This window comes from Puma concolor, chromosome E1 (genome assembly GCF_028749965.1).
Source record: "Puma concolor isolate L17-30 chromosome E1, mPumCon1.1.hap2, whole genome shotgun sequence".
NCBI lineage: Eukaryota > Metazoa > Chordata > Mammalia > Carnivora > Felidae > Puma > Puma concolor.
The window spans coordinates 29,186,087-29,247,034 of NC_141680.1; the positions used below are offsets into that span (position 1 = coordinate 29,186,087).

A 60,948-nucleotide genomic window follows, 5' to 3' on the forward strand; every position below is an offset into this window, starting at 1 on the left:
TGTATAAATGGCTGATTTTTACTAGTTTCATTTAGTGCCATTCAGTGCTCTTCATTCCTTTACAATCTGCTATCAGTTCCATCACTTCTAGAGAGAAGTGAACCATAGTTAAGGAGGCCTCCTTTTAACCAAATGCTCTCATCCTCTCCCAGCCCCTGCCTCCCTCAATCTCCGTGTCCTATTTTGGACACTGCTGATAACCACCTTCTGTGTTAAATTCTCTACTTTCATGAGATCGAGGACATTGTACTTTCTTACGTCTATTTCTCAGACCACACCTTCTCTGTCTCCTTTGGGCATATTCTAAGGCTTAACTCTGCTCACTCTTTTTTCCTAATCACTTCCTTCAAGAGTTTTTTCATTCTCTTAATTTAAATTATCAACTCTTTTAATGACTCGAGAATTCACAGCCAACTTGATTGGTTTCATTTCAAATACAGAATCTCAAGCCTCAAGTCAGCACAGAACAGCCCAGGGGCCCCAGTACATTTCTCTGACAGGATACACATTCTCACTCCTTAAGATGACTTGACAGAAAGCCTTCACTTTCCTCAAAACTTTTATAACCCTTTCTCCATTTTCAGTTTTAGTAAAGACCTCAGCTCAGCTGTCATGGAGAAATTATAAACCATTGAATGAAAACTCACCATTCAAGCTACAAAGCCCTGCTTTTATTTGTACTTTTTTTTTTTTTTTATAATTTACAATGGAGGAAAGGTCCTTCCCATCAAAAGCTAATCTCTTCACTTATGTTCTCCCACTCCTCCTCTTCTTCTTCTAAAAAGTCTATTTGTTTGTTTATTTATTTTGAGAGAGAGGAAAACATGAGCAGGGGAGGGGCAGAGAGAAAAGAGCTAGAATCACAAGCAGACTTCACACTGCTCACTTGGAGCCTGATGTGGGCCTCAAACTCACATACTGTGAGATCATGACCTAAGCTGATGGCAGATGCTTAATGGACTGAGCCACCTGGGTGTCCTCTCTTCTCTTCTTTTTATTCTTGTTACCCTCCAAGCTCTTTACTGCCTCAGGGCCTTTGCATAAACTCTTCTAGCTGTTAGAGCACTCTTCCTCATTCTCTTTGCATGGTTCATTCCTCTTGCTTTAGATCTCAGTGTAAATGCCACCTCCTCAAAGAGGCCTACTTGACCGTTTTACCTGAAATAAGCTTGACTTTATTATTTATCGCAATCCCTTGTTTATGTCCTTCAGAATATTTGCTTCAATTTGAAGCTATCATGTTTGTTCACTCTATGTTTGTGTTCCCAAGTGAAATGTAAGATCCATAAGCCTATATACTATTTTTCTCTTGCTTACCATTATAGCATACCTCCAGATCTAATAAGTGACTAACTATAGGAGGTACTCAATAAATATTTACTGCATAAATGAATAACATCAATTTCCTATTTCTTCCAGAGAGGGAATTCAGTTATTGGAGGATAGGAAGGAGAAATGTCACTGTGTACCCTTTTGTACTCTATGAACCAGTGACTATATTACCTATTCAAAAATAAATTATATGAAAATCATAAAAAAGAAAGCAGTTGTATGGTTTCAGTCTAGAGATGATGGTGACTTGTACTAGGATGGTGGCACTGGGGTTGGAAAAAAGCAAATAGATTAGATATCTAGGATTTTATGATTGTTTGGGTCTGATGGAATGAGGTATACCTAATAATGTCCATCACAACATTATTCATACTTATAAACAATTAGAAACAACTTAAATTTCCATTGTCAGAGTACTAGTTAAGTAAATCATGGCACATCTACTTGATTAAACAGCATACCGTATTTTTATTTTTTATTTTTTTTAATGTTTATTTATTTTTGAGAGAGACAGAGTGAGAGCAGGAGAGGGGCAAAGAGAGAGGAGGAATCCAAAGCAGGATCCAGGCTCTGAGCTGTCAGCACAGAGCCCAACATGGGTCTTGAACTCACAGACTGCAAGACCATGACCTGAGCTGAAGTCAGATGCCTAACTGACTCAGCCACCCAGATGCCCCAAAAAGGCTTTTATTTTTAAGTGATTTTTTATTAATTTTGATTAATTAAAATTGATGTCTATTCATTGTAGAAAAGCTAGAAAATCTAGACAACTAAAAATAAGTCACTTGTAATTCCATCAGCATAAAAAACCACAACTGAAACTTTTATATCATTTCAGCTTTATTTATTTATTTTTAAAGTTGATTTATTTATTTTGAGACAGAGAGCGTGCACAAGCAGCAGAGGGGCAGAGAGAGAGAGAATTCCAAGTAGGCTGTGTGCTGAACCCAACGTGGGGCTCAATCTCATGACTGTGAAATCATGACCTGAGCTAAAATCAAGAGTCAGACTTTTAACTGACTGAGCCACCCAAGCACCCAAGTATTTCAGTTTTAAAATGCATATGAAGGGCTGCCTGGGTGGCTCAGTCAGTTAAGTGTCTGACCGGCTCGGGTCATGATCTCCCAGTTCGTGGGTTCTAGCCCCACATTTGGCTCTGTGCCCAGCCTGGAGCCTGCTTCAGATTCTGTGTGTTCCTCTCTCTCTGCCCCTCCCATTTGCACTCTGTCTCTCCCTCTCTCAAAAATAAACATTTAAAAATATTGGGGCGCCTGGGTGGCGCAGTCGGTTAAGCGTCCGACTTCAGCCAGGTCACGATCTCGCGGTCCGTGAGTTCGAGCCCCGCGTCGGGCTCTGGGCTGATGGCTCAGAGCCTGGAGCCTGTTTCCGATTCTGTGTCTCCCTCTTTCTCTGCCCCTCCCCCGTTCATGCTCTGTCTCTCTCTGTCCCAAAAATAAATAAACGTTGAAAAAATATATATATATAAAATGAATATGTGTATTTTTGTTTACACAGTATACAGCTTTATGACCTAATCTTTCCGCTTAATAATATCTCATATCAGTAGATATAGAACAGTAATATGATATCATTCTATGTATCTATAATTTATTTAACTAGTTCCTTAATGTTGCATGTTTAGATTGTTTCTAATTTTTCACTCTGCAGATGTACTGTTAGGGCACTTACCCTGTTATTTTCTTAGGATGTTATTCTTAAGAAATGTATTTAAAGATAGTGTCAAGTCGATTCTCAAAGTGTTCTGCCAATTTATATTTCCACCAACAGCTCATGAGGGCCTGTTTCTCCATGCCTTTTCATCAAAGCTTTCACTCTTGCCCATCTGAAGAGTTGGAAATTGGTATTTCACTCAATGTTGTTTTATTTTTTATTATCTTAACATATTTTGGGGGTGCCTGGGTGGCTCAGTCGGTTGAACATCTGACTTGGCTCAACTCATGATCTCATCGTTTACAGGTTCGAGCCCCACGTCGGGCTCTGTGCTGACAGCTCCGAGCCTGGAGACTGCTTCAGATTCTGTGTCTCCCTCTCTCTCTGCCCCTCCCTGACTCATGTTCTGTCTTTCTCTTTCTCTCTCTCTCAAAAGTAAACATTAAAAAATAAAAAATAAAATTTTTGCAGGGGCCTGAGTGGCTCAGGTCATGATCTCCCGGTTCATGAGTTGGAGCCCCACATAGGGCTCTGTGCTGACACCTCAGAGCCTAGAACCTGATTCAGATTCTGTGTCTTGCTCTTTCTCTGCCCCTCCTCTGCCCATGCTCTTTGTCTCTCAAAAATAAAAACATTTAAAAACTATTTTTTAAAGTTTTATTTATTTAAGTAATCTCTACAGCCCATGTGGGGTTTGAAATCACAACCTTGAGATCAAGAGTCATGTGCTCTTCTCACTGAACCATCCAGATGCCTCTTGCTCAATGTTTTATTTATTTATAATGTTTATTTTTTAATTTTTTCCCAAATTTTTATTTAAATTCTAGTTAATTAACATATAGTGTAATATTGGTTCCTGAGTAGAATTTAGTGATTCATCACTTACCTATAACACCCAGTGTTCATCATAACAACTGCTCTCCTTAATACCCATCACTCATTTAGCCCATCCACTACCCACCTCCCTCCATCAATCCCCAGTTTGTTCTCTACCATTAAGTGTCTTAGGATTTGCTTTCCTTTCTTTTGCCCTTCCCGTATGTTCATCAGTTTTGTTTCCTAAATTCCACATATGAGTGAAATTGTATGGTATTTGTCTTTCCCTGACTGACTTATTTTGCTTAGCATAATACACTCTAGCTGTATCCATGTCGTTGCAAATGGCAAGATTTCTTTCTTTTTGATGGCTGAGTAATATTCCATTGTGTGTATGTACGTATGTATGTATGTATTATGTATGTATATGTATACTTCTTCTTTATGCATTCATCAATTAATGGATATCTGGGCTCTTTCCATAGTTTGGGTATTGTTGATAATGCTGCTATATACATCACAGTGCACTGTACCCCCTTTGAATCTATTTTTGTATTCTTTGGGTAAATACCTAGTAGTGCGATTGCTAGATCATAGGATGGTTCTATTTTTAACTTTTTGAGGAACCTCCATACTGTTTTCCAGAGTGGCTGTACCAGTTTGCATTCCCACCAGGAGTATAAGAAGGTTTCCTTTCTCCACATACTTGCCAACATCTGTTGTTTTCTGTTGTTAATTTTAGGCATTCTGACAGGCGTGAGGTGGTATCTCATTGTGGTTTTGATTTGTATTTCCCTGATGATGAGTGATATTGGGCATCTCTTCATGTGTCTGTTAGCCATCTGGATGTCTTCTTTGGAAAAATGTCCATTCATGTCTTCTGCCCATTTCTTAACCAGATTATTTGTTTTTGGGGTATTGAGTTTGATAAGTTCTTTACATATTTTGGATACTCTATCAGATATGTCATTTGCGAACATCTCCCATTCTGTAGGCTGCCTTTTAGTTTTGTTGATTGTTTCCTTCACTGTGCAAAAGCTTTTATCTTGATGAAGTCCCAATAGTTCATTTTTGCTTTTGTCCCTTGCTTCTGGTGACGTGACTGGTAAGAAGTTGCCAAGGTCAAAGAGGTTGCTGCCTGTGTACACTAGGATTTTTATGGTTTCAGGTCTCACGTTTAGGTCTTTAATCCATTTTAAATTTATTTTTGTGTATGGTGTAAGAAAGTGGTCATTCTTCATTCTTCTACATGTTGCTGTCCAGTTTTCCCAACACCATTTGTTGAAGAGACTGTCTTTTTTCCATTGGATATTCTTACCTGCTTTGTCGAATCAATGCTTTAATTGATAGGTCTTTGACTACTAGGGAGGTTAGACATTTTTGTTGCCTGTTTATATTTGTGGATTACATGTTTATGTCTTATGTTCTTCCCCCACCCACTGATTTTTCTTGAAAAGTTTTTGACCATTAACGCTTAAGGACTTGATTAAATGAAAAAGGCTTAAAGTGGGTTAGGAAGTAAGGGAGGGAAGGAGAAAGGAAAGGAGGAAGGAAAGAGAGGTTCTATTCAAGCCTGACAGGGAAAAAGACCTTAGATCAAAGATTATAAAAGCCAATTTTTCTCCCAGAAAACTCCTATTTTAAATCAAACCTTATATGGAACTCATATGTGAAACAGAAAGAAAAGTAGAGCAGTTCTAGTCAAATTGGGAATGTGTAACACAAAGCTATACCTGCCTCAGCCTCCTCTTAGCATAACCATCCCCATTCACCCAGCAGAAGCTGTCTAGGTCCCATCTTGTTATCTTACGATGAAGCCCTATTTCTAAATTTTAAAACGACTAGACAAATAAGATCAATATAGAGCTACTCACAACATAAGCATTCATTGGAATAGCAACCTATTCAAACTGCTAGTAGAATACCGAACAGGAGGGGTCCCTGGGTGGCTCAGTGATGCTTTGGACTCTTGATTTCAGCTCAGGTCACGATCTTGTGGTTCATGGGATCAAGCCCCTCATTGGGCTCTTGTGCTCACAGCACGGACCTGCTTGGGATTCTCACTTTCCTCTCTCTCTGCCCTTCCTCTGCTCACACATGCATGCTCTGTCTCAAAATAAATATTTTAAAAAATATATTGAGGGACACCTGGGTGGCTCAGTCAGCTAAGTATCCGACTCTTGATTTCAGGTCCTGATTTCATGGTTCATGGGATCGAGCCCCATGTCAGGCTCTGTGCTTGGGATTCTCTCTCTCTCTCCCCTTCACGTGCCCTCTCTCTCTAAATAAGTAAATAAGCATTAAAGAATAAAATAAAATAAAATAAAATAAAATAAAATACTGAGAAGGAACTAACATCTCTAAAATACTAGTTTTGCAATTTCATACCTACGAAGTATACAAAACTCCTAATCTATTCCTCCAGGACTAGACTTTCCTCCAAGGACTAATGTACTTAAAGCACAGTCACTCAAATGTCTTTCTGTCATTTCAAACTTTCTGTCATTTAAAGAGCACAACATAGTCATCAATTTTACCACCCAACTGATTCCCCTCTTCAACTTCCCCATTTTTTTGCAGCTTTGGAATTAGTACTGACTTTCCCTTCTCCTTTTAAGCTCTAGTCACTAATGCTCAATAATTCTTCCCTTCAGAGACACATAGATTCATTGTTTCCCTACTTACATTGTCACTACTTTCTTTTGGACGCTTATTGCCTCAGGCCTGGATTGCTGCAAGAAGTCTCCCATTCTGTAGACTATTACCAAATTAATTACTAATTTTTGTGCAATCTAGTATCAACTGGATCTGGTTAGCCTTCTGACCTGGTTTCAGGATTTTCTCTAGCTTAGGCTTATACCTTTCCTTCATATACTAGGATGTTCCAACTTTCCAAATAGTGTGTCTGCTGCATAGGAGTTAGAAAAGCTAAGTATCACCAGTGGCTTAATGAATTGTATGCTCTCACCATTCTGATCTCTTTGATTCCTGGATCTGACTGCTTTAGTTCTGATGTTGCTTTGGTGCCTGGTCTGACTGCTATGTCCATTTTCTTTTTGGTACAGAAATTATTATGTCATCATATTACTGCCTAGCAGTTTTGGTTCTTACTTTAAAGGTCTTGGGGCGCCTGGGTGGCGCAGTCGGTTAAGCGTCCGACTTCAGCTCAGGTCACGATCTCGCGGTCCGTGAGTTCGAGCCCCGCGTCGGTCTCTGGGCTGATGGCTCAGAGCCTGGAGCCTGTTTCCGATTCTGTGTCTCCCTCTCTCTCTGCCCCTCCCCCGTTCATGCTCTGTCTCTCTCTGTCCCAGAAATGAATAAACGTTGAAAAAAAAAAATTTAAGGTCTTGAGTTCAGCCATCTACTTAAGAGATAAGACTTTTATTCAGAACAAACTCTTCAAGCTGGCATTCGTGATTTTCCTTTATTTGGAACTCTTATCTATGGCAGTTCCTTGTGTATTTTTTATTTTTATTTTTGAGAGACAGGGGGAAGGGGCAGAGAAAAAGGGGGACAGAGGATCTGAGGCAGGCTCTGCACTGACAGCAGAGAGCCCAATGCAGGGCTTAAACTCACAAACTGTGAGATCATGACCTGAGCTGAAGTCAACTGCCTAACCAACTGAGCCACTCAAGAGCCCCCTTGTAAGTTTTTTAAATGTACCTGTCCATCGCTACTATGTTGCACACCTCTAAGCAGAATCATTCAAGTTATGAATCATTCCGTGTTAATGGTTTCCCATATGTACAACTGTTCTTCAGTTCTATTACATGAGCTTCTTTCCAAGACTTGGGTCCTAGTTCTGGTACCTTGTGTTCTGTTTTGCCTTGGTAACATGCCCCATACTTAAGTCCTACAGGGAAGCTCTCACTACTTCAATTTTTAAGAAAAATTTTTTAAAGTTTATTCATCTATTTTGAAAGAGAGCAGTGGGGGAGAGACAGAGAGAGAATGGGAGAGAGGGAGAGAATCCCAAGCCGGCTCTGCACCGCCAATGCAGAGCACAATTCAGGGTTCAAACTCATGAACCATGAGATTGTGACCTGAGCCAAAGCCCAATGTTTAACCGACTGAGCCATCCAGGCACCCCTCACACTACTTCATATTAAAACTCCCTCATGCCAATTACTTACTAAAATGCCTGCCAACTTTTTTTTAATGTTTTGTTTATTTTTGAAAGAGAGAGAGAGAGAGCAGGGGAGGGGAAGAGAGAGAGAGAGAGACACACACAGAATCCGAAGCAGGCTCCACGCTCCGAGCTGTCAGCACAGAGCCCAATGTGGGGCTTGAACTCATGGACCGTGAGATCATGACCTAAGTCGAAGTCAGATGTCCAACCAACTGAGCCACCCAGAAGCCCCTCATACTACTTCATATTAAAATTCCCTCATGCCAACTACTTACTAAAATGCCTGCCAGCTCTTGCCCATTGCCACATACTTAGGCTACTAATGGCATACTGGACTCGACCTATAGGTGAGCCTGTCACATCTAGTGCCAGCCTTATCCCAGTAGAAGGGTCTAATCACATCTTGTGACCACTTCTCTACCTTCCCCACTATGCTGTTCACTATGCCTAGCAATATCTACCTCAAAATGAAAGGGTATTTAAGCTTGTTTAAAATGTGTTGCTCCAGGGGTGCCTGGCTGGCTCCAGTTGGTAGAGCATGTGACTCTTGATCTTGGAGTCTTGGAGTTAGAGTCCCACAATGGGCACAGAGATTATTTTAAATAAATAAACAGGTAGGGGTGCCTGGGTGGCTTAGTTGGTTAAGTGCCTGGCTCTTGATTTTGGCATAGGTTTGTGGGTTCAAGCCCGCATCGGGCCCCATGCTGACACAGCTAGAGCCTGCTTGGGATTCTTTCTCCCTCTCTCTCTGCTCCTCTCCCACTCATGCTCTCTCTCTCTCTCAAAAATAAATAAACATGAAAAAAAAAAAAATAGGGGCGCCTGGGAGGCTCAGTTGGTTAAGTGTCCAACTTCAGTTCAGGTCATGATCTCACGGTTTGTGAGTTGGAGCCCCATGTTGGGCTCTGTGCTGTCAGCTTAGAGCCTGGAGCCTACTTCAGATTCTGCATCTCCCTCTCTCTCTGCCCCTGCCCCACTCACACTCTGTCTCTCTCAAAAATAAAATAAACATGGGGTGCCTGGGTGGCTTAGTCAGTTGAACGTCCGACTTCAGCTCAGGTCATGATCTAGCGGTCTGTGAGTTCGAGCCCCGCGTCAGGCTCTGTGCTGACAGCTCAGAGCCTGGAGACTGCTTCGGATTCTGTGTCTCCCTCTCTCTCTGCCCCTCCCCAGCTCATGCTCTGTCTCTCTGTCTCTCTCTCTGTCAGAAATAAACAATAAAATAAATAAATAAATAAATAAATAAATAAATAAATAAATACTTAAAAATAAATAAATAATGAATAAAATAAACATTAAAAAAGAATTAAATAAATATAAATAAATAGGTAGGTAGATAAATAAATAAATAAAATGTGATGCTCCAATCAGAAAAGCAGTATTGAGATGTTATAATGAATACAAACTCTCTTATTATAGAGACTATATATATTAAGTGAATTAAGGTCACCTTGACTATAAAATTAGCAAACTTTTTTTTTTTTAAAGTAAACTCTACCCCCAACATGGGGCTTGAACTCACAACCCTGAGATCAAGAGTCACATGCTTTACCAACTAAGCCAACCAGGTACCCCCAAATTAGCAAACTTTTAAAACATAACTTTCTTTTTTTTTTTTTTTCAACGTTTATTTATTTTTGGGACAGAGAGAGACAGAGCTTGAACGGGCGAGGGGCAGAGAGAGAGGGAGACACAGAATCGGAAACAGGCTCCAGGCTCTGAGCCATCAGCCCAGAGCCCGACGCGGGGCTCGAACTCACGGACCGTGAGATCGTGACCTGGTTGAAGTCGGACGCTTAACCGACTGCGCCACCCAGGCGCCCCTAAAACATAACTTTCTAAACATCTTTACCATATTGGGTACTTTATCTTCTACTGGTTGACACAAAATATATGCTCGCCCTGTAATATGAGCTGCTCGGAATCATAACAAAGCAAAATTCAGAACGAAAAAATAACAAAAAGAATCATATCTAAACAATCAAAATGATCCCTAGCAACCATAACCATAAATTATAGTAAGCACAAGTAAAAATGACTGATTTATTGGATTACTTGCCCAAGTTATTGTTCAAATGCCAAGAAGCAACTTTTTACCATAGAGTGTTTCCGTATTTTCTTTTGTTTTCCTTATTCTAGAGAGAAATATCAGGTGTGTTTACTCATATTATCAATTTATCACTTCATTAAATTCTGCCCCCCCAGAACCTATAAAATCTATAAAGCATATTTAGAATTACAACTGCAAAAAAGCAATGAAGAACCCTTATTTTGTTCTTGTAAAATTTTATTCCAGTTTAAACAAAAAAGCAAAATGTTATTTATGTCATCCAGAGACTGATGGGAGTATAATCATCCTTCATAGCTGCTGACAACTCCAAATGAGAGATGTAATCTAGGTAAAAGGCCCTTATTATTCCAGATTATATTTACCTCCCAAAGAGGTCATGAAAATTAGTCAAAAAGATTAGAAACAGATTTACATGAAGTCATATCAGAAAAGCTGAGAAAGTGATGCCTAATGCTTTGAGAAATTGTTTCCACTTAATATTCAGAAGACTAAATCCTTCAAGGTCAGGAACAGGTGGTTTACACCATAAGTATTAAATCAATGATGTGTACTTTCATCAGTTTTATAGGTTTATTAAGACTCAAGATGTTATTTAAAATCTAGATGTAGGATCAAACAGTTAGTCATTGCCAAAAATGGAAAATTTACACTTCTTTAGAGGAAACATAAATATATGACTATTTGGATCTTGTCTTAATTTACATTTAATAATTCCCATTTTAATGGTTACCAAAAAGAAAGGACATGGTAGCGCTGCTACACTGAAGAAGATTCCGAGATTCCATTAACAACAGCAGCCAAGAAATTTAATTGTCTACAGTTTTTACTTCTGATCAAGTAATAAAATTTCAGTTCTTTGAGTTTGCCTTCTGTTAACAATGGACAGCTTGTCAAATAGCTGTATCACTGATTTCTAAGCTCTCCTCCCACTGTATTTTCTTTCCTCTTTATTCAAGATGTACCTGGAAATAATGAGACAACTCAGAATAGCTGTAGTGGCCTTCAGTAATTTTGCTTTACTAATTAGTTGATCTTATTCCAGTGAAGGCTAATGTCAAATTTATCCAAAAGTCGTTGATTTTGGAATTACTTATAATAGTAGAACAATGCATCATATACAGAACTCTTGATCAATAATCTTCTACTTCCAACTCATAACCAGTTATCTTTCTAAACAAACTATTTACAAATGTAAAATATGTAATATTGTTTAAAATAAATATACAATATATAGTTTCTACATTCTCAGACAAGCTTAAAAATGAGGTAATAAAAACTTAACTGATTAAACCTTTACCATTCTGGAAATGGCTTAGGGAAATGATGGCAAACTTGTTTTTTTGTTTTTTTTCCTTAGGTCTCTTCAGGTTTTCTTTGAATGCTTCTGAGTACCTCCTTTTCTATGCTGAAAAATTATGTAAAAAATCCTTAAGTTTTGTTGGATAGTCTGTCATCACCCCAGTTGCTCCCAAATCAAAAGCTCGTTTGTATTCTTGTTCTTCATTTAATACCCAAATATACACCTGAAAATTAGAAGCGTGAGAAGTATGAGAAGAAATGTTAAAATAGAAAATTATTTTTATAATAGCATTTATACACTACAATCTCAGCAGACCTAGAAACAACCTATTAAACCTGTAATTTTAAAAAGTTATTGAACCCTTTAAAAAATTTTACTTTACTTATTAAATATATACTGTCCCACCCTTTAGCTTCAGCTAATCTCACCTATATACATAAGTGGACTCCAGTTATTAAAATGCCAATGCTTTCTTGTTAAACATAAGGCAGAGCTTAAGGTTTTCATATGTGAACCAGTAAAGCAGCAGCAGCAGCAGCAGCAGCAGCAGCAGCAGCAGAGCTGGGCCCAAATTAAGTCAGTTAAAAGTTCCTGTCCTTTACACTTGTGTTACACTGATGAGACATATTGTTTCCAAAATGCATCATTCCAGAAACTTACCTGAATGCCTCTGGCAGTGAGGTGGTCAAACAAGGCTTTTCTCATTAGTAAGCTAGAAAAGAAAAGCAGAACAAATTTAGTTATTTCTTAGTTCTAATGAAAGACCATAATTAGTCTTTAGAACTAAATTAGCCTAACATTTAGAATTTATAATTCTGATTTAAAGCAATGGCCTCAAGTAATAACTACTGTGGATATATTCATGTCCTAACTGCTGGATCTCCTTTCACTGTTGGCTGCTTGCTGGTGGACAACCAGAACCTCCTTTCTATTCCTTCTGTAACTAGATCCTCAGGAGACCCATTCTTATTGAAGCCGCTTAGGAGAGAAGAGGCTTCTTCACTTTCCCTGTTGACACCATAATGAGAGTCAGAAAGAGCTTGGAAGTCTGTTTCTAACTTTCCAAGTTAAAACAAGGTAGAGAATTTGGGCCAAGTTCTATAATATCATAATTTATTTACATAATGGATTGGTCTTTCATGTGCAATCTTAGAAACCTAATGTTCCTTATTTACACTATATATACTGTATATATATCATTTTTTAGAGTTTGAAATAATTGACTTAAAAGTAAACTTTTAGAATACAAATCACTTGAGCATGATGGGAATGAACTATATGGGAAAGTTATACATATTATTTCTACTCTGTTTATGTCTATTAGAATGATTAAATAACAGAAACTAAACATAACAGCAACATTGTGGTATTTATCTAAAATTAAACTCAACATGTCTTAGAAATTAAAGTATCTTTTTTGAAGTAGATGCTCACCCTACAGGTGGGGCTTCCTTTCTGCTATTAAACGTTGGCGCAGATTTTTCTGGAGAAATGTGCCAGTAGTCAATGTATACTTTTACCTATACTGTATTGCTATACACTTCTTTCACCACATCTTTCTTTGACTGCAGGTTACTGAAAACAGCAAACAGGTGGAAGAGAGTGGTTATATATACCAGCTCTATATACTAACTAGCTAGATCACCCTAAGCTAATCATTTACCTTTGGGTAGGAGGGCACTCAGTTTTCTCTTGAAGCTGGCTGAAACTGTCTTTCAAGATTCCTCTTACAGTTTTGCGGCTGGTAGTTAAAGTAGTTCTAAATGATTCATATACATCCACCTATGGAGTAGGTGCTCAATATGTCCTTGTTACAAATCATATGCAGAAAGCTTGCTCTAAGTTATAAACATAGGACGGAATACATATAGCTAAAGCAATAACTTGTATATCAAGAAACTAAAATTCTTACATATCAGAAAGCCAGATGAGAAACTTTTGACTTCTGGACATAGTGTGTGGTTCTTTTAGCCTGAAGCAAAATAAAATTTGAAACATACATTAGAAACATAGGAAGGTATCAGTGTGATAAAATAAAATGAGTCCAAAAACAAACACAGTGCCTTGAACTTAGTATGTGCTCAAAAAAATTTTATAAAAAAAACACAACAAACCAAAAGTAAATTAAAATAAAGCCCATTTGGGTCTCTGTTTCTATTGATTTCAAGCTTTTTTTTTTTTGCTACCACTACTGAAAGGTAAAATAATAATAATAATAATAATAATAATAATAATAATAAAATTTATCTTTCCAGACCCTGCGTGCCTAAGCTCATGTGTCTTCTCTATTTTGGTGAAGCGTCTTTCTCTCACTTTGCTATAACTGAGTACATGGTAGATTTAGTATATGTACTGTCAAAGCAAGCACACATAGTATATAGTAGATGTAAACATACAACCAAACTTTACTACAAATTAAAAGACATATGGGGTAAAAATGAGACTAAAAAGACCCTGAAAGCATGTTTTTTCTTCCCCTTTCAATATTTGAAGACCTGGGCCCTGTTCTTCTTCTTCTCTTTTTTTTTTTTAGTTTTTATTTAGTTTCCAGTTAGTTAACATACAGTGTAATATTAGTTTTCAGGTGTACAATAGTGATTCAACAACTCCACATATCACCCAGTGCTCATCACAACAAGTGCTCTTTAATCCCCATCACCTATTTAACCCATCCCTCCCTACCATCCTCCCTTCTGGTAACCATCAATTTGTTCTCTATAGTTAAGAATCTGTTTCTTGGTTTGTCTCTCTTTTTTTTCCCTTTGTTTTGTTTCTTTTTTCCCCCTCAAATGTTTAAATATTTATTTATTTTTGAAAGAGAGAGAGAGAGGGCATGAGTGGGGTAGGGGCAGAGAGTGAGGGAGAGAGAGAAACCCAAGCAGATTCCCCACTGTCAGCACAGAGCTGGATGTAGGGCTCAAACTTACGAACCATGAGATCATAACCTGAGCCGAAATCAAGAGTCAATCGCTTAACCAACTGGGCCACCCAGGTGCCGTTTGTTTTATTTCTTAAATTCCACATATGAGTGAAATCATATGGTATTTGTCTTTCTCTGATGGACTTTTTTCACTTAGCATAATAGTAATATGTCACCTTCTTTATCCATTCATCAGTGTATGGACATTTGGGCTGTTTTCCATAATTTGGCTATTGTAGATAACGCTGCTATCAATGTCAGGGTGCGTGTATGTCTTTGAATTAGTATTTTTGTATTCGCTGGGTAAATACCTAGTAGTATGATTGCTGGATCACAGGGTAGTTCTATTTTTAATTTTTTGAGGAATCTCCATAATGTTTACCACAGTGGCTTCACCAGTTTGCATTCCCACCAATAGTGCATGAAGGTTAGCTCCTTTCTCCACATCCTCACCAACACCTGTTGTTCCCTGAGATTTTATTTTAGCCATTCTGAAGGGTGTGAGGTGATATCTCATTGTAGTTTTGATTTTCATTTCCTTGATGATAATTGATGATGATCATCTTTTTTTTAAATTTTTTAATTTTTTTAAATTTACCTCCAAATTAGTTAGGCATATAGTGCAAAAATGATTTCAGGAATAGATTCCTTAGTGCCCCTTACCCATTTAGCCCATCTGCCCTCCCACAACCCCTCCAGTAACCCTTAGTTTGTTCTCCATATTTATGAGCCTCTTCTGTTTTGTCCCCCTCCTTGTTTTTATATTATTTTTGTTTCCCTTCACTTATGTTTATCTATTTTGTCTCTTAAAGTCCTCATATGAGTGAAGTCATATGATTTTTGTCTTTCTCTGACTGACTAATTTCACTTAGCATAATACCCTCCAGTTCCATCCCCGTAGTTGCAAATGGCAAGATTTCATTCTTTTTGATTGCCAAGTAATACTCCATTGTGTGTGTGTGTGTGTGTGTGTGTGTGTGTGTGTGTGTGTGTGTGTGTATCACATCTTCTTTATTCGTTCATCCATCGATGGACACTTGGGCTCTTTCCATACTTTGGCTACTGTTGATAGAGCTGCTGTAAACATGGATGGGGGTGCATGTGTCCCTTCAAAACAGCATACCTGTATCCCTTGGATAAATGTCTAGTCATGCAATTGCTGGGTTGTAGGACAGTTCTATTTTTAGTTTTTCGAGGAACCTCCATGCTGTTTTCCAGAGTGGCTGCACCAGCTTGCATTCCCATCGAGCATCTTTTTCATGTGTCTGTTGGCTGTCTGTATGTCTCCTATGAAAAATTTCTATTTATGTCTTCTGCCTATTTTTTAATTGGATTATTCATTTTGGGGGTGCTGCATTTTATAAGTTCTTTATAGATTTTGGATACTAACCCTTTATCAGATCGGTCATTTGCAAATATTTCCTCCCATTCTGTAGACTGCCTTTTAGTTTTGCTAATTGCTTCCTTCACAGTGCAAAAACTTTTATTTTGATGAAGTCTCAATAGTTTATTTTTGTTTTTGTTTCCCTTGCCTCAGGAGACATATCTAGAAAGAAATTGTTATGGCCAATGTCAAAGAAGTTACTGCCTGTGTTCTCTTCTAGAATTTTTATGGTTTCAGGTTTCACATTTAGGTGTAAAAACCCTTTTGAATTTATTTTTTGTGTATGGTGTAAGAAAGTGGTCCAGTTTCATTCTTTTGCATGTTGCTATCCAGTTTTCCCAGCACCATTTGTTGAAGAGACATCTTTTTTTCCCTTTGGATATTCTTTCCTGCTTTGTCAACCATTAATTGACCATATACATGTAGGTTCATTTCTGGATTTTTTATTCTGTTCCATTGATTCATGTGTCTATTTCTGTGCCAGTACCATACTGTTTTGATTACTATAGCTTTGTAATATAACTTGAAGTCCAGAATTGTGATGCCTCCAGCTTTGTTTTTCTTTTTCAAGGTTGCTTTGACTATTGCGGGTCTTTTGTGGTTCCATAGAAATTCAGGTTTGTTTGTTTTAGCTCTATGAAAAATGCTGTTGGTATTTTGATAGGGATTACATTAAATGTATTGATCGCTTTGGATAGTATAAGCATTTTAACAATATTTGTTCTTCCAATCCTTGAGCCTAGGATGTCTTTCCATTTGTTTGTGTCCTCTTCAATTTGTTTCACCAGTGTTTATAGTTTTCAGAATACAGGTCTTTCACCTCTTTGGTTAGATTTATTTCTAGGTACCTAACTGGTTTTGGGGCAATTATAAATGGGATTGATTCCTTAACTTCTCTTTCTGTTGCTTCATTATTGGTGTATAGAAATGCAACAGATTTCTGTACATTGATTTTGTATCCTGTGACTTTGCTGAATTCATTTATCAATTCTAGCAATTTTTTGGTGGAGTCTTTCAGGTTTTCTATATAGAGTATCATGTGATCTGCAAATAGTGAAAGTTTTACTTCTTCCTTACCAGTTTTATTTCCTTTTGTTGTCCGATTCCTTCCAGTACTATGTTGAATAAAAGTGGCAAAAGTTCACATGCCTGTGTTATTCCTGACCATAAAGGAAAAGCTCTCAGTTTTTCCTCATTTAGGATGATATTAGCTGTGGGTTTTTCATATATGGCCTTTATTATGTTGAGGTATGTTCCCTCTAAACCTACTTTGTTGAGGGTTTTTATTAAGAATGGATGTTGTACTTTGTTAAATGCTTTTTCCATCTATTGAAATGATCATATGATTCTTATCCTTTCTTTTATTAATGTGATGTATCACGTTGTTTGATTTGCGAATATTGAATGTAGGCCCTGTTTTTTTCAATTATCTTTTCTACTGAAAAAGTGTACTTGACCTTTAGACCTACACTGAGTTCCTTCTTCAATTTCCTCAATGCCTAGAGCAGCACAACTACCTGTATCATTAATTTGGCATTGTGCCCATAGCAAATCTCTGGTTAGCCTCTCTCTACTATGAAGACTTCCCAGCTTCTAAGTTTAACAGCACACAGTGATTTTCATTCTCCCCAGATCTTCACTTCTTGTTTCCTTTTTAACTCCTCCTGACTATACTGTTAGAATGTTTGAGTCTCCACACTTAAATTCACTTTTTTCTTTCTCTCTGAATTCAGTTTTTATTAGAAGCTCTCCAAATAAAATCCTCTTTTCTTTAACTCTAGCCTAGGTGGGAAGAACTTGTTGCAGTTTTAGGAATCTCTGTTTTTTAGTATCTCAAACATTAATCAGCTCATTAAACAAATTATTATGTTGTCTTAGAAAGCACCCACTGTCATCCATCAAAGAAAAATTAAAACACACACACACACACACACACACACACACACACACACACAATATTCTACTTTGTCTTAACCCACAATTAGTTTTTAGAGAAAAGATTAATTCTATGAGTTTGTTCATATGTCTGTATTTCAGTAATATCTACTTCTAAAAGGAGCATGTGCACATAATTTAGAGAGCACAATAGTTCATGCCAGGCCAGAGGAAAACCTAAGTACTTTAGGAATAAATGGTTAGGAATCATTTTAATCCAGCAAATTAAAATGGTTTCTTTGTAGGCAAGAAGTGGTTTCTGTTTTGTCTGATAAATAGCTACAAAGACTGCCCAAAAATATAACTGGGAACAGATAAAATAAACATGCTCATCACAAAGAAACTCAAATTGGAAAACAAGCATGAAACATAGATGCTAAATACAAAGGTACCAACCAAACTGTTTTTCTTACCAGTATTTCCCAATCACTGTTGCACTAATGTTCAGTTTGACTTTTTAAAGTTCTGTTTGGGGATGAAAAAAGTTTCCATGCAGGTGAGATCACATTTAATTTTTTTTTTTTAAGTAATCTCTAGGCCAAATGTGGGGCTCAAACTCACAACCCTGAGATCAAGAGTTGCATGCTCTACTGACTGAGCCAGCCAGGTATCCCAGGTGACATCACATTTAAATGATCTCCCCAGGAGTTCCAAATTCCTTTGTCATGACTCTGATTATTAGAAATTTACAGCTAGAAATCACATTCTATTGGTGCAGGATTATGAGATGAAGCTGTCTTTCTCTGATACTGATGATAAAGATAATGGAACAATAAAAGCTATCATTTATTAAGTGCTTATTATCTGCCAGGAGGTGCTAAGTGTTTTACGTATTTTTATCTTTAAAGTAAATGAGTGCGTGAAAAGCAAGGCTTTGTACCCAGGAGAAAGATTATGTAAATATAGAAGTATCTATTATAAACAAACACTATCCTTTTCTTTCTCCTATTTCCCAGAGGTTTTTTTGGTTGTTGTTATGGTGGTAGTAGTTGTTTTTCTCCCTCAGTGTATTAATACTAATGGTGAATTTGGAGTTTAATGGAATTTCCACTTCCTATTGTGATGAAGTATAAATACATTAGGGAAGTTGGAGGGCAATTGCTATTATAGGTTAACATAAAAGCTTCAACAATTAAGCTCAATTCTTTGTATCTGACTTCTGGGTACACAGGCCCATAAAGTTATTGATACCTGAAAAGGGTCCAGATTAAATATTTATAATCCTAAATTGTTCATTTTAGAAAAATATGTCTTAATTATTTCAAAAGGCATTATTAATATAGGCCAGTTTATCAAACATGTAAATAACTACAGCAGTCTATTCTTTTTTTTTTTTTTTTTTTTGAGATTTTATTTTTTAAAGTAATCTCCATACCCAATGTGGAACTCAAACTTACAATACCAATATCAAGAGTCACATGCTTAGGGCACCTGGGTGGCTCAGTTGGTTGAGACTGTGATCTCAGGTCGTGATCTTGCAGTTTGTGAGTTTGAGCCCCGAATTCGGCTCATTACTATCAGCGCAGAACGTGCTTCAGATCCTCTCTCCTCTTCTCTCTCTGCCCCTCCCCCACTCATGCTCACTCTTGCTCTCTCTCTCTCTCTCTCAAAAATAAATAAAACATTAAAAAACAAAAAAGAGTCACCCGCTCTGCCAACTGAGCCAGCCAGGTGCCCCTACAGCAATCTTTTATTTCACTGATATTGATATTAATGAGCCTTGATCTTAGTCCCCCTATAATGATAATTGATGCAAACAGAGTAACCACTTACTTCAATATGATAGAAGGCATTGGGATTTCAAAAAACTGTTCTCGAATGGGCACAAAGGGCAAGAGACCAGTGAAGAACAGGCCAAGAATGAGCAGAACACGTTGTAGACTGAAGAGTATAGGAATATCTGAATTCTAAAAGACACAAACAATATGTTACTTTACAACTGCTCAATAAAGAAGATTATTTCACATCCTCAAAATTTCCAAGACTGTATCTGGACACTTGTTAAAAGTACTCCCTGAGTTATCAATATCCATCTCTAAACACACCACATTTAAAAATAGTTAGTCCTTGACAAATGGGTTAGATCTATCTTGGAGCCCTATACCATCAACTGATGATATTAAAGTTTCTCTATTCCCTAATGTCTGCGTTTGCAACACCACTTCTGTCTGTTGGTGACAGTACTTATTATTAGAGATTAAACACACTGAATCTAACAGAACAAGATAAAGAAATGAAAATATGAAACATTCAGTAACCTTACTGCCAGTTAAAAAATATGTAACTGAAGATCAACATATATTCATATATATCTATATATAGATATATATGTATTCTTATCTATAGATATAGTTATACATTATTTAAGTAAGATATGACATTGATATGAATATCTATAGATAAAATATATTAGCACTGTTGCAAATATGTCATCTTTCAGTTACATTATGGATCAAATATAGTTAAGATTTTGTAAGCTAGTCCAAGAATCAAGCCATCATTTTAGGTTTCTACTGGAAAATATGTTCAAGATCTCAAAACTCTTAGAATGTAAGCTTCATATAGATATGCACTCTTTTTATCTTGCAAAACTGAAACTCTATGCCTAGCATACAATTCCCCGTATCCTCCTCTCCCTAGCCCCTCCTATATTTGTCTTTAAAACATAGAAATTATGGTAGAGTTGATTTTTTCTATACAAAAATAATATATTGAAAAAGTTATGCAAAAAAGTAATTTATTTTATTTTATTTTATTTTTTAGCAGGCTATACACCAGCACAGAGCTCAATGTGGTACTTGAACTCACGACCCTGAGATCAAGACCTGAACTGAGATCAAGTTGGATACTTAACCTACTGAGCCACCCAAGTGCCCCACAAGTAATTTATTTTACATATTAGCTTTAAATTACTCACTTCTTTATTTAAAAAAAAAAAAAGAGAATAAAAGAGAATAAATAAGTTTGAGCATTTCTTCTCTCTCTGTTCATATGTCTCTCTGTAATATTTTAGGCTTATTTATATACAGGTGTTTCAGCTGTAACACAATGTACAAGTCCCTGAAAAACTTGATTTCTGCAAATTCATGCACTGAAAATAACAGAGCTTATGGGAAAAATAGGGCTAGGAGCTGACCCTCAAAACTTACACAACTTTGGACCCAGAGAACTAAAAAAAATAATTGGTATTTCTGGGAGCCATGCAAGGCTGCTGGTGGTGGGAGAGGGTGGGGTTTGGTATGCTGGCACACCACTGACATAACAGCTGGTGCCACTCTGTATCTTCTAAATTAGAATATCTGGAGATCTTGCCATTTGCGACAACATGGATGGACTGAGAGGGTATTACACGAAGTGAAATAAGTTAGACAGAGAAAGACAAATACCGTATGATTTCCCTTACATGTGGAATCTAAAAAACAAAATGAATAAACAAACAAAAAGCAGAAACAGACCCATAAATACAGACAACAAACTGGTGGTTGCCAGAGGGGAGGAGAGTGGGAGAAATGTGTGAAGAGAAGTAAGAGATACAGGCTTCCAGCTATGGAATGAACAGCTCATGGGGATAAAAGGTACAGCATAGGGAGTGGAGTCAGTGGTATTGTAATAGTGTTATATGGTTGACAGATGGTAGCTACACTTGTGGTGAGCACAGCATAAAGTACTGATTTGTCCAGTCACTGTGTTGTACGCCTGAAACTAATATAACATTATGTCAACTATATTTGAACAAAATAAATAGAATTTAGGGAATGGGACCTAAGCATTAGTATCTTTATTTAGGATTTAGGATTCCAACATCCAGCCAACTTTAAGAACCACTGCATTAAGTGGGGCACCTGGGTGGCTCAGCTGGGTAAGCATCTGACTTCAGCTCAGGTCATGACCTCACGGTTGGTGAGTTTGAGTACACTTGGGTGAACTGGTGCCCGGCATCGGGTAAACACGAGCCCCGCCTTGGGTAAGTTCCACTTTCTCTCTCTCTCTCTACCCCTCGTGGGATTCTCTTTCTCCCTCTCTCTCAACACCCTCGTTCACTTATGCCCTTTCTCTCTCAAAAAAGAAAAAAAAAATTCTCTCTCTCTACCCCTCTCCCCTCCCCACGTGCTCCCTCTCTCTCTCAAAAAACAAAACAAAACAAACAAACAAACAAAAGAACCACTGCATTAAGTTAGAATGAATTAAAAGCCATTAAGTGGAGGGGCGCCTGGGTGGCTCAGTCGGTTAAGCGGCCGACTTCAGCTCAGGTCATGATCTCGCGGTTTGTGAGTTCGAGCCCCGCGTCGGGCCCAGTGCTGACAGCTCAGAGCCTGGAGCCTGTTTCAGAATCTGTGTCTCCCTCTCTCTGACCCTCCCCCGTTCATGCTCTGTCTCTCTCTGTCTCAAAAATAAATAAACGTTTAAAAAAAAATTTTTTTGGGGGCGCCTGGGTGGCGCAGTTGGTTAAGCGTCCGACTTCAGCCAGGTCACGATCTCGCGGTCCGTGAGTTTGAGCCCCGCGTCAGGCTCTGGGCTGATGGCTCAGAGCCTGGAGCCTGTTTCCGATTCTGTGTCTCCCTCTCTCTCTGCCCCTCCCCCGTTCATGCTCTGTCTCTCTCTGTCCCAAAAATAAATAAACGTTGAAAAAAAAAATTTAAAAAAAAAAAATTTTTTTTTTAATAAAAAAATAAAAAAAAATAAAAGCCATTAAGTGGAAATAAGCTCTACATGTTCTCCTCTTACCACGGTGTGCTGCTTTTTTTTTTATTTTTATATTTTTAGTTGCTAGCATTTGGGAATTAAAGGACTAATGTAAAATTCTTATAAATCGTATTTTAAGAATTGTAAAAGAGGGGTGCCTGGGTAGCTTAGTCGGTCAAGCTTCCGACTTGGGCTCAGGTCATGGTCTCATGGCTTGTGAGTTTGAGCCCCACATTGGGCTCTGTGCTGACAGCTCAGAGCCTGGAGCCTGCTTTGGATTCTGTGTCTCCCTCTCTCTTTGCCCCTCCCCTGCTCACACTCTGTCTCTCTCTCTTTCTCAAAAATAAATAAACATTAATTAAAAAAAAAAGAATTGTAAAAGATGTATGACTTAATTATATGGTATGTTCATGATATGAATGACAAATATTTTGAGACATGTTTACTATGATGTCTGAAAATGACTGCTGGAAGTTTGGAGTTTTTAAATTCTAAAATGACAGAAAGCCAGAGGCTTCTAAAAAAAATTGGTGAATCAAAGGAAAAGTTCTATAATTCTGGGTCAAAAGTGGACTTTTTATTTCGAAATAATAGATTCACAGGAAGTTGAGTCTCATGTGCCCTTAGCCCAGCTTCCTCAAATGGTAACATTTGACATAACTGTAGTATAATATCACTATACTGGTATATCATTTAGACCATAGACCTTATGCAGTTTTCACCTTTTTTAAAATCTCCATTCACTTGTGCATGTGTTTGGTTTAGTGCAGTTTTAACAATGTACTGATTCGTGTAACCACCACCACAGTCAAAAGCCAGAGCAGCTCCATCACAAATGAGAACTCCCTCCTGCTACCTCTCTGTATTTGCCCCCAGTCCCTGTCCCCTGACAGCCATTTATCTGCTCTGTGTGTATAGTTTTGAGAATGTTACATAAATGGAATCATACAGTATGCAACCTTTTTGTTTTGGTTTGGTTTTTGTTTCTTTAGGTTTTTATTTTAATTTTAATTCCAGACAGTTAACATACAGTGTTATATATGTGAGTTTCAGGTGTGCAATGTAGGTGATTCCAGTATGTAACCTTTTGAGGTTCATTTTTTCCAAGTGAAATGACATCAAGGATGAGGGCAGCCCAGGTTGTTGCATGTATCAGTAGTTCCTTTCCCTTTATGGCTGAATAGTATTACATCATGTTTAGCCATCTACCCACTGAAGGTCATTTTGGTTGGTTTCTAGTACTTTGCTATTATAAATAAAGCTGCTATAAACATTCATAGACAGGTTTTTTGTGCATAAGTTTTCACTTTTCTGAGATAAACGTCCAAGAGTGAGATTGCTGGTTAATATGGTAAGTGTATGTTTAGTTTGGGTACACTATCCAACTAATTAAGAGAGTGGTTGTCATATTTTACATTCCCACTAACAATGTAGGAGAGATCCAGCTTCTCCAAATCTTCTTCAACATTTGCTGTTATCACTATTTTTTATTTTAAGAATTTTTAAAAATTTTTATTTATTTATTTTGAGAGAGAGAGAGAGCACACATGAGCAGGGAAGGTGCAGAGAGACAGGGAAAGAGAGAATCCCAGACAGGTTCTGTGCTGTCAGAGCTTAATCTCATGAACTGTGAAATCATGACCTGAGCCAAAACCAAGAGTCAGAGACTTAACCAACTGAGCCATTCAGGCGCTCCTATTTTTTATTTAAAAAATTTTTGAGTGGCTCAGTCAGTTAAGCCTCTGACTCCTGGTTTCAGTTCATGATCTTGCAGTTCATGGGATCAAGCCCCACATCAGGCTCTGCACTGACAGCACCTCCCCTACTTGCTCTTTGTCTCAAATAAGTAAGTAAATAAATAAATAAAAGTGTAAAACTTCAATAATACATTCACTTTTAATGACATGTGAAAATACCATTAGACAATGATGAATTATGGAAAAAATATTAGTCCTAAATTCTCAGGAATCTGAAGCCATTTGTCCCAATGACTACTTTGTTTTCTCCTTTTGTACACAAGCTACCTTGGGATTTCAGAGAACCTGTGGCACATAAATAAAACTTACTTGCCTTAATGAGGCCTTCAACTGTACTTTTAATTGTAGTGGTGACAATTCTGGATCTATGTTTTTACCTTTTTTGTGAGGAAGGAGGGCCCTCCCCAAAGAAAACTTTGTATTTTAAATTGCTACTTATGTCACAATATTTCTTCTGAACTATCACTTGTATTTTGAAAGAGAGTCTTCAATGCTTAAGGTTTTTTAACATTTTGAATTTCATATTCTCCTAGTTATACTTGCTAAGTATATAACTATATAAGCTATACTTATAGAAGCTATAGTACAGAGCTAAACTTGCTTATAGAGGCTTAGCAACCATGTCAAGATATATCAAATTAACTTTTTATAGATATATTTTCTTTAAACAGAAAGATCTCAGTAGGTGGATGGCCCTACTTTTATATACCACCTGATAATTATGATGCTGGATTAATTTGATTAATTCTGTTTGGGAGGCAGGGAACAGAGAAGCTTAAGCTATAGAGTTGAATGACTAAATACTTTCCTCAATTCAAAATTACACAGAAAATTTCAATAACCGAACCAAAAAAACAGACATTAAAAGATAGGAATCATATTTTGTTTTATAATGAACATAATAAAGTGTTGGCAAACAACTAATATTAGCATGTGAAAATAAATTCTGTGAGCCAGCCCAAGTACATAGAACTTAAACTGTAAGGTCCATTATTTCTATTAAATCCATTATCTCTATTAGTAAACTTCTGGTTAGGTGCCTCTACCCAGTACCATCTGTCTTTGTATGAGGCTTTGAAATAAGGTAATTTAAAAAATTATTACTGTAAGACCATGTATAGATATACAACAATAGCAAGAAAGATCTTTCTGTATCATTTTTGAAGCTTACCTCTTTGTAGCACTTTTCTACAATTTCATAACTGGCATTGCCCCACACTGTTATGTGTTCTCGTCTGTACTGCTTCACCAACTCTGAAACCTACATGTGAAAATTCAAAAGTTGATGCATGTGCCTATTTGTAAATCCATTTACATTATTTCACTTTACAAATGGGTTACAACTGACTTTCTGCTAGTGAGTCATATAAACTTTTGGACGACTATATGAATCCAGATTATTTTATAAAATATAAGCAATTACTTACATTTTACCATTATATGATTTATCTAAGAGAGTACCACTATTTAGTCATTTGATATAAACTACCAACAAAGCAAGTTAAATCTGAAGAAGTTAATTGCCAGAACAATTGGTTCTGAGGAGCTCACTTTTATGCATGACTGAGACAAGACCACTCACTCTGAAAATAGGCTTTCCTACAGTAAAGTGATCTCTTCTACCAGGGCATTATTTAAAACAATACTGATCCCTAGAGTATCACATTTCCTTAAACAGTAGCAATCTATGAAGTCACTTACTCTACCCTCATTTAGTTTGTGAAATACAATACAGTCAGAAGAGGCAATGCCTTAAGTACCTTCTTAATCAGCACATTGTTGTTGACTTTGATATCGATGTTAATGGGAGTATTAGGAAAGGCCTCAAAAACTTCCTTCAGTAATGGGATTCGGTTATCTTTTCCTTCACACTGGCATGCTGAGAAAGCAAGATTTTTAAAAGTATTTTTAAAAGATAACTTTCACTTTTTTTGATGATTAGGAAAAAAAGTATTGTTTTCACAATAGTATGTATTCATAATAAGGCATTTACAAAATGATGAAAAGTATGAAGAAAGAAAAATCATCTAAAATCCAACAACTTAGGGGCGCCTGGGTGGCGCAGTCGGTTAAGCGTCCGACTTCAGCCAGGTCACGATCTCGCGGTCCGGGAGTTCGAGCCCCGCATCAGGCTCTGGGCTGATGGCTCAGAGCCTGGAGCCTGTTTCTGATTCTGTGTCTCCCTCTCTCTCTGCTCCTCCCCCGTTCATGCTCTGTCTCTCTCTGTCCCAAAAATAAATAAACGTTGAAAAAAAAAAAATTTTTTAAAAATAAAATAAAATAAAATAAAATAAAATCCAACAACTTAGATATAAGCATTGTGACCATTTTTATCCTATGCATAATTTTTTAAAGGTTTTATTTTTAAGTAATCTCTACACCCAACATGGGGCTTGAACTCACAACCCCAAGATCAAGAGTCACATGCTCTACTGACTGAACCAGCCAGGTGCCCCTTCTATGCGTAATTTAATAAGAGTTATAATAGCGTACCTACAGACCTTAATCTGATCTTTTACATAAGTAAAAAAATAAATGTTGCATGTTCATACACTATATTTAGAATTATGATTTAAAATTTTTTTCATTAAACTTTTTGAAATAACTATAGATTCACTTGAAGTTATAAGAAAAATAGAGATCTGTGCACCTTTTACCCAGATCTCCCAATGATAACCTCTTGTAAAACTATACTACAATATCATAACCATGACATTGATAGTGTTAATCCACCAATCTTATTCTGTTATTTTGAGAGAGACAGAGAGGGTGCGAGCGGAGAAGGGGCAGAGAGAGACAGAGAGAATCCCAAGCAGGCTCTGTGCTGATAGCATGTGCGGCTCAATCTCAAGAAACTGAGAGATCACGACTCAAGCCGAAATCAAGAGTCGGGCACTTAACTGACTGCACCACCCAGATGCTTCTTAATTATTTTTTTTAAGTTTTATTTATTTATTTTGAGAGAGAGATAGCATGAGCAAAGGAGGGGCAGAGAGACAGGGAGAGAGAATCCCAAGCAGGCTCCGCATTGTCAGCACACAACTCAATGCGGGGCTCAAACCTACAAACCGTGAGATCATGACCTGAGCTAAAATCAGGAGTCAGGGGGCGCCTGGGTGGCTCAGTTGGTTAAGCGTCCGACTTCGGCTCAGGTCACGATCTCGCGGTCCGTGAGTTCGAGCCCCGCGTCGGGCTCTGTGCTGACTGCTCAGAGCCTGGAGCCTGTTTCACGTTCTGTGTTCCCTCTCTCTCTGACCCTCCCCCATTCATGCTCTGTCTCTCTCTGTCTCAAAAATAAATAAACCTTAAAAAAAAAAAATTTAAAAAAATAAATAAATAAATAAAATCAGGAGTCAGAAGCTCAACCAACTGAGCTACCCAGGCACCCTGTCCCTTAATTATTTTAATTTAACCATTCCCCCAGAAAGGTAACAGAGTTTACCACTTCCAAAATATGGCAGTTTGGCATTAGGATTATTTTGAACGTAAGGCAACTGAGATGAAACAGATATGAGAAAATCTCGGTCCTTTCCCATCTGCCTAGAAACAAGACTTAAATTTTTCCAAAACGTAATCACCAACAACCTTAGACCCTTATCAGCACCACAGGACTCCACAATACAAACTGTTGACTAGCCTTTATCTTTCCTTATTCACCTTTATATCCACCTTCCCACAATTTGCCACCCTAGAAACTCAAAACCCCTTTTGTCTTGTCATTTCTCTGAAAATGTATTGGATTTGTTTAAGATGCTATATAAACTCAAGTTCTAGCCACCTTTGAGTTACTCATCCCTGAGGTTCTCCATGACACACACATATTAATAAACTTCTGTCTTTCTCTTGTTAATCTCTCTTTTGTTACAGAGCCTTGCTGAGAACCTAGAGAGCAGAAGGGGAAAAAAATGTTTCCTTCCCTATACCCTGCTAGTGGACACTGAGGTTGTATGGAAAGTTTTGCTAAGCTATCACCACTGAAATTTTCAGAGATTGAGAATATATATATATGTTCAGGCAAGGGAAATACATGCTAATTCAGTAATAAAGAATTGTATCAATACAGCTACTCAAAGAAAATTGAGTCACAACAAAAATAAGAAGAGGATTTTTTTAATCATTTTTTACATTTCCTGAGGGTTATTTTCTTAATTTTTTCCTTAATCTCTTTTGCCTTGAATCATTTACATAATATTCTACACATGCTATATAAGTAATTTTTAAGTTTATTTATTTTTGAGAGAGACAAAGACAGCACGCAAGAGGGGGAGGGGCAGAGAGAGATGGGGTAGGGGATTAGAGAGAGAGAGAATCCCAGGCAGGCTCTGCACTGTCAGTGTGGAGCCCAGTACATGAAATCATGACCTGAGCTGAAGTCAGACGCCCCTTTGCTATGCAAGTCTTATAAAATTTCCCCTTCCCTCTGAAACTGCAATTCCACTACCATGTGAATAACAAAATGGTAAAAGAGCTTTTATTTCATCTTTATTGTTCAAAGAAGTATATCAACAAAGTAAATTAAATCTATGCCAAAAAGTGAAAAAATTATCCATAATAAAGGCTCATATGAAAAGGCAGCATGTAAATGAGGAAAAAAAGGAAAATGTGTTACTGTTTTGTCTGTTCTGTATTCCATTCTTTTTGTCTTTTTACTACTCCTTGTAATTCAGATGGTGGGACTCTGGGTCATACTAACTAGCCTCTCAATCATTTGGCTCTGCCTCCTTGGTCACAAAGAGAGCACATGAACTTTAAGCATAACAATATGAACACAGGGAGAGGTCTCCTGAAATCCTCAGCTGGATGGATCATGTGCTTTTGATGTTGTCAGAGTCCATCCTCATGTGTAGAAGGTGTGCCTTAAGGGGGGCCTTGGATGAGCACTGGGTGTTATACATAGGGGATGAATCACTGGAATCTACTCCTGATTGCACTATATGCTATCTTGGATGTAAAGTCAAATAAATAAATAAATAAATAAATAAATAAATAAATAAAATAGTCACGTGATTAACTGTCTATTGTAACAGTGCAAATATAGAGCATTTCTATTGCTACATTCCATTTAAACAGTACTGTTTTTTAGTTAAGTAAAATTTTTCATAGCTTGTTAAGGGTGAAAAAATTAATTTAGCAGTCAAAAGAATTGCCATGGGCATTAGCTATTCACATGAAGGTAAGGTTGCAAGGATCAACTTAGAAGTCAAACAGACAAAACTAACTTTGGAACATTATACAATAAGAATAATATTGCATCTAATAGTGGGAGAAACAAGGAAATTAGGGGAGCCTGGGTGGTATAGTCAGTTAAGTGTCTGACTCTTGATTTCGGCTCAAGTCATTATCTCACGGTTTGTGGGTTCCAGCCCCACAATGGGCTCTGTGCTGACAGTGCAGAGTCTGCTTGGGATTCCTTCTCTCTCCCCTCTCTCTTTGCCCCTACCCCACTTGCTCTCTTTCTCTCGAAATAAATAAACTTAAAAAAAAAAGAAAGAAAGAAACAAGGGGATTTAAGTTACATTAATAACTAAAAAGGAGGGGGGGCACCTGGGTGGCTCAGTCAGTTAAGCATCTGACTTTGGTTCAGGTCATGATCTCATGGTCTGTGAGTTCAAGCCCCATGTTGGGCTCTGTGCTGACAGCTCAGAGCCTGGAGCCTGCTTTGGATTCTGTGTCTCCCTCTCTCTCTGACCCTGCCCTATTCATGCTCTGTCTCTCTCTGTCTCAAAAATAAATAAACATTAAAAAAATTTTTTTTAAACTAAAAAAAAAACGAAGTATGTTAAAGTGATGTGAAAATATTTAAATTAATGCCTCAGCTAACACAGAATATAGAAAATGAGTTGGGGAAAGAAGTTTGTCCCCAGTATTGTTCTGGGCAGAAGATAACCACCTAGGAAATACTACAAAAAGGGAAAGAGGAAAACTAGAGTGACAGGCAAGGAGTAAGCGATAGGATGTGCTGGGTGATGGGATGAGTGAAGTAGCCTATTATAAGCATGCAAGAACTTTTAAAGTGATCATTCTGACCAACCTAGACTATCCAGAATGTGTATTTTCCATGAAAAAAAATCCACTTTCAAGTTAGCAGGATAGATAAGAACAAACCCCTTGGTTAACACATTTTTATATTCTTTCTTTACATTTATTTTTTAATGTAGCCTGTGGTAGACCAAAGCACCTTTACCATCTCTGGTAAAATCGTGAATCACAAAGAAAGCAAGAGGCCTAAAATCTGTATTCCTCTGAGAGTTGACAGTCTCTCTCTCCCTCTCTCTCTCTCTCTCTAATATTTAAACAAAAGTAAGCCAGAATTCTGAGGAGGGGAATAGGACGCACACGCACACACACAAAGGAACAACTATCTACCTAATCTGAATCAAGTACTGTATATTAGCCTAAATGCAGTAAATTTCACATGTAAGGCATTCTTAATTGTAATATGAACTGAATGTAATATGAATGAAAATTATCCTTTTTAGCTGTCTGAAACTTGAATGTACATGGCATTGCTATTAATAAGGCATTAGAAAAGACTTTTAGGGCACCTGGGTGGCTCAGTCAGTTAAGCATCTGACTCTTGATTTCAGCACAGGTCATGACCTCCCCATTTGTAAGTTTGAGCCCCACATCTGGCTCTGTGCTGACAGCACCGGAGCCTGCTTGGGATTCTCTTTCTCCCTCTCTCTGCCCCTCCCCTGCTCATTCTCTCTCTTAAAATAAATAAATAAACATTAAAAAAGAGAGAGAGGGGCGCCTGGGTGGCGCAGTTGGTTAAGCGTCTGACTTCAGCCAGGTCACGATCTCACGGTCCGTGAGTTCGAGCCCCGCGTCAGGCTCTGGGCTGATGGCTCAGAGCCTGGAGCCTGTTTCCGATTCTGTGTCTCCCTCTCTCTCTGCCCCTCCCCCATTCATGCTCTGTCTCTCTCTGTCCCAAAAATAAATAAATAAATAAAAAAAAAACGTTGAAAAAAAAATTTAAAGAAAAAAATAAAAAAGAGAGAGAGAGAGAGAGAGATACTCTTTAGGAATGCCTGGGTGGCTCAGTCGGTTGAGTGTCTGACTTTGGCTCAGGTCATTATCTTGTACTTCATGAGTTCAAGCCCTGTGTGGTGCTCTGTGATGACAGCTCAAAGCCTGGAGCCTGTTTCAGTTTCTGTATCTCCCTCTCTCTCTGCACGCTTGTGCTTTATCAGTCTGTCTCTCTCTCTCAAAAAAATAAAATAAATAAAATAAATAAATATTTTTTAAAATTAAGAAAAAAAAAAGATTTTTTTAGATGGCGAGGCCAGACAGTACAGCTGAACACTGACCTGGTTAGATGAAGGCCTAGTTTCAAGTCCTAGCTCTGTCATTTATTTGTTGTATGCCTGCCCTTAATCAAGTTAATTTACATCTTTATGCCTCGGTTTCCTTATTTATAACAGGAGGAGATAGAATTATATAGTCTCAAAGGTCACTGCATATTCAAATATTTTATGACTTTATGAGAAAGGTATATAAATAAAAACTTAAAAAAAAGAAAGAAAGGAATAAAACCTGAAAAAAAAGTAAAAACATTTTTCCCCTCAAAGGATCTTTTAATCTTCGTGAGGTTTTGCCTTTGCTCTATAAACATAAAAAAAGAAACAAAAAAACAAAACAAAACAAAACAAAACACTTCACTTACGAAATGTTTTTAACCTTCACAAATCCACAATGGACACAAATATTATAATAGCTTGGCAAGTATAATCCTATTAAATTACAAGAATGAAAAAAGTGTTTCCTCAAACCAACCCAGCTTAATGATACTTGGAAAGTAAAATCAAACCATTTTCAGATCGAAACATCCTTTAGAGATAGCTAATTTAAGCAATTTTCTGATTTTTACTTGGCTTTCTTAAATTTTCTAACCAAACGGAAATTACACTGGCCAGTTTTAAATCTAGGTCACAAAGTAGTTACATTTCTTTTTTAATATTATTATCAATAGATCCTTGACATTTAACCAAGGTTTTAACTAAATGCAAGCCATTCCAGGGACACCTGGGTGGCTCAGTCGGTTAAGCGTCTGACTTCGGCTCAGGTCATGATCTCATGGTTCGTGAGTTCGAGCCCCGCGTCATGCTCTGTGCTGACAGCTCAGCCTGGAGCCTGCTTCATGTCTAGGTCTCCCTCTCTCTCTGCCCCTCCCCTGCTGATGCTGTCTCTCAAAAATAAATAAACATTTAAAAAAAAAATTTTTTTTAAATAAATGCAAGCCATTCCATACAAAGGACCATAATATGTACCATCTTGTAGTTTTACTGAGTTACATTTGAATCATTCAAAACATGAGGCTGAATTGTGATAGTGTGGGTCCCTGTACCTGCTCAGCAACCTTTATCTCCAGGTGGTCTATTTTCCACTCTAACAAAGCTAACAAACTGGGCCAAGGGACATGTTCCTTTGTGAGAAATATTCCCTCAAAAGAGAGAAAACTGCTATGCTTGTGATTAAAAAGTGACAATGACCAGGAAATGGGTGGTTTATTTGAGTAACAGAATTCTCTTTAATAATTTAATATAGGGAGCAGTGAAATGACATAAAATCAAATGTTACAGAATCAGTAATGATCTGAAAGGGGTCCTTTTCAATGTCTTTTCACTTATTGTTTTTGCTTATGATGGATTATTACTGCAAGTTATAGTAATCGTCTACAATTTGAAGCTTTAGAAATGCAAAGCATCCCTAATAGTATCTGGGTTCCTTATAATTAGTATTCAGGCTTTTTTTTTTTTTTTTAAGTATACAGGCTTAAATTACCTGTACATAAATTTAAATAGAATGAGCCAGTTAAATCTCTAGCCTTTATCATCTTAGGGTCCAGATTTCAGATCTGTAGGTCTGAAAGAGTAGGTACTGAGGACAGTACTTTTAGCTGGAATTTACTATGACAAGAGAACACACATGTATATCTAATGCTCAGTATAAACAAATATCAAATACACTTTAATGTAAATGTTTAAGCTGCAAATGGGAAATATTACCTCTTTGAAATGTGACATCCAGTTTGCCAAGGTAAGGTGGGAGTTCCTTTAAAAGATATGATTTAAAAAAAAAAGTTAGCTCTCAAAATTTTAAAGTATTTAAAAAAATTTTTTAAGTATTTTGGTGTCTTACATTAAGATAAAGATATGCTTCTTCAAAAAATAAAAGAATAAAACATTACCTATGTTTACATAGGGCACTCTTTAGCAGAATATCCCAAACAGCAAATCAATCATAGAACTACTTTCTTTCACAACTTATAAGAAAAGAAATCTGTACTATTTAATATGGACCTTTTCTCAATAATAAATATACAAATATCTCAGTAGATAAGTGTCAAGAATAGACAATTTTAAACAATGACAATCAAACAGAAAACTCTTTAAACTCACAAATAAATAAATGCTAATTAAAATTAAAATTTAGGAAATTTTTGTTATAATATTCAATAATGGTAAGGATACAGAAAAATGGGAATTCCTCTATTATCACATTTTAGAACTCTCTTGTTTTTTGTTTTTTCTTTTTTTTTGATTCTTACTTTGTTTTTAGATAAACTCTACGACCAACATGGGGCTTGAACTCATGACCCTGAGATCAAGAGTCACATGCTCCACCAACTGAGCCAGACAGGAGTCCCAGATTTTAGAATCCTTAAAACACTTTTTTTAAGTGGCATTTTATTTTATTCTTAATTAATTAAATAAAAAAAAAAACTTAGAACTAATTCAAATGCCCAACAACAGAAGAGGAATGGTTAAAAATAACTCCATATCCAATCAATGGAATAACTGCAGTCATTTAAAATGCTGATGAAAAATAAGCATGGAATCTGAAAAGGCTAAATACCAAACAATTCCAACAATATGACATTCTGGAAAAGGTAAAACTATGAAGACGATAAAAAGATCAATGGTTGCCAGGGGTTGGGGGGCAGGAAGGATGAACAGGCCAAGGATTTTTAGGGCAGTGAAATTATTATGTATGATACTTGTAATAGTTGATACATATTATTATACATTAAAACGTACATGTCATTATATGTTAAAACCTACAGAATGTACAACATTAAGAATAAACCCTACTGGGGTGCCTGTCTGGCTCAGTTCGTTAAGCGTCTGACTTCAGCTCAGGTAATGATCTCGCGTTTGTGAGTATGAGCCCCACGTCAGGCTCTGTGCAAACAGCTCTGAGCCTAGAGCCTGCTTTGGATTCTGTGTCTCCCTCTCTCTGTCCCTCTCCCACTCAAAAATAAATAAACTCTCTCTCTTTCTCTCAAAAATAAATAAACATTAAAAAAAAAAATAAACCTACTGTTACCTATGGATTTGGGGTGACAATGATGTGTTAATGTAGGTTCATAGATTGTACCAAATGTAACACTCTGGTGCAGGATGTTGACGGGGGGTTGGGGGGAAGGGATGGCTGTACATGTACAGGTTCAGAAGTTAGTGGAAACTGTACTTTCTGCTCAATTTTGCTGATAACTGCTCTAAAAACTAAAGTCTATTAAATGAGAAAGCATGGAAAAATGTGTATCATGCCATAATGTTAAAGTGTTTAAAAACACAATATACATAATATACGGTAGGATCATAACCATGTAAAAAACATACAAGATATACATACAGATAGTATCCTGTTAACATAAGTTTTCTTTAGGTGGTAAAATAAAGCATTTATTTTTCCCATCCATTTATCAGTCTTTACTATAATGGCATGTAAACCACTAAAATCAGATTTCCTATCCTTGAAGACTAAAAGTAATTCATATATTTAATCTGAATCAAGTAAATTATAGAATACTTCAAGCAAGTTGAATTTTAGTAGTTTTACATTTGAAGACTTTGGTAATTTTGTTAAAATATTTATAAAAATAAGTCTCCAAAATGTATCCACAGGTGTCTGTAGTAAGTACAAATCCTCACTGGAAATTAGAATAGTTTTCTTTTTTTTTAATGTTTATTTATTTTTGAGAGAGAAGGAGAGAGAGAGAGAGAGAGAGAGAGAGGGAGAGACAGCATAAGCAGGGGAGGGGCAGACACACACACACACACACACACACACACACACACACACACACACACAGAATCCAAAGCAGGCTTCAGGCTCTGAGTTGTCAGCATAGAGCCCAACACAGGGCTTCAACCCACAAACCGTGAAATCATGACCTGAGCTGAAGTTGGATGCTTAACAAACTGAGCTACACAAGTGCCCCTAGAATAGTTTTTAAAATTTTCTTTGACATTCATTACTTAATCACTATCATTTATTTTTTATTATTTATTGAAACACTATCTGGCATTCATTGCTTTTAATAATCTTACAGGCTCTAGTATCTATTAGATAGTAGTTTATCATGCATTGTTACTTACACAGTACTTGAGATCAGAGATGTTTACATTGACTCCAGTTGATCTCTTTAGATTCTCATCATGTGACACTACAACTTGTTCATCTTTTGTGATATGGCAGTCCAATTCCAGCATATCAGTTCCAATTGTAACTGCACTGAAGAAATGCAAAGAATAATGACATTCTGAAAGTTAAGTACTTAACTTTGTCAGATGTAAAAATTTGGAGTTATAAATCAAATAGCAAAAAAATCTCTTAACGCTAAAATTTCTCTACACTGTCATCTACTAGATTTATTGATGTGAAAATATTCTAAAGTAAACACATAACAAGAGAATCATGTTACCCCTTTCCATAACCCGCTATCCATATTCCTGACAACCCAGTATAATGGAAAGAACACTGGATCAGGGGGCACTTGGCTGGCTCAATCAGAAGAGCATGCAACTCTTTTTTTTTTTTTTTTCAAGTTTATTTATTTATTTTGAAAGAGAGAGAGAGAGTGGGGGAAGGGCAGAGAGAGAAGGAGAGATAGAAACCAAAGAAGGCTCTATGCTGTCAATGCAGAGCCTGATGCAGGGCTCGAACTGACAAACCGTGAGATCATGACCTGAGCCAAAGTCAAGAGTTTGAGCCCCACATTAGGTGTAGAGATTACTTAAATAAAAACTTAAAAACAATAAAAATAATAAAACACTGGATCAGAAGTTAAAAAAAGTCTGGATATCAGTTCCTGCTTTGCTATGAACTTGTTGTATAGGGGTACCTGGGTGGCTCAGTCGGTTAAGTGTCCAACTCTTGATTTCCACTCAGGTCATGATTTCAAGTCCCATGTTGGACTCAGCACTGACAGTGAGGAACCTACTTGGGATTCTCTCTCTCCCTCTGTCTCTGCCCCTCCCCTGCTCATGCACTCTCTCTCTCTAAACAAATAAATAAACTTAAAAAAAATCAACACACAAAAATCAGTTATGTTTCTGTATACTAACAATGAACAATCTGAAAAGGAAATAACAGAACAATCCATTTACAATAGCATCAAAAAGAACAAAAAATTCTTAGAAATTAACTTAACCAAGGAAATAAGAGACTTGTACAATGAAAACTACAACACACTGCTGAAAGAAATTAAATAAGATACACATACATGGAAAGACATCCCATATTCATGGATTAGAATGCTTATTATTAAGATACATTGATCTACACATTCAATGAAATTCTTATAAAAATCCCAATGATTTTGCAAAAATAGAAAGATCCATCCTAAAATGCATATGAGAAGCACCTGGGTGACTCAGTCAGAAGAGCATGCAACTCTTGATTTTAGGGTTGTAAGTTTGAACCCCACTATGGGTGCAGTGATTACTAAAAATAAATAAATAAACTATAAAATGCATATGAAATCTCAAGGAAACTCAAAGAGTCAAAACAATCTTGAAAAAGAACAAAGTTGGAAGACTCACACTTCCTGATTTCAATATTTACTACAAAGCTACAGTTATCAAAGCAATATGGTGCTGGCATAAAGACAGACATATAAATCAATGAAATAGAATAGAGTCCAGAAATAAACCCTCTCATATACTGTCAAATGATTTTCAACAAGGGTACAAAAGACAATTCAATGAGGAAAGGATAGTGTTTTCAACAAATGGTGCTGGGAAAACTGGATATCCACACGTAAAAGAATGAAGTTGGATCCTTACCTAACACCACATTGAAAAATAAACTCAAAATTGATCAAAGACCTAACCATAACTCCTAAGAAGAAAAAAACCTTTAGAAGACAACATACAGGAAAAGCTTTACCACACTGGATTTGGCAATAATTTCTTGGCTGTGACAACAAAAGCACAGGAAACAAAAGAACAACAACAAAAAAGACAAACTGTACTTCATCAAAATTAAAAATTTTTGTGTACCGAGGATGGTATCAACAAAGTAAAAAGGTAGCCCACAGAATGAGAGAAAATATGTGCAAATCATCTACCTGATAAAGGATTAATATCTACAGTATATAAAGAACTCCTTAAAAAAACCTCAACAACAAGAAAATAACCCAATTCAAAAATGAGGAAAGGAACTGAATAGATATTTCTATAAAGAAGACATGCCAATAAGCACATGGAATGAAGATAAACATCACTAATCATTAGGGAAATCCAGTCAAAACCACAATCAGAGGGGCACCTGTCTGGCTCCACTGGAAGAGTATGTGATTCTTGATCTCGTGGTCTTAAGTTCAAGCCCCATGTTGGGTTAGAGATTACTTAAACTTTAAAAAAGAAAAAAAATCCCACTATTTCACACACTTTTGGAAGGAAGGAAGGAAGGGAGGAAGGGAGGAAGGAAGGGAGGAAGAAGGGAAGGGAAAAAGAAAAAAAAAAGTATTGGCCAGGATGTGGAAAAATTGGAACGCTTGTATACTGTTGGTGGAAATATAAAATGGCAGTTCCTCAAGACAACTAAACATAGATTTACCATATGATCCAGCAATTTCACTTCTGAATACACAAAGAAAAAACTGAAAGCAGGTACCTGAAATATTTATACAACCATGTTCATAGAAGCATTGTTCATAATAGTGAAAATTAGGAACAACTTAATTGTCTATCAGCTGATGAATGGATAAACAAAATGTGATATACCTACAAAGAAATATTATTCAGCCTTTAAAAATGAAGGGAATTCTGGGTAGCCTGGCTGGCTCAGTCGGTAGAGCATGAACTCTTGATCTTGGGGCTTGAGGCCTATGTTGCATGAAGAGATTATTTAAAAATAAAAAAAAAATCTTAAAAATAGGAAGGAATTCTGATATATGCCACAACATGAGTGAATCTTTAAGGTACTATGCAAGGTGAAAAAAGCCAAAAATAAAAATACAAATATTCAATGATTCCACTTATATAAAGGTACTTAGAATAGTCAAATTAATAGAAATAGAAAGTAGAATGGTGATTACCAGGGCTGGGGGGAGAAGGTAAGGGAGTTATTAATTGAATGGGTCCAGAGTTTTGATATGGAAAGATGAAAAAGTTCTGGAGATTAACAGTGGTGATGGTTGCATAGTAATGTGAAGATTAAATGATACTGAACTGTACACTTAAAAATAATTAAATGGCAAGTTTTATGTTGCGTATATTTTATCATGATAAAATAAAATTTTAAAAATTGGGGAAAAAAAGAAAAGTTGAAAGGATCAGATCAGACAATCTCTAAGTTTCCTTTCACATCTAAGATCCTATCACTTTTATAAAGGGTATATCACAGTGGTTAAGAGCACAAACACTGAGCAAAAACAAGGTAACTATGTGAGGTGATGGATGTGTTAATTAACTTGATTGTAAGAATCCCTTCACAATATATATACATATCAAATCATCACATTGTATATTTTTTTGATGTTTATTTTTGAGAGAGAGAGCAGGGGAGGGGCAGAAAGAGAGGGAGACACAGAATCTGAAGCAGGCTCCAGGCTCTGAGCTGTCAGCACAGACCCCGAACGGCTCGAAGTCACAAACTGGGAGATCATGACCTGAGCTGAAGTCAGACGCTTAACCAACTGAGCCACTCAGGCACAGTGGTTAAATACCTTAAACATATTATAATTTGTCAATTATACCTCAATAAAGTGGGGGGGGGGCGGGAAGTATAGACACTGGAGTCTGTGTTCAAATACTGGGTCTGCCACTTACTTGGGCAAGTTATTTAGCTTCTTTATGCTTCAGTTTCCTTGTTCCCAAAGCCGTGATGACACTATTAGCTCTCTGTACCTCCTTACAACGTACCTTACCTTCCAAGCAGCCCCACACTCTTTCAATACTCCCTTTGCCTGGAATGCCTGGGTGGCTCAGTCGGTTAAGCATCTGACTCTTGGGTTTTGACTCGGTCATGATCTCACGATTCATGGGTTCACATCTGGCTCTGCACTGACAGCGCAGAAGCTGCTTGTGATTCTCTCTGTGTCTCTCTCTGTCCATCCCCCATGCTCACTCTCTCTCTCTCAAAAATAAGTAAATAAACAACAAAAAAGAATACTCCCTTTGCCTGAAATGCCTTTTGCAGAAAGACAATATACAATAAAATAATAGACACAAAGTTGAAAAGGCACTTCACAGCTGAGGATTTCCAAATGGCCAATAAGTGTATGAATAGATGTCCAAAATCAAATGTCAAACAGGGAAATGTAAATTAAAACCACAATGAGATAGCATTACATATCCACTAGAATGGCTAAAATTAAACAGCCTGACAATAAATTAGCAAGACAGTGGAGCATTGGAATCCTCATGTATTGCTGGTGTGAATATAAATTGGTACAATCACTTTGGAAGGTATAAATATAGACTACCATGTGATCCTGCAATTCCACTTCTGCTAAGTATATATCTGAGAGGGATGAATGCATTTGGCTATTAAAAAACAGATAACATTACTTCACACATCATGGGTGAATCTTACAGATATAAACTGAAAAAAGAAAAACCTGACACAAAAGTATAAATACTGTATGATTACATTTATGTTTTCAAGAACTAGCAAAATCAATTTATCATAAAATAATAGAAATATAGAATAACAGAAATTGAATAATGGCTATCTAGGGGCAACAAGTTGGACAAGTGTCCAACAAGTGTGGACTGGGAAAGGTCACAAGGACACCTTTAAGGGTGCTATAAATGTTCTGTATCTTTATCTGGGTGGTGGTTACAAAGGTACATACATACTAAAATTCACTGGGCCAGGGGCTCCTCGGTGGCTCAGTTGGTTAAGCATCCAATTTAGGCTCAGGTCGTGATCTCACGGTTCGTGAGTTCAAGCCCCATGTCAGGCTCTGTGCTGTTAGATCAGAGCCTAGAGCCTGCTTTGGATTCTGTCTCCCTCTCTCTCTGACCCTCCTCTGCTTGCTCTCTCTCTCTCTCAAAAATAAACATTAAAAAAATCCATCAGACTATATACTTAGATTTTGCATTTTATGGGATGTATATTTTATACAACACAAAACAGTTTTTTAAATGTTTATTTATTCCTTTTTGAAAGAGGGAGAGAGAGAGAGCAGGGGAGGGCCAAAGAGAGAGGGAGACCAGAGACAGAGAATCCCAAGCAGGCCCTGTCCTTCAACCCAGAGCCCAATATGGGGCTCCAACTCATGAACCGTGAAATCATAACCTAGATCTAGTTTACTACTGTATTCCTAGTGCCCGGACACAAGACCTTGCACAGCTGGTACTCTGTAAATTACTTGTTAAAAAACCTCTGAATGTGTAAAATGCCCACATAGCACTTTATGCACTAATCATCGCGGGTGACACTTCAAGATGAAGAAAAAGTAAACATGCGTGAAACAGGGAGAAAGTTCTAGAAACACTTTTTTAAAATTCAAGAATGGAAAGAGTAGAGCTGTGGTGAGCAGAGGAGGTGAGAAGACACAAAAGTAGATAAATTATGTTTGTGCAATATATTCCCATGCACTTAAACCACAAATACCAGTGGTTCATAAGAGGTCAGGTCTCTACAACTGTATATTAAATTCCTAGAGGAAAGGCCTATGTCTGTTACATATTTTCTAATGTTCACAATGTGGGGCATATTGTAGGTATCCAACACATTTCTTTCTTTTTTTTTTTTTTGATAGAGAGAGAGAGAGACAGTATGAGTGGGGTAAAGGCAGAGAGAGAGCGAGACATAGAATCTGAAGCAGGCTCCAGGCTGCCAGATGTCAGCACAGAGTGCACCCGACACAGGGTTCAAACTCACGAACCACGAGATCACAACCTGAGCTGAAGGTGGACACTTAATGGACTGAGCCACCAAGACACCCCATTTCTTAATTTTTTTTTAAATGTGTGTTAATTCACTTGGTTAAAAAAGAAAGAATGAGGGACACCTAGTTGGCTCAGTCAGTTGAGCGTTGGACTCCTAGTTTTGGCTCACGCCATGATTGTAGGTTCAGGAGTTTGAGCCCTGCATTGGGCTCTGTGCTGACATCACGGAGCCTGCTTGGGGTACTCTCCCTCTCTGCCCCTGCCCCACTCATGCTCTCTCAAAATAAATGAAAGAAAGAAAGAAAGAAAGAAAGAAAGAAAGAAAGAAGAAAAGAAAGAATGAAGTCATGGTAAGTGGAATCCAGTGGACCCTAGATTAGAAGATTAAGATCCTTGGCCATCCCAGATCTAATGATTCTAAAATTATGTAGCTGCCAAAATTTGCCTTTGGAGTCAACCACTTACCCATTTTCTCTGACTTCACCTACCTCTGATGATCCACTCCAATTAGGATCCCATTCCCAATTCCCATCCTAGGGGCGCCTGGGTGGCTCAGTCTGTTAAGCATCTGACATTTGATTTCAGCTCAGGTCATGATCTCATGGTTTCTGGGTTTGAGCCCTGCATCGGCCTCTGGGCTGACAGCCTGCAGAGCCTGCTTGAGATTCTCTCTCCCTCCCTCTCTGCTCCTGATTGTATGCACGTGCTCTCTGTCTCTCAAAATAAATAAATAAACTTAAAAAAAAAAAAAAAACAACAAAACACCAATTCCCATCCCAAAGGCCACTTGATGCCTTATGCCAAAATCTCATACTGCTCCCCTACTCCTCCCTAATTAACACTCTTTTTCAGTGTCCTAATTACTACTAGTTGTTAGGAGAAAAACAAACCTGGCTCCTTAATGTAATTCTTACTAAGATGTAAATAATTACCTTTATGTGTCCTCTTCTAAAGGATATCCACCTTTAAAAGAGAATATTTGTTTGTCAATTGTGTTTGCTAGAACCACAAATGGATAAAAATAAAATCCAAAAAGAAATAAGCAAACAAAAACAGATTTTAGGTTCATAGAATTACTTTTCTGTATTTTTAAATTTCCTTAAATGTTGTTATTGTGTTCAGTTTTTTTAAAAAAGAATAAAAAATGTAGAAACTGTAAGCAATATATACAGCCAGCAAACAGTTTTGAAATAAAACCCTAAAATCCTTTATATAACTAAAAAAAATTGCTACTACTAATTTTTGGGCTTGTGCATATCTTCCTTTCTTTTTCTTTTCTTTTGTTATTTTTTTCTATGAGCATGTGAAGGGAGAGTAAGAGCAGACACTATATTTTCCTGTATTAAAAAAAAATTGTACCTTCTACCTAAGAAATCTAAGTATTAAGCTTGCCATTAGCTAAAATGTTGGCTATTTTTAGAAATGTTTAGGAATTTGTATAAAAAATATTTTCCACTTATTGTATGCTTATCTCTTATTAATAAGCTAATAAAAATTCAGAGCAATAGTAAGTGCATCCAGGACAATTTGTAAATTATCCTAATAAAATTATCGCAAATTTGATACAGAAATAGCTAGAAAATAGCAAGAAAAAGGAAATTTTTTTATTACTTTGGCCTTCAAAATTTTCCATAAATAACCATATGCATCTACTTCAGTTGAAGCACTAGATATTTTATAGGTGAATTTCTTTCTTTTTATAATATAGCTGAATTTCTAACAAGCTGATTACAAACATAGAAAAAGGGAAGCCAAGGCTTCAATACCACCAGAAAAAGAAATAAAAACTCTAGCTCTAAAAGATATGAAATTACTTGAAATTCCAGAGAAACAATACGTAACAACTTAAAACAGACCCTATATTAAGGAATTTATTTGAATCTCTTTAATTCCTCACAACATTGAGGTTTATTATTATTTCCATTTCATAGATGAGAAATTAGTACTGTATTAATTAGATATTCTGAAAAACATAGCATGAGAACCAGGTCACTGATTAATTACTTTGACTGCCTGCCAACTTACACTTCCAGCTATTGCTAAAACAATTTGTTTCTTACTTTTACCATTCATGTTAATACCATGGGGATCAAATTGTCCCGTGGGTATTTACAAAGGCGGCCTGGTTTAATAACCTAGTTTTATTACCTCTTAGGAGCCAGATTTTATATACTCAAGGGCTTAGTAACTGTGTGTGTGTGTGTGTGTGTGTGTGTGTGTGTGTGTGTGTATTACTGTTCCTTAGTTTTTGGTTCTATGCTTATTATGGATGGGGTTCTGTCTCCTTCATCTGTCTTCTGTTAATATTCTGCTTTGTTCTTAAGTTCCCCATTCCATGTATCATTTGGTAAGCAACTGGTGAGTCTATTAGCACCAGAACTAGGTGTTAGGGACTGAGAGATCAATATGGAAGGATTCTTGCTACCAAAGGAATCACAGAGGAGCTATATTCATAACCTAAGGTGTTTGTGAAAGCATTTTATAAACCACATTACAGGACATTTTGTAAATTGTGAGATGCAAAAAATAAAGAAAGAAAGAAAAAGCAAGCAAGCAAGGAAGCAATTGTGAGATGCAATTATTTCTTTGTCAGTCCTAATTACTTCTTTAGCCCCACTATAATGAATTAATTTTCCATACATTCTTAAAGGTCCTTTCAGTTTCCTAGACATATTTTGTCTGCATAGCCTCACATCTTAATCTGAAATATTGCACATTTTTTTCTGCTTTCTTTCTTTCTTTTTTTTTTTTTTTTTTTTGACTAATCTTTGCACCCAATGTGGGGCTCAAACTCACAGCCAGAGATCAAGAGTTGCATGCTCTACCAACTAAGCCAGCCAGGCACCCAAACACTTCACATTTTAAAAATAGCTTCTTCCTCTGTACCAAATGATAACTCTTCTAGTCCTGGTATCTTTTCAATTTTCTGGTGAATCTTAACCAGGTTTCCCCGACCAACTATTTATATTTTCTTTAATATCTTCTTCTCTTCACTTCTGTGTCATAATATATATGCTCTGTAAAGTGTATATCTACACATGCACATAAATAAGATCTAAATTTTAGCTGTTCATTATATTTTTACTATCTCTCTCTCAACTACTTATCCTATCAAAGATATACCGTACTTAAGCACAGTATCTATCTTTTGCCAGTTATGTATTATAACTCCTTTTAAATATACTGTACCTTGAAAATAGTATGTTTACATGATTTTTTCTTGCTGCTCATGAAGCAGCTATTTAAAAAAAAAAAACTCCTAGAAGTTAAGAATTAATAGAATATTAGTTAAGGAACTAACAGAATATTTCTAAATGAAAAAAAAAGTATTCATTGATAGCAAGAGCATTGATACATAAGATAAAACAAAACACAAAAACCACTACCAACAACAAATCTTAAAAAGAGGTTAAAATTAAGCTTATTGGGGAAAGGACAGTCTCTTCAACAAATGGTGCAGAAAAAAGTGGACAGCTACATGCAAAAGAATGAAACTGGGCCACTTTATTACATCATACACAAAAAATAAAGTCAAAATGGATTAAAGACTAAATGTGAGGCCTGAAACCATAAAACTAGGAGAAAAACCTAGGCAATAATATTTTTGACATTAGCCTTAGAAACATTTTTTCTAGATATGTCTCCTCATACAAGAGAAACAAGAGCAAAATTAATCTATTGGGACTACACCAAAATAAAAAGCTTCTGCACAGCTAAGTAAATAATCAACGAATCTAAAAGGCAACCTACTGAATGGGAGACGATTTGCAAGTGTCATATCCAATAAAGGGTTAGTATCCAAAATATATAAAATATGATACAACTCAACAACACCCCCAAACCCAAATAATGCAATTTAAAAATGGGCAGAAAAGGGGCGCCTGGATGGCTCAGTCGGTTAAGCATACAACTTTGGCTCAGGTCATGATCTCGTGGTTCATGAGTTCGAGCCCCAGATAAGGCTCTCTGCTGTCAGTGCGGAGTCCACTTCAGATCCTCTATTTCCCTCTCTCTCTGCCCATCGCTCACTCATGCTCTGTCTCTCTCTCCCAAAAATAAATAAAACATTTTTTTAAAAATGAGCAGAAGATATGAAAAGACATTTCTCCAAAGGAGACATACAGATAGCCAAGAGACCCACGAAAAGATGCTCAACATCACTCATCATCAGGAAAATACAAATAAAAACTACAATGAGATATCACCTCACACCTGTCAGAAGACAAGTCACACAAGAAATGGGGTACCTGGGTGGTTCAGTGGATTGAGCATAAGACTCTTGATTTCAACTCAAGTCATGATCCCAGGGTCGTGGGATTAAGCCCTGCATCAGGCTCCATGCTGAGTGTGGAGCCTGATTAAGATTTTCTCTCTCTCTCTCTCTCTCTCTCTCTTTCTCTCACTGCTTCTGCCCCTCTTCTCCACTTGCTCTCTCTCTCTATCTCTCTAAAATAAAAAAAACAAAACAAAACAAAAACCCCACAAGAAACAAGTGTTGGCAAAGATGTAGAGAAAAAGCAACCATTGTGCACTGTGGGTAGGAATGCAAATTGGCACAGCCACTGTGGAAAACAATATGGAGGTTCCTTAAAAAGTTAAAAATTACAAATAAAATTACCATATGATCCAGTAATTCCACTACTGGATATTTACCCAAATAAAATGGGTAATTCAAAAAGATATATGCACTCCTATGTTTATTACAGCATCATTCACAATAGCCAAGATATAGAAGCTACCCAAATGTCCATCAACAGATGACTGAATAAAGATGTGATACACACACACACACACACACACACACACACACACACACACACACACAGTGGAATATTACTCAGCCATAAAAAATAATGAGATCTTGCCACTTACAACATGGATGGACCTAGAGGGTATAATGCTAAGTGAACTAAGTCAGACTGAGAAAGACAAATACCATATGATTTCACTCATATGTGGAATTTAAGAAATAAGACAAATGAACAAAGAAAATAAAAAGACAAACAACAACTAAACATAGTAAATGTAATGTTGTATCTATCAAGTAAAAACCACCTAAATCAGACATTCTTTGAACATCAAAAAACTTATCAGACGATCACAGTCTTCAAAGATAAAATTATTTACATTCCATCCTTATAAATAACTTATACAAATACAGTATCCTTAGGAATAGTTTATTCTAACCAAGTATTTTAATGTTATAAATAAGGGTGGTTGGTAAAAATTTAACCAAAAATATGGAGAAAAACTTACAAAATAATATACTTTAAACATAGAGAATGCTTAGAATCACTCAAAGTTATAAGCATTTATCCCCCAGATATTACATATATCACTACATCCCAGGCATCAAATATTTGATAAATCATAGTATATTGGGTACATACCCAATATGCGTCTCAGTGTAAACTGTACAAATAAAGTGATTCGTTGATTTTTTTTTTAACTCAGAGTAATTTAAATGAGTCTGGAAAGGTTTTTCCACAGACAGGAGGAAAGTTTTTGCATTTTTAGAGATGTAAGAGAATTTGGGGATTATAGCCAAATGCACTGTGTTATAGAACAGGAAGAATAAACAATGACAAACACAGGAAGACAGGATTTAGATGAAACTAGAATATGGAAAACCAGTACATTTGGACCTGATAACAGGAAAAACAAACTCTAAGGTGTTTTTTGTTATTTTTATTTTTAAGTAATCTCTATGCCTAAAGTGGGGCTCGAATTTACAGCCCCAAGATAAAAAGTCAAATGCTCTATTGAGTCAGCCAGCCACATCTACATTTTAAGGTGTCTTTGAATGATGAGAAACAGAAACAGAAGAAAAACTTAAGCCAAATTCTCCTGATTTCTTAGCCCCAATTGTATGCATAAACATGGCTGAATAAATATATAAGAAAATATTTTTCTTACTAAATATGGAAAGGTAATGTCTTCCATGGGGTTTAACTTTTCATATTCCCTGCCTTATTTTCCAGAGAAAATAAAACAGTGTTTTCACCATTACCACAGACTGATGATGATCATTTACTCTAAGACAAAGAACAAGGTATCAATCAGCTTTCATTCCTGTCTCTCCTGCTGCTTCTCTGTGAGGTGCCCTAAAAGAGATCTATGTGAAATATGAATAATTGAAACACCGAAAAAAGTTTATCTAATTCAGAAAAATAAGATCAGCACTCATAAAGCTTCAAACAAGAAAGACCAGATTACACGTTCAGGTCTGTAGAAGAATTACAGGGTAGACACATAACCCTATTCATAAGCAGCAATCAGTGTTAACAGTTGTTTCATTTTCTCCTCTTTCTCTCCAAGACTAATTAGCATTACACACAGTATGTTCCTTGTTACAAATGTCTTCTTTCAGCTTTAGAACTATGGTATCTTTTGATTACCCACAACTCTGATCTAGTTTTTCAGTTACGCAGAAGCCAAACACTCTTTGTAACACTTCAGACTAGCTAAATTAAAAAAAAAAAAAAAAAAAAAGCGATTTTAATGAAATAGAAACAACTGTCACAAGTGGATGCTATGTGTATACCAGCTTCACTTTGTGAATCTTTATCATAAAGATAAACTGTAAAAGAATACCTTTTTATATACTTACTGCTGAAAGGCTGCCATTGTATTCTCCAAATTTTCTCCAGCACCTGTGAAAACATTCCATTTAAACTTCATTTACTTAGCTAATTTGAACTTTTTATTTTTCTAGAAATTCACTTTAATAAGATACATCTAGTGAATCTTGATGTCTATATACTATGAAGACATCATAAGTGTTTTAAAGAATGTAATGGTATTTTGAATTTTTTTTTTTTTTTTGGCTGCACCAGGACGAATGAAAGATTAAAACAAAGCCACAGCAACACAGAAAGATTAGAAGAACCTAAACATGATTTTTAAGCTACAATATCTTGACAGAAGAGGACTCGGTACATATACACCTCCTCAGAAAGGGTTAAACTATCTCTCCTCTGCACGCGCATACTTTATTATGCATCTCTCTAATAAAGACATTTATTATACTACAGCATAAATTATTAACCTGGCTCCTCCTTTTCCTCAGAATTAACTGAAAAGAAGTGACTGGTTTAATCACCCTGGCTGAAGGCAGTATAGGGTAGTAGTTGAGGGTGGAGTTAGGATCTTTGTTCTCAAATTATTTGATATTTGCATGACCTTGGTAAAAGCTACATAACCTCTCAGTGGCTGAGCTTCTTTATAAAAATGAGGGGCGCCTGGCTGGCTTAGTCAGTGGAGCATTGACTCTTGATCTCAGTGTTGTGTGTTTGAGCCCCACATTGGGGGTACAGATTACTTTAAAAATATATAATTAAAAGATTTTTTTTTAATTAAGTAAATTTACCCTCAACGTGGGGCTCAAACTCAAGACCTAGATCAAGACTCACATGCTCTACTGACTGAGCCAGCCAGGTGCAGCCTCCCTCGCCGCACTCCCTCCTGCCAAATAAAATCTTAAAAAAAAAAAAAAAAAGAATGAGGTTAATGATGGCACCTGTCTCATAGGATTGCTGTAATTAAATGAATTAACATTGTCAAGTGCCTATGTCAACAATTTTAAAACATGATAGTTTTTCCCGTTTTAATATCTCTGAAGCTAGGGTGATTTTACAATGGATGGTATGTACTAGTTTATTTGACAAGATTTTTTCTTAGCAGCACATTAAAAATGTGCATTTTATAACTAATGGCATTAGGTTCAATGAAATACAGTAAAACCCTGGTTTGCAAGCATAATTCATTTGGGAAACATGCTTATAATCCAAAACACTCATATGTCAAAGTAAATTTCAAAGACCACTAGCTCAATTGTGACATTCAGTGTCATGTACTACTCGTATTGCAAGACATTGCTCATTTATCAAACTAAAATTTATTATAAATGTTTGCTTGTCTTGCAGAACACTTGCAGAACAAGTTGCTCACAATCCAAGATTTTACTATAGTGAAAATTCAGTAAAAGTAAAGGATTACTGCTATTATTATTACTAGTAATTAGTGCTTGGTGAATGTCCATTGACTAATGAATGAATAATATTGCAATAACAAAAAGGACACAGTATATTATATATACTAGGCAGAATCAATTAACATAACATGCTAGCCACAAGTTTTAAAATATTTTAAAACTAAAAGATTTCAGTATTACTAATTAATGGAATGCACAGGTCAAATACTTAGGAAATATTTTTCCAAATACTTCAGAAAACAATTTCTTCTTAACAAAAAGAAACACTTCAAGTTTAGGGTACTGTTCAAGTATTACCATTAACATGTTTTACATACAATACCATCTGGACATATTTGTGAGAGTATTAAAATATTCTTCTTCTTTTATACTGCTAGATTGTATTTTTTTGACAACCTAATAATCAATGGAAACACAAGGTATGAAGAAATGAATATATTAACCTAATGTTCTAAAGCTCCATAGTTTAGCAGACAGAAAAGGATATCCATATGAAAAAAGCTACTTTGATTTTAGGTTCTCTTAGTTACTAGAGATGATGCAGATGAAGTAAATAGGAAGATTAGTTTTTTTTTTCAAAAGTAAGTGCTCTTTTGGGGTGCCTGAGTGGCTCAGCTGGTTAAGCGACGGACTTGTGGTCATGATCTCATGGTCTGTGGGTTTCAGCCTTGTATTGGGCTCTGTGCTAACAGCAAGATGCCTGCTTGAGATTCTGTCTTTCCCTCTCTCTCTGCCCCTCCTCACTCGTGCACACAAGCTCTCTCTCTTTCTCAAAATAAATAAATAAACTTAAAAAAAAAAAGTAAGTGCTCTATTGAGGTTAAATGACTTTTATTTTCTTTGATAGATTAAATGACTTTTAAAAATCTAGCTGGTATGGGGCACCTGGGTGGCTCAGTCGGTTAAGCGTCTGACTTCAGCTCAGGTCATGATCTCACAGTTTGTGAGTTTGAGCCCCACGTCAGGGTCTGTGCCGACAGCTCAGAGCCTGGATCCTGCTTCGGATTCTGTGTCTCCCTCTCTCTGCCTCTCCTAGCTTGTGCTCTATGTCTCTCTCTCTCTCAAAAATAAACATTTAAAAATAAATAAAAATCTAGCTGGTGTTTGTTTTAAAAACTATAGAAATATGTTATATTTGGATCATCAATATTCAAGAACAAAGCACTCTAGAATATGACCAAAAAAGACAAGAGTGCTCTAAAATGGTTATTAGTAGGTTAAATAAGTTAAACTACTGACTGCTTTTTGTGCCAAAAAGCAAGGAATTTAAAAGGATACAGAAGCCAGTTTGAAAAAGCGCTCATTGGCCAAACCAGGGACAATGTTATCACCAAAATAATGACAATAATCATCAAATAAAACAGAATACGTTGAACCCACTCCCAAAAAAGAAAGAAAACATTGAGCCCATTTTACTAAGTACACTGAAAGTCTGATGAAGAATGGGATACACACGTAGTTTCAAAGAACCTCCCTACAAAAATACTTATCCATTACAAAGAAAAAAGGAGTAATTTCAAATGGAAAAGTTTGGCAGACACCAGCTTCCCTCTTCATCAAGAGATCGAAGTAAATAAATATCATTAGCCTTCAAGCTGACTTCTTGTGTCTTTCCATTTTCTTTGCTTTTTGGCACAATAAAGCAGTTGGTAGTTTAACTTAACAAATCAAATAGCAGTTATCTCCAGGTGGCTGGAATACAAGTGATTTCTTTTCTAATATGCATTCTTTTAATCTTACAATCCCTCTACAATGAAAATGCATTACTTTTAAAATAGTTGGGAGAATCAAAATCTTAAGCACATGGCATATATGCTGAAACCTGGAAAATTCTCTTCACCACAGCCTCCCAATATTTCTTAACCTTAATACCAGAATGAATTCAATTCTCAACTCCTCCACAAAGTAGTACTTTCTTATCACTTCAGATTACAATGATTCTTTTTACAGTCCAGAGTTACTGCCTTAAACTGTTCCCAACCATTTCAGTCTCGGGATTCTTTTACTGAGTACCTCAAAGAGCTTTTAATTATGTGGATTATATCCATTAATAATTACATATTAGAAATTGAATATTAAAAAATTGTTTAAACTTTAAAAAAAAAAAGTAATCTCTATGACCAAAATGCGGCTCAAACTCACGACTCCGAGATCAAGTCACATACTCTACCGACTGAGTCAGCAAGGGGCCCACACTATAAAATTTTTAAATTTGTTTACCTGAAATAACAATAATAAACCCACTACATGTTAACAAAACATTTGTTAACATAACATTTTATGAAAATGAACTCTCTTCCAAAAAAAAAAATGTAATGATAAGAGTGACATTGTTTTACATTTTTGCAAATCTCTTTAATGCCTGGCTTTATAGACGGCAGATGCTCATATCTGCTTCATACATATATATCAACCTTCACCCAGACAGGCAGTTGGAAAAGAAATATTCTTTTTTTTTTTTAATTTTTTTTACATTTATTTATTTTTGAGAAACAGAGTGAGACAAAGCATGAGCGGGGGAGGGGCAGAGAGAGAAGGAGACACAGAATCTGAAGCAGGCTCCAGGCTCTAAGCGGTCAGCACAGAGCCTGACGCAGGGCTCGAACCCACAAACTGTGAGATCATGACCTGAGCCGAAGTCAGATGCTCAACCAAGTGAGCCACCCTGGCACCCCAAGAAATATTCTTTTTTGATACTGCACCAAAATTTAACAAGTGGTAGTTTCTTAAAAGTTAGCTGCAATATGGAATCTGAACCGTATGAATGATGTTTTCATACTCCATTACATGAAAATCCATTGGTCCATCTTGAACTTTGAATGGATCTTTCACCCATGCATACTTTTATATCATGCATTGGTCTTTTGGAAAATACGAATTTACTGAATCATGCTGCTCTTCTAAATGTTCACATGTTTTACTATACAATAGGTTTTAATTTTTTTTAATGTTTATTTATTTTTGAGACAGAGAGACAGAGCCTTAGTGGGAGAGGGGCAGAGAGAGAGGGAAACACAGAATCCAAAGTAGGCTCCAGGCTCCGAGCTGTCAGCACAGAGCCCTATGTGGGGCTCGAACTCACAAACCGTTCAGATCATGACCTGAGCCAAAGTCAGACGCTTAACCCGACTGAGCCACCAGGGCACCCCTATACAACAGATTTTAAAGACACATTTGTTAATACCTCATCTCATCAGGAAAATCTTTAAGAAAGCTATGAAGCTTGCAGTGGAGGATACAAGTTCGCTAAATTTCTAATTTTTGCTTGAAAACTCAAATGTAATCATTGGCACTGCCTTCAGACAAGGCAGCTAGCTTATTTTTTTTTCTAATGACAGACTCATTTTATAATTTTCAAGAACACATCTGCCAAATACTCAAGTCTGAATAACCAGTTTTAGTTTTTCAAGGCTAATTCAGCTCAAAATCCAAATGATTGCACAAGTAAGTGCTTTTCCTCAAGACAACCACCATCATACTTTGATATGCAACAAAAGTGTTTTGTGTGTGTACTTCCAATTTGTCACACAAAATATTAAAAGTTATGTGTACTTGAGGTGCCTGGCTGGCTCAGTTGGTAGAGCATGTGACTCTTGATCTCAGGGTCATGAGTGCAAGCCCCACACTGGATGTAGAGTTACTTAAAATAAAATTAAATTTAAAAAAAAAGATATTTGCTTTAAAAAAAGTCATGTGTACTCAAGGGTTGAAATTTAATAACATAATTTTTATTAATGCATGAAAGATATTAAGTGAAGTTGCTTTTAAAAAAAAAAACTGTGAGTCATTGTATTTGGGTGATGGGTTCATGGAGTCTTAATATGTTTGTATGTTTGACTTGAAATTATCTTTTGGTTTGGGGTTAGGAAAAAATAGGATAGCGATTCGGTACTCTGAAATACATTTTCCCACAGTTAATTGTTACTAATATTTACATTCAAACTCTGCATGTTTGTCTTTTATGTCTGCTTTCCATATTAATTTTAATTGTAATTCACTAAAACCTAACAGTTTAAGCATGAAAACATTGTTACTTAAGATCTTTGATTTTGTAAGTTTCTGAAATAGCTAAAACTAAATAAAATATTGAAAAGTCAATCAAGATATTAATAATTAGTAGAAGCTATCTATACACGGTGCTTAGCACTTCACATATTATTTCATTAAAACTCCACAACCAGAAAAAAATTGGATATGGTCACATAGCCAACAAGGGGAACTACAATTCAAGCATAAGCCATGATTTCAGATCCCATCCTTTTTACCACTATGTGGCAGCTTCTATGCTGCCATTCATAGAACACCTTTATTTCAGTTTTACAGATAAGTTGTTCATATTGATCCTTACTCCCATATTCTTCTATTTGGTGTTTGTTTGTAAAGCTTGAAGATAAATTCCACAGTGATAATACCCACAAATTACTTGTTAGATTCATATGGTGAAAGCCTGGAAGAGTAACTAAGGGACTAATTAAAAAGCATGCCATTCCTCTCCAAGGAATTATTTGGTGGTAGCTCTTCTTTCATGAAATTTTTGAATTCCTTTTGTTTCCAGTTAGCATATCATTTATGGAAGCACACTTGCCAGTAATTTTTCTTTTCCTTCAACAATCAGTTTAAACAATGCCTGGTTTGTGGGGTGCCTGGGTGGTTCAGTCAGTTAAGTGACCAACTTGGGCTCAGGTCATGATCTCATGGTTCGTGAGTTCGAGTCTCACGTCGGAGATTGGAGCCTGCTTTGGATTCTGTGTCTCTCCCTCTTTCCGCCCTCTGCGCTTGCGCTCTCTAAGTAGATAAATGTTAAAAAAAATTACAGGGTGCCTGGGTTGCTCATTTGGTTAAGCGTCAAACTTCAGCTCAGGTCATGATCTTGCGGTTCATGGGTTCCAGCTCCATGTTGGGCTCCGTGCTGACAGCTCAGAGCCTGGAGCCTGTTCCAGATTCTGTCTCCCTCTCTCTCTGCCCCTCTCCCACTCTCTCTCAAAAATAAGTGAACATTAAAAAAAAGTAAAAAAAAAAAAAAATGTGACTTCAGCTCAGGTCATGATCTCACAGTTCGTGAGTTTGAGCCCCACATCAAGCTCTCTGTTGTCAGCACGGAGCCCACCTCCAGATCCTCTATCTCCCTCTCTCTCTGCCCCTTTTCCCCTCTCTCTCTCACTCTCTCTCCCTTTAAAAAAAGAATAAACATTAAAAATAAAGGAAATAGCATTCTGTAGTTGCACCCTGAAACATGTTTCACATCAGGATATCAATTCTTTCTCTTCACCTCTTGTTCCCTCATTCCCTTGTTCCTATTTCCAGGGAATCTCCTTCACCTTTCAATGAGGTGTTTTTTGGTTTTGTTTTTGTTTTTTGAAGTTTATTTTTTTAGTAATCTACACCCAACATGGGGCTTCAACTCACCACCCCGAGATCAAGAGTCGTATGTTTTAACTAAGCCAGCCAGGTGCCCTTTCAACAAGAACTTCTTTCTCACTCATTTACTCAACTGGCTCACTCATTCCTACTGATGCCTTATTAATAATGGAGTCATTTATCATTTACTTAATAGTACTTTCCTGTTTAACAAAGCAAATTAAAATATACTTATTATTGGCAATGGCTGAATGATCTGAATACAATACCAAATTTTCTATAATGATATTTTTTATATTTAATTTTTCTAAATCTGAATACAATTTAAGATATATATATTATATACATCTTAACAATTTAAGATATTTATCTATTATATATATCTTAAGATATATATCTTACATATATATATCTTAAATTGTATTCAGATTTAGAAAAATTAAATATAAAAAATATCATTATAGAAAAATTATTGGTTACTGGTTGGCTCAGTCGGTTGAGCATCCGACTTCGGCTCAAGTCATGATCTCGAGGTCCGTGAGCTCAAGCCCCGAGAAGGACTCTATGCTGACAGCCTTGAGCCTGCTTCAGATTCAGTGTCTCCCTCTCTCTCTGCCCCTCCCCCATTCACACTCTCTCTCTCTCTCTCTCTCTCTCTCTCTCTCTCAGAAATAAACATTAAAAATGTTTAAATAAAAAAAGGAAAATTATTGAAATTATGACGAGATACACAACAAAAACCACTTATAATTAAAGAGAGCATACATGTGGTAGTTAGTTGGCAAATGCTGCCTATCAATATACAATTTGAATATCAATATACAGATTTGAATATCTTATGCTTTTGTGCTATTGCTGTGTTTAATTTTTCTTATACCTGTAAATACATATTTCACTAGTTTTTTTTGCACACTAGTTTTGTATCCTTGAGATACAGAAACAGTTCTGCAGTGTTCCAGGGAACCCCTATTGAGAAATGCTCTTAGTATATGCCATCTCTAGTCCTTACAAGCTCTTTATGCTCTTATGTAAGTCATATATATACTGTTTCCAAGGTGAACTGTAAATGTTGAATGAACAAATGAATTTAGAAATGGAGAAGGAACTTACTTTGTTGTTTGATTTACTGAATAATTTCATTTTTTAAAATGTTTATTTATTTTTGATAGAGAGAGAGATACAGTGTGATGGGGGGGTTGGTGGTACGGGGAGAGAGAGAAGGAGACACGGAATCCAAGCTGTCAGCACAGAGCCCAACGCAGGGCTCAAACTCATGAACCACGATATCATAACCTGAACCGAAGTTGGAGGCTTAACAGACTGAGCCACCTAAGTGCCCCCTGAAGTGAGACTCTTAACCAACTAAGCCACCCAGGCACGACCAGAATGCTATTTCCAACGACACTTTTGAGACTCAAATCCATGCTTCAATTTCTTCCTTGAACAACCAATTAAAGTTTAGGACCCAGCAGCAGCAAGTGCCCAAGGGCAAACTAATCACTTGCCAAATCATTCTGTGGCAGGATACCCAGATAGTGACAGTACTCTGCCTCAAGATCAAGGGTAAAAGATTAGGAAGGTGGAGATTTGATGGGTTGGTCATTTTTTTTTTTTAAATTATCTGGCCATTGAACCATAATAAATAGACTTTTTAAAACGGGCTGTTGCTTAATTCAGTTGACTCACAGAGATAGATTAAGGAGTATTAAAGCAAGTTATCTCCCTACTTTCCTACAATCGTATCTCTATCCAACTCAGTCGGCATCTGAAATAAATGTAAATACATTATGATTCAGAAAACATGTATTTAAAGGATATACTTCAAAATGTTAACAGAGATTGTGTTTTGATAGTAAAGTCTGAGGAATTATTTTTTCTTTTTTCATTTCTAAATTTTCCAAATTTTCTACAATGAACGAGTTACTTATGCAATTGCAAAGAACATTAATGAAATTCATATTTTTATGGAGAAATTAAGAAAATGAACTTTGAGAGTATTTCTTGCTCTCCATTTAATCCGAAGGGTGTATCTTTGATCTTATTGGTTTTTCATCAATACATTGTAGTTATAAAAGGTGTTCTTTGGTCAAAAATTTAGTAAACACATGGGAGGGATCTAGCATGCAGTAGATAATTAGCAAACAATAAGCTATTATTTTGATTGTGTTAAAATCTGTACTAGAAGTGAGAGACAGAAGCACTAATAAAATCTGAAACCTGCCCTTGAAGAACTCAGTCTAGAAAAGAAACCAGATGTATTAACATATCCTATTACAATATAATGTAATACAATGTATGCTTTAAAGAGGCAAGAATAAAATAAGCCTATAGCATTTAATTTTTGAAACCTTAATTTCCTCTTTCAAGGACAATCAATCTTAGTAAAAGGCAGTATGTTCACTAAAACTTTGAAAACATAAGTATAGGGTGAGTTTATTCCTTCCCAATCAACTCAGTTACTGCAAAATACATATGTGGATCTCTCGTATCCGTATTGGTATTTCTAAACAATTTCACAGTTTTCAAACTGCATTTTATTTATTTTTAATTTTTTTAAGTTTATTTATTTACTTTTGAGAGAGAGACAGAGACAGAGACAGAAAGAGACAGAATGAGCGCGCAGGGCCAGGGGCGGGTTAGAGAGACAGGGGGAGAGAGGATCCCAAGCAGGCTCTGCATCATCAGCACAGTGTCTGATGCAGAACTCGAACTCACCAACCATAAGATCGTTGAAATCAAGAACTGGCAGCTTAACCAAATGAGCCACCCAGGTGCCCCAAGTACATTTTATATACCTAATCCTCCTAACAACCTAAAGACAAGCAAAGCAAACGGTCCCCATTTGTAAATAAGGAAACTAAGTCTTCTTCCCAAAGCTAACTAGTGGTATAAATTCAGAATCTGACCCAGGTGATAATGCTTTTACAGCAAACAACATAGAACACATTAAGGGTTTCAAGGTATGGCAATCACGGTGTATATACTTTGTACACATATTTTGATCAATGTTTTTATTTAACTTTGAGAGAGAGAACGAGTGGGGAGGGACAGGGAGAGAGGGACAGGGAAGGAAGGAGGGAGGGAGGGAGGGAGGGAGAGAGAGAGAGAGAGAGAGAGAGAGAGAGAGAGAGAGAGAGAGAATCCCAAGCAGGCTCCAAACCATAAGTGCAGAGCCCGATGTGGGGCTGGAACTAACTAACCATGAGATTATGACCTGAGCTGAAACCAATAGTTGGAAGCTTAACTGACTGAGCCACCCAGGTGCCCCTTGATCAATGTTTCAATCTTGGAATGGTCATATATCTAGTTTACATGAAATATCAGGTATTTGAAGTTAGGGTAAGAGAGAATTAGCCCAAATGTAAGTAATACACACAAGGAGACTAGTGATAGCTATTAGCAGTGTCCAAGACAAAATTTCAGAGTAAGCAAGGAGAGGACTCCTTCCTCGTCTATTATTTTCCAGAAATTTAGTATCTTGAGTTACAAAGTATTTTTTAGTAAATATCTCCTCTATTCACTCTAGATTCAATTGTATTACTTGGTGCACATACTCAACAAAAGCACTAACAACACAGGAACTTACCACATTGCGTTAGAACCGTCATATAAGCAAACAGATTAAAGTCTGCAGATATTTAACAAGATTCTCATGACAGTTTCAGCTATATGTCTTTGAATATACAAATACTGATGCCATATTTACATATAATGAATGGAAAATTCTATATAAAGGGTGAAATTTAAATAACTGAAATGACTTAATATCTAGAGAAAAATATTTTTTTTTTAATTTTTTTTTTTTTCAACGTTTATTTATTTTTGGGACAGAGAGAGACAGAGCATGAACGGGGGAGGGGCAGAGAGAGAGGGAGACACAGAATCGGAAACAGGCTCCAGGCTCTGAGCCATCAGCCCAGAGCCCGACGCGGGGCTCAAACTCACGGACCGCGAGATCGTGACCTGGCTGAAGTCGGACGCCTAACCGACTGCGCCACCCAGGCGCCCCGAGAAAAATATTTTTAAAGTATTTCCAACAGTAAATGAGCATTGGAAATCCAGCTTATCCTGGTTTTGATACTGGTTTTGCTCATCTAGCACATTTTAACCTCAATAGAGTACTGATTTTTTTCACCTGTAGAATGTCACAAAAATTCAAAGATTAACATGTATTCTAAAATAAAATTTAGACCATCCATAATGACAGTTTAGATAGCTTTTTAGAGGATCTAGTTTTGTTTTTGGCTTGGGTTTTTAGTAAGCACAGTTTCCTTTTTTTTTTTTTTTTTTTTTAAATCAGTAAACATGGTGTACCTGGCTGGCTCAGTCAGAAGAGGGTGCAACTCTTGATCTTGCTGTCATGAGTTCAGGTCCCACACTGGGTGTAGAAATTACATACATACATACATACATACATACATACATACATACATACACAAACTTAAAAGAGAACAAGCAACTATTTTAAAAAATTATATCAGTAAACACAACTGTAGTATGTGTACTGCCTATCTCCAAAATAAAAGGACTACTACCATTGAAAATTGCTTCTACGGCAACAATTTAAACACTAAAAGCTGGTTTGGGGTTTTAATGAGTGAAGGTACATTAGTGGTCATGTCATCCTATAGTTTAACTATGTATCTAATTAAAACACAGATAAACCAAATAAGCAATAACATGGCATTTTGCTGGTGAGCGCTTAAAACCTCTGATGCTTTTCATGAGTAAGGAGACTAGCATAACTATTGAAGTCATTCTTTAGAACTGTTTTTAACATAAAATTGTACAGATTATACAGAAGAATGGTAATGTATTTCTGTGATATTTAAAACTGTATTCCTGGCCAATTCTTGTTAAAAAAGGTGTTATGATACTACATCAAGTTTTAGACTGTAAACTCCTAGCATTTACCATTTCAAGTTATTAGACTGTAAATTCCAAGCAGTTTTAACCTAGTTTAACATTCAGCTCTTAACAGTTAAAATTAATTGACTTAATCCAATTTCACAGCATTTTACACATCATGCTTGAAATGAAATAAAGACACATTATTCTACAATAACGAAGAAGCAAAGATTTGGCCTGCTGTTTGGTAAACTACAGGGTGGACTATCTAGGCTCCTTTGTAAGATACTTTTCCAAGAAACAACTTCTTTTTCTTTAAACAAATACAGTCCTATCATAAACGACATCATCTTTTCGTCTTTAGGAAATCCAGGTGTCATTGCTGAGGTGCAGGGTGGGGCTAAAAAAAAAACCAAAAACAAAAAAACCCCAAACTGGTGGAAGGCTTGCAGCCTTGGGAACCAGGATGCTCCAGTTTCTGTCCCAGTCCAGCCCAAGCTCGAATTGTGACCTTGGGAAGTGTCCCCAGGTCAGTGACTCGGTTTCCCTCTTTTCTTAATTATCAGTGCTCTGAGACGGGGGTAGGGGTGGGACCAGCCCCAAGGACTGCAGACAACTGGCTGCAGCACGGTCCAGGTTCACGCAGTTCCTCAAACCTTGAAGCATGTCGCCCCGGATCTCCCTACAAGCTCAGCCACTGGTTCCGCTCAGAGCAGTCCATTCAGGTGCCCCAGCTGGGTACCCCTGGCTCTGCCCGGCGCTCCCCCCACCCTCCTGGTGCCTCGCTGATAGGAAGGGACCTTGCGATCATCCTTCCATCTGCCGAGAAACGCTCCATCTGCCCTTAATTCTCACCCTAGTCCTTCCTCCTTCACAGAATCCCTGACACCGCTGCACTCGAGAGATCCCCCACCTTGGTCTAAAGACCCCTTATCTTTCCTCAGAAGACCTCCCCGTCACATCGCCTTCACCTCCAGAAAACCCTCTTTCACACACCCCATTCTTCCTCAAACTCTCACGTATTTCCACCCGCCTGCCTTTTGCGGAGCTCCAAAGGACCCTAAGCTCTAGCGGGGAAAAGAGCCTCCCCCACCTCCGCCATCGGGATCTGGGGACCCCTCTCACCTCCACGGTGAGAGATGTGTTTACTGAGGAATCGCTGCTTCTTTCTCGGGTGCAGCAAGGTCGGGTATTTGAGCAACAAGAATGAGGTCACCAAGTACCCTCCTAGGGTGGAGAGAAGGTAAAAAGCCGCGGTGGACGACATTTCGGCCACCGTGTGGGAAGTCTCCCACCTCCGGGCCCTCTGAACTCCGCTGCGGCGGTCGCAACGGCTGCGGCGGCGGCGGCAGCTGCTCGAGGTCTGCTCGCCCCCAGCCGGTGCCAGCGGTGCAGCGCACTTGGAGGCGCCAGCCCTCCACGCAGGCGCAGCCGGACCCCAGCGCCTGAGCAACAAAGGGGCTGCGGTACGCAGGCGCGCTCCGGCTGCTGGGTAGGAGCCTGCAGAGTCCGGTAGTGAGTATTTGTCACCTAGCTCTGTGGTAGACCCAGAGCACTTCAGAAAAGCTCCAAACTGAGGCGAAAGCTTGGAAACCTGCCAGTGTCTTTGCCATCACTCA

General features: G+C 37.0%; 1 protein-coding gene across 3 annotated transcripts; it reads right to left on the reverse strand.

The window, feature by feature from the left end:
- Window positions 1–10,214: 10,214 nt before the first annotated feature.
- Window positions 10,215–60,719, reverse strand: GDPD1 (glycerophosphodiester phosphodiesterase domain containing 1). Of its 3 annotated transcripts, none has more exons than XM_086686816.1 (11): window positions 60,455–60,529; window positions 58,796–58,921; window positions 47,741–47,783; window positions 35,383–35,518; window positions 33,007–33,052; window positions 25,759–25,877; window positions 25,170–25,259; window positions 19,332–19,465; window positions 13,232–13,291; window positions 11,980–12,031; window positions 10,215–11,542 (listed from the first exon to the last, which is right to left on the reverse strand). In XM_086686816.1, exons 3-11 carry the CDS (start codon window positions 47,755–47,757, stop codon window positions 11,420–11,422), a joined length of 777 nt encoding a protein of 258 aa, XP_086542942.1. In that variant the 5' UTR covers window positions 47,758–47,783; window positions 58,796–58,921; window positions 60,455–60,529; the 3' UTR covers window positions 10,215–11,419. The 3 variants fall into 3 exon arrangements, 2 of the variants coding, with proteins under 2 accessions (XP_086542942.1, XP_025773192.1); XR_015244038.1 differs by lacking the exons at window positions 10,215–11,542; window positions 58,796–58,921 and adding exons at window positions 12,754–12,894; window positions 12,983–13,101 and having other exon boundaries at window positions 60,455–60,719; XM_025917407.2 differs by lacking the exon at window positions 58,796–58,921 and having other exon boundaries at window positions 60,455–60,718.
- Between the last annotated feature and the right edge of the window lie 229 nt (window positions 60,720–60,948).

Excerpts from the sequence above, each read along its gene's own strand:
- GDPD1 (XM_025917407.2), bottom strand. The coding sequence starts at position 60,596 with ATGTCGTCCACCGCGGCTTTTTACCTTCTCTCCACCCTAGGAGGGTAC. Across the intron at positions 19,466-25,169 it reads TAGAAAAGTGCTACAAAGAG|AATTCAGATATTCCTATACT; the intron begins GTAAGCTTCAAA and ends TGTGTCTTTTAG. Across the intron at positions 12,032-13,231 it reads CTCATCTGGCTTTCTGATAT|CTTACTAATGAGAAAAGCCT; the intron begins GTAAGAATTTTA and ends TTTCTTTTCTAG.